Raw genomic sequence first — 63427 nt, forward strand, 5'->3', positions numbered from 1 at the left:
GCCTGGCAGTTCTGACTAGCAGCTTTCATCACTGCACAGCCAGAAAACTGGCAGCAACTTCTGCCCCTAACATCTGCATCCTCTGTAGGTCCTCTGGGCCTGCCAGGCAAACAGGTTGAAATGGCTCTGGTTTGAATTAGTCACACAGGGAACACAAACAAAGGCATCAAAATGTCCTTCGAAAACTAAGTTCCCACAGAAGATAAAAGGCTGTGGAATAGTTTGTACAAGCCTAACTAATGGACCTTTCACATCACAAATATGACCCAGGAACAAGTCACTGTTTTTCAGGGGAGTGTCTGGCCTTTGCCTTTATCCAAAGCCATGCCAAGTGCCAGTCAGTGAAGGAGCAAGCTCTGGCACAGGCAGGAGGGAGGGAGACGCACCTCAGATGTCCAATATAGACTTCACAGAGTAGTTTGGTTGGAAGGGACCTTAAAGACCATCTAGTTCCAAGCCACCTGCCACAGGCAGGGAAGTGTTCCACTAGACCAAGTGGCTCAGAGCTCAACACCTCCTCTTTCAGCAGCAACGCCTCCTTTCAACCCACCAGCAACAGACCACTGCCTTCCCACTGGCATCTGCCCACCAAATGGCAATTCTTTAAAACAGAACATATTAGAAGGAGGTGAGTGGCAGTGGCTTGCCAGCAGTTTATCAGTCTGAAAATAAATAGAGAAATTCTTTGGTTCCAGAAAAATGAAGGAAAGCCAAGATTTGCCATCAGTCTGAAAAGTGCTGAAGGACTTGTCAGAAAATGCAGATCTGGCACTGAAACTGGACAGGTGGGAGAAATATTCACCATGCTGACAGGGAAACTGGTCCTCACACAGAAAAGAAATTTTCCGTGGAATCAGTCAGATATGGTCATGGCTGACTGGAGCTGATGTTTCTAATCTTTGTTTCAGCTTTGCTGCTGCTTTTCCTTCTCTGGACATGCTGTGTTTTACCTGTGTGACTTTTGCCATTATACAAACTAAAGTAACTATTTCTTCTTTTGTGTTATGCTCAGCAAATTGTGCAGCACACTTCACTGGGACCACAGAACTCCAAACTGATGAGACAGGCAAGAATGTGAAAATGAGTACAAGAGAAACCCCTCTGTGTTAGCTCCAAGACCTGCCACCAGAGCCACCCTGCTAAAAAGTGCAAAATTGCAGGTTAGGACCAAGCTCTGGTTTCCATATTTAGAACAGAGAAGCATCTTGAAAGTATTAGCTGGTTTTCTACTGCATAGTTGAAATTTCTGTCATTAAGGGTTTTTTTATTTGAAGGTGGTGATGGGAAACGTATCTTTTTTTCCCTTTTAACACTAAGCTGAAAATCCCAAACCTGCTCATGGTCCTCTTTATCATCCCAACACCAAATAGTTACCTATGTCTCCCTTGAAGTAAGTATATACATTCTCTGCATGCTAAAATACCAAAACAATCAGGGCCCAACTTTTAAGTACTAAAATAAGTTTTACAGGTATGCTACATTTGGCTGAAAGGAGAAAAAACAAATATTACAGTAAAATGCTTGAAAGGTGTTAGCAAAGGACTGCATCTGGGTGGAGCCCCTTGTGTCCTCCTCTGTCATTTCTTCACTCCAGTATGACACAATGTTTTGTCACTTCACTTTTTGTGTTCTCCATCAAGTAAGTTAATGCTTGCTTACCCAAATTCCTTCCCCAAAAATAAACACAAGGATGCCATTGTAGAACTAGTATTTAGTGGCGGTCTTGCAAGTTTTACATACAGCTGGCAAAGGCAGGTTTTGAAATAAAGGTCCTTCTGAGATTTAACACATCACTACAACTTTGGTGGCATTGCTACCAAGATATGCTTCAGGTGCTTGTTTGCAGTACCTCTTTCCTGCCCCTGGGTCTATCCATACTCTGCCAGTGCTGTCAGACTAAGGCCTATTTGCCACAGATTCCTGGACAGAAGTGTGGTCCTACACACTAATGAACATCATTAACGAGCAGCAAAGGGTGCAGGTGCTCAGGGGTGAAAAGCTATTGCAATTCAACTGACCTGGTGATGTGTTGCATTGGAACAAGGACAGATCAATTCCAACACATTTCTGGCTGCATGGGAAAAAAAGACAAAGTTGTTTTCTTTCAGCTGACTGCTTCTCACACAAGTCCTTCCATTGGGGACTTAAAACCACCCTTGTAGCCTTTGTTTAAACAGTTCCAAATTGCAAACATCAAAGTTCAGAAAAAATTGAACAAGCAGACAGGACAAAAAAGTTGAATGAGCATTGGCTCTTCTTATTTTAATGAAGAAATATTTCAAGTTAATATCAGTGCATATTTAGAAATAGCATGTGATACTCCCAATGCCAAATACATCAGCAAATTACAGTTTCAAAACTTCATAAATTAATGGCAAGGAAAAAAAAATAAAAGATTAACATAGAGAATAAAGTTCAAAATAAACATCCTGTTTGTTTGCTGCACTGTGTCAATTATATTCCTGGTACTTAAACAGCAAGAGAGATCCAATATTTCATGTAATTAGGCTCTCCAAAATAGCAGTTACTTTCCTACAAATGAATTAAGCAGTTTGCATTTATTTTTGATGTATAATTAAATGTTATTCTTAGCTGTAACAAAGAAATTTAGTCATGTCAGAGTAAAATCTTTTTCCATGACTGAAAAACCTCACACTAACATAGGAACGTTGCCTTCTGGTTATACCCACTGGTAACAGTCAGCTGAGAATAGGAAGAACTACATGTAAGCACATTTGGCTGTTACATAAAATGGCTTGCTTTTTTTTTTTTTTTTTTCACAGCCTCATAACAATACTGTTTTTCAACATTGTTCCCAGTCATTGTTTTTAAAATGGTTCATCAACATATCCTGAATCAATCACCGATATAAATAACTCTAGTGACAAAATCCATTATGGAAGGACACAGAACTGCAAACTGAAAATTGTACTGAATGATTTTAAGGTGGAACTGTAATTCCTCTGTAACATTCTGTTAAAAAAAAAAACCAAACCAAAACCAACCTCACTCGGTAAAACCTTTACTTAACTGGCAATGGTGGAATCTGAAAAACTGAGATATAATTTTAAGAGATGTTTAACTGACAATGGACTCTAAAGCAAGACAAATCATACTGAAGCTAGAAAGAGATGCACATTTAAAGCTTGCAAGTGTGATATAAAAATATTCTCTAGGTTTTTAATTTTGATACAGGGAGTCCAATTCCCTAATGGAAGAAGATAAAATACATCTTCTTTCCTACCCCATTGCTGTACATACAGATTGTTCCCTTGAATCAGGAAATGGCTTTCCCCAACAAATATACCAGCCTTGGGAATCACAGACTTTCATAGGGTTTGTTGATTTTGCTTTTTAAAGTATATTTTCAAGCAGGTGAAATACTAATAGGATATGCATTCTGTTGACTATTATCTACTGTGCAAATCATATACATCAACCCCATAACTTCAACCTAAGTGCAGTCTGCATGGCCTAGAATGACTCAGAATCTAGTGTGACACTACAACACAGAGATGACTGCCAGCCTATGAAACACCAGACTAAATCAGGTTAGTGGGAAAGGCACACACTCCAGATTTAGCAGGAACACCTGAAGGTTCCTCATTGCCACTCCTGAAGTTACAGTGATTCTGTGCACTTCCCAAATGACAAGGTTTGCTTCCAGAAAATCGTGAGGTAACAGGAAACTTCTGCTTATGGCACGTACACATGGAAGAGTGTGAGTTCAGCTGAACACTCATGGTGCGAGGGGTAATGCAGACACAAGGGAGGCTACAAGGATTCTGGCCAGAAACAAAAACTTCACATTTCCTTACACTGCACACATTCCTTTTATGCACAAATACGAGGTGAGCAAAATAAGCTGTTTGCTTGGTACAGTTTAATGTTTTGCATATGTAAAATAATCACCTAATACTGCAGTATAATCAAAAATCATGCACTAGATAAACAGAGCTTCTTCCCCATGAACAATAGTTCTCAGGAACATTGTATTCTGCTTCTGGTACCATCTCATGATTTGCCAGCTTACACAGTCCCTTTTAAAGAACACAGTATTTAGTGAAAACTGAAGAGCAAAATTAAAATTAAAAAAAAGTTCTTGTTTATAGTTGCAATACAGCTGGGATAGATGCAACTGAGCTGCTGTAATGCACCACAGAGTAACAAAAATTCAACATGAATATCAGAAGAATAAATATATACCCTAAGTTAATCTCTGTAAATACATTCACAGGTCCACATAAGACACCCTTATGCATAACTCATACTTCTTCAAATTTGCAGAGAGATAGATGTTAGTTCATGGGGAAAGCAATTTATCATATGACTCGGTTTATCTGTCATTATTCCAGCAAAAATCAGTAGCAAATTTGAAAATCTACATTTATTTTCCCCAGACCAACCACACAGAGGCTTAAGTCACAAAATCTATTATTTCCAATATTCGATCAATAAGGCTTTATTTACACTTTTTTTCTATAAAGTCAGGAAAAAAAATTGGTGCAATGTGCAAGAAAAGACTGCACATTTCACTGATTGGAGACTAACATCTGCTTATGGTTTAATGCTAACCCAGAGGCAGCCAATTAAAGTTCCATATATCCATGTTTTTACATAGAGTTTCCTTCCAGATTCTGTCAGAAGCATACTAGCAGTCAGGCCACCTAAAAACAGCAAAGATGGCAAAGTTTTCTTGAGGCTTAGTTTGGAATGAATACTTTTCCCAGGGAACTTATTTCTTCTTTTAGAATCCTTTGCATCATAAAATTCTATTAGTAACCTACAAGCAGAGAAAAAGGAGATGGTCAAAATACTTAAAACATTTTAAGTAGCCTTACTTTTATCCAGTAACTGCTTCTAACCAAACATTTTTAACAAAAGATCTCATAATATGTTCCTCTGTAACAAGTTCGAACAATGACTATGCATTACAAATATGGCGCACGTCAAAATGCTCAACCTGAACCCTTGTAAGCATTAAGGCCATGTTTTCCTTGTGGACCAACTGCAACTGTGAATATAAAAGTTGACAAGAATTGCTTTCATTCAGCATTTAGCAGAAAAGCCCAGAGCACTGGACAATATTGTAGGACAAAACAATACACTGAGCACCAAAGGAGGAGGAAGAAGTATCTTCATAAAGTAAACTAATAAATAACAAGGGCTCACAAGACACTGAATATATTGGAAGCTGAATATGCAAGAGTAAGATGCTACATCACCAGCTTAGTAGTAACATTTTTTCTCCTAGTTTTAAAAAACAGTAATAAATGGGTCTGGAAATCCTGAGATTTTGTTTTAACAATCTCTAAATTTGCCTTACAGACTGCTTTGCTCTCAGGAAAGATGTTCCAGTGAACAGGAGCTTACAATGACACATGGATGATTCAGTTTTGTTCATCTTCACTAGATAACTAAAGGGACAGACACTGGACAGCCTTTTATTTTATGTATCAGCTTTCCTTATCTATTTAAATTAAATTCAGACGTTTTATCTTTCAAAAGTAAAGAAAAGAAAAACTTTTTAGTGATCCTAACTGTCTAAGAGACTTTAGTAACAGTGCCATGTTTACAGATAGTCATGTTAACTTCTATATGAATTCAAAGTTCTTAGGAGAAATGAATACATTTTTTACTTCCATGGAGTGTGAGACTGGTGGAACAATATTAAAGCAGAACAGAACTGAAGAACCAGGGAAATTTCTGTCTCACTCAAAGTGTTCAATGATTTAGAAAGTAAACAGATTCAGCTCCCTTAAGCAGGACTTCAGACCTGGCAAATTAAACCATCATCTCTCAAACAATACTTAAATCCTATATTTAGGCACAAAGTCCTTCTGGAGAACAAGGTCCCCCAGGATCTGCTGTGTATACTCACTAGTGACCTTATCTGGGGATGCTGGAGGAAGCCAGGCACTTTACTTCTGCCACAATTCAAAAATGGACAAATGAAGCTTCTACTTCACATATTTCCCCAGTGAAGGTAGGAATTTTGGGGTTAACTGTGTTTTTATCCAGTTGCTATCTGGATGAAAGATTCGTAAACAATTTTGGCAGAAGAGATTAGATCAAGACCTGCCTCTCTATCACTCCAACTTAACACTGATTACAAGGGCAGAATCACACTGCTTTTTCTTGCTTGCCTAACACAGGCATCTTACATTCCTTCACAGGAATTAACTGAGAAGATGAATGGAGAGCATTCAGATGAATATGAGACTTGCCTGGAACTCACACTTCTTCAATCTAAAGAAGGTCAAAACCTGAGGAATCCCAGCCTCATGAGCAAAAGGTTTAACCACAAGGTTATTCTATTCTATTCTATTCTATTCTATTCTATTCTATTCTATTCTATTCTATTCTATTCTATTCTATTCTATTCTATTCTATTCTATTCTATTCTATTCTATTCTATTCTATTCTATTCTATTCTATTCTATTCTATTCTATTCTATTCTATTCTATTCTATTCTATTCTATTCTATTCTATTCTATTCTATTCTATTCTATTCTATCCTATCCTATCCTATCCTATCCTATCCTATCCTATTCTATGCTATGCTATGCTATGCTATGCTATGCTATGCTATGCTATGCTATGCTATGCTATGCTATTCATAGAAGTACCCCTCTTCAGAGAGCCCTACAGCTGGCACAGCTGGTAACACAGAAATCATGGGTATATTTGTTAATATAAAAGAAATAAGGCAGACTCTTGAAACAGAAAGTTCTACATATTTCTACTCACTTATCCTTTATTTCAAAACGTTCATGAAGCCATCTTCTCATATACATCTGCTCTTCTGGAATGTCCTTCAGCTCAATTCGGTCAATGAAAATATGAACTCTTGGGCATTCCTTACAAAGAAACTCTAAGAAGAGAGCAAAACAACATGACTTAAGTTAAAAAAACCTGAGTTATGAATACACAAAAAAAATCTGACTCTAAGTGCCTTGGAAGCCTAACTTCAGTGCTCAAAAACCTTCCCTCCTTATGTTTGGATCCTGAGCACTTCACTGAATTTAGAAACCATGTGGCCTACACACTTGAAATGGTGGATCACTATCATGTACAACATGGAAAAACTGTCCTAAAACACACCTTGCTAACTGTAAAAGGCTGTGCTTGAAAACATTACCCTCTATCTCAGCAGCAGTCTACTCATTCAATAGCGTCAGATGCAGTAATTTTGATGTCATAAAGTTATCCATGCTGCAGTTTTGTTTAAAGTTAGTAATCCTCTTTGCTTGTCCTTTTTAAAATCTAAATTTTGTTTGCTGCTAGATGACAAAATTGGAATTACAGTGATTTCCCAAAGCATCTCCAGGAGAGAAAGTATGCTTCAGTTTAAGTAATAAGCTATAATTAAAAAGTATAATAGGGCAGAAGACTCAGAACAAAATGCTGCTTTCCAATTTGTATCCCTTCATTTTTCTTCTGTCTCACAGAGCTCAAGACAGCCCTACTGCAGACTGCCTCCCCCCTGCCCTCCACCCCTCCCCCATTTCCTCAATTTCTCACTAGACAAACTTAACAAGCAAGCATTAAGGACGAACTAAACTCCATTACTCAAAAGGCCTTGTGGGATTTCTTACAACTAACAAGTGGTAAAAATGATTACTTTAATATACTGCATGTAGTAAATGTGAAATCCTGTGCAGTGTGTATTGGTAACCATTTACATTTATCAGTAGCAAGGGGTACTGCAGTAACCACAGTACCCCTGGACTGAGATTTGCATGATGTGAGGATGGAAGTCCTCAGAAATTTAGATAGTCACCCCATTTTGAAAAGGGACCACAAGTGCCTTCCTACAATACATACAGGGAACAAATGTAACACAGGCTGGGTGGTCCCTTTAGGTTGTTGACATTTTTCAGAGAGCAGTGCAGATGCACAGAAGACTTTGACCCGTAACTGTAAGGGGTATCTGGAGGAATGAATGTGCAAATAAATTTTTACAGCATGTACATCTTTATTGTTGTCTGCCAAACCAGATATCCCCCTATTGGTTTTTCATCTTTACAGGATTATTGATTTGTAAGGACTCTGCTGTAAAAACAGCCCTTATCACATACTAGAAGTTGCCTTAAGGAATTTTAAAAGCCTGTTGATGCAAATGTGTGTGTATGCTTGCAGAGGGGGAGGTAAGGAGAAAAGATAAAGAGAACCTTAAGGCCTTGAGGCACTTGGATGCAGAAATCTGTAAGGTACTTTGTGTTTCTTCTGCCTGGACATCACGCACAGAGCCCTTCACCAAACCACAGCGTAAAGGGAGCAACATGGCCCCACACCATCAGCTGGAGAGCTAGATGCGTGCTCCATCCAGGCACAAGTCCATCTCTTGGCTATGGAGCAGCAAACACAACTGTTGCCAAGAGGTTTCTGGTAGAACCTTCTCCTAGCTACAGCTATTAGATGGAAGTTAAGCATATAAGATGGCAAGTTAAGGACTCCGAGTACGGCATGATGGTAAATGTAGACATTTTCTTCAGATTTATGTTCAATGCTTTTACTAACCACATTTTTTTTTTTTACTCTTGCTTTAATGTGAAGAAAGGATTTTGCAGGGCTGTTTCTCTAAGGATACTATCCAGGCCACTACATGAAGGTCACTGACTATATGAGCACCTAAAAGCGTACTATTAATATCTTAAAATGACAGATGTATTATCCATGTCTTAAATGCTTATAATGTTCATGATGTACAAATCCTCTTTTGAGTGGCATTACCTATTAAGTGGAACATTCTAACAATATGCAAAACTGTATCTAGAAAACAAATGCCTGGAAGCCAGATGATCTGGTCTTTTTCTGTACTGGACTCCTATAAAAAGCATCTATGGTATGCATATTCAGTTAGAGCTGAAGATCCAGCTTTAAGAGATATTTAAAACATTCTGTGAATTGTATAGTGTATGTTTCTTTTGCTTCATAGCACATGGGCTATTCTGCATAGGAACAAACAAGTCTTTACTGATAACTTAGTTTTAAATTATTAAGGAAAACCATAAACCAATCAAAGCTCATGACATAAGTATTTCAAAAGAAACACCTTTCCCCACTGAAGCTGAAGTGTAGCAATTCTACAATTCTATTTAGAATTGTACAAAATGATTATAGAACAATGTAACAAAATCCCCTCTTCAAATATCTGAGTGTTGCTGCTGGCTTTCCACCTTAGGCCCAAGTTCCAATGCAAGCTGATTCTTACCACTTCCCACTATGATCTTCTTCAACCACTCTAAATCGAATCCCCATATGTCAAGATCCTTAACTTTGTCATTATTTCTCACCTTTGTGAATCCCAGTGCTTTCCCCGACAACCTCACCCTCCCTTTTGAGTCTGACTTAGTTCAGCCTCAGGGCTGTGTGATCTGCTACTTCAGGCGCTACCCCTGGGGAAGGTCATGATTCCCACACATTGATTTGAAGTCTGTGTCCAAAGCCTGGGTATTCAGGACATCTGCAGATGACACTGTAATGCATGCAGTCAACTAAGTCAGGTAATGACTAGTGTTTAATTATCCAATTCATGTCAATGTTTAATGCAACTAACCCAACTTTTTTTCCCCCAATCTACAGTGTCACAGCAATCACATAAGAACACCATTGGATAAGGATGACAATTGGATATTGGAGATTGATTGTGAGAAGAAACAGCTGGATTTTATCACCATGACCTCCATCGGTTTGTGGTGGTCCCATGACCCTTAATTTCACATTAGCTTAACTCCCAAAAGACTTATGTAATTAAGCTAAGAAACAAAATCTTATTGAAGCAATTTATTATGTGCAAATTACATCCAACTTCAGGAACACTAGCCCTTAAGGCCAACATCTGACAGGCTTTTCAGATTCCTAAACTTGCCAGAATTTGTTATAATTAACAGCAGGAACAAGCAAGCCTGAACTTTCCTTCAAGAGACAAAACAGAGATGCAAATCATGCATTACAAGCAAACATTATGTTGGGGATAGCATTAGTCAAGAACCCTGTACAATTTGGGTTAAATGAACACTAACAACTTGTGTGGGAGCCAAATGGACTGACTTTCATGAGGGAGATAATTTCCTAATAAACGTTCTATCTGGCTAAATAACAGATATAAACACAGAATGTTTATAATGCTTCCAGTGACCAAGCACAGCAGAAGGAAGGAATTGAAAATAATAAAGTGGATTGAGCATTTTTTGTTCTTGAGCTGTGACACTGTACCCCTCCTTCAGTGGAACAGGATTCACACTAACACAGGGCTTCAGAGGGGGAATAGCTGCAGCACTGGGATTAACAAATGAGGTGCAACAGCCCCAGGAAAGGAACTGAATCCACAGAATTTTTAACTGCAAACCAATATCTGGGGCTCCTGCAAAATTCTACCAGTTCTCAACTCCTCACCTTCAAAAGCCAATTAATTCTCTTTGGAATTACCAGCATTACCAGGGAAACTGAGGGAGGAGAGAAGCTCTGAAACACTGACCTATCTGTAACTGAGAAAGGACAAACAACAAGGGTTGTGGCCTCAGACTACTTTCCCCTTCTGAACCACATAAATTTATTCTACCACTCCAAATTATGTGCCTTGTCCCTTAAGAAAGTTGTGACAGCAGCATTACACTTAAACAGATATTCCAGTTTTCAATTACTAATGAAGTCTATTTTTATATGCACTTTAAATATGGCATCAATAAAGTAGCTCAGATTTCAACCTCCCACACCGGCTCTTCTACTGCAATGTAGTTGTTGCTGAAGTCCTTCAAAATTAAGAATGGACAAACTGAGGCCTGACACAGCTATGTCCACTTAAAGAGCCCCAAAACCTCTCCTGTTTTAACAGATTTCAGTAACATTTGTGATAAATTGATAGGGATATCACAGGAAAATGAAATCTGAATAATGTGTATTTATTCTAAGTAACTAGCATTTCAAATGTGTAAAAATATGTCTCTTCAGTAAGAGAACATTGTGAGGTGTTGTTTGTATAGTTTTACAGGCAAAATCATGACAGCAGAGACATTCCTCTGAACCGCAGATACTTTCGCCATTAATTTCTTTCTTAATTTCTCAATTAATTTCTCTTGCATTAGTCTAGACTTCAGCATTCAGCTACCAAAGCAGTTTGTAAACTATCTCCTCTTCAAACAAAGAAATCCTGTCTCTCCACTTCCATTTACTTTGTACACCAAATTAACAATCAAACAGCAAAACAAACATAAATTTAAGTGCTGTGTTGTTTCTCAGCTTCGTGCTTTCCATCATCCCAAGCTGAGCTGACAGGAAACTATTTCGCAACCTGCTCTAACAAAATAAAGCAGCATTAGAGCAAAGCAGCACTAGACAGGAAAGCAAACATCCCAGGCCAGCAGAGGTTGATCACAGGAGTTGCCCCAGGCAGCAGTGGAGGAGCAGCACCAGTACCTGTGAGTACTGTGGATGTAGGGAAGTGTGGAAGGGATGCTGTGCAGCCCAGACTGAGGCTTGCAGCCAGGAAAGTAGCCTGCACTTGAGGAATAGAGCTCTCAGGAATACTGCCAATGCTTTGTGGAAGGACTTACATGCACACAGAGATCAGTGCCCCCATGCATGCACAAGGGGTACAGTGTAAGGAGGATATGGCTCAGGAGATGGGGGATGTTTTGAAGTGAAAAATGGGATGCACCTGGATCATTATTAGGCCAGGGTGCTAGCCACAAAAACTGAAAATTAGAGACTGTTTCAACTGGCAGCTGGGCAAGACTGAAAGTCAGAAAAAGCAACTTGTTCAGATGGGTGTAACATGATGTAGATGTAGCTAAAATTCATTGTGAGGGAAAGATTCAGAAGTGCCTCTGTACCAACATGAGGAGTCTAAATATGAAGACATTACAAGAATTACTGTCACGAAGAGATCACTCCTTCCTGTAAAGCAGGCATCCAGGTGGGCTTGCAGGAGTGAGCAATGTTACCGGACTACCAGGAATGACAGAAGAGAATGTACAAGTGAGAGTAGGGAACTGTGTATGAAAAATTATAAAAGGTATAATAGCTTTATATAATAAAGAGACAAAAGCACAATAAAATCCTTGTGGATGGAGAATCCAGACTCTAGTAGAATATATATAAGATAAATAATTAAATTACTTCCAAGTAAGTAATAATAGTGAGCAGAAACTGTGAAGACAGATTGAGACCTGCAAGCTCAGGACTGACAGCTAGAGTGTGAGATTCCAGCTACCTTTATTGAACTGCATTGATACTTCAGCAGGATGAGCAGAGGAAAAAAATCCCAAATAAATCCAAACTAAGATGACCCAACCAATCGGACAAAAACACCAGGGGGAAAAAAAAATATTTCCTGGAAGATCTAGTAAGAAAACCCACAAGAAAAGATGCTGTTCCTGGTATGGTCTTGCTCTGCAACCACAATACAATTAATTTCAGTGTTGTAGAGAAAGAATCCAGCACAGAAATGCAGAATTCTTTGGGGTTGGCCTCTTCTCCCAGGCAGCTAATGACAGGACAAGGGAAATGGCCTCAAGTTGCACCACAGAAGTTCAGGCTGGATAGATATTAGGAAAACTTTCTTCACTGAAAGAGTGGTCATGCATTGGAACAGGCTTGCCCAGGGAAGTGGTGAAGTTGTAATCCCTGGAAGTGTTCAAAAAATAAGCAGATGTGGCATTTTGTGATACAGTTTAGTGGGTGTGGATGGTGTTTGGTTGAAGGTTGGACTTCATGATCCTGGAAGTCTTTTCCAACTTTAATGATTCTATGAATTAAAGGAAGTACACAATAGGAGGGAAGACAAAGTGTCAAAACACCCTAAAGTATACAGTCCAAAGGAAAGCAACCTAGAGGTTATTAAAAAACTCAGCAAATACCAAACCCCAGAAAAACTTGTAATAGAAGCATGCATAAAACATGTGTAACACTGTAAAAGGATAAGTCTGTGTGGGTCTGAAAATCATATGTATGACTTTAACGAAAAAATCAAGGTGTTTATCATGATACCCCTTACCTTCTTCTCCTCTTTGCAGAATGGAAAGTTCATCCAAGTAAGGAAAAGCCACAAAACTACTCATGCCAAATGTGAGCATAAACTTAAGAGGACTAAAAATGAAGTTGAAAAAACGTAAAGGGTGATCTATTTTAACTTTTTTCAGTATATTAAAAGCAGTAAACTTGATAAGCCACTGGTAGGATTGCTGGATGACAAAAGTGTGAAGACCAGTGCTCATGGTCAAGTATAAGCCCTTGCAAGAGAAGAGAATGTATCTGCTTGCATCATTCTTTCTTGTTGAAAATGTTTGATTGCTACACCCACTGCATTCTTTGTACCAGATCATTCAAAGGAACTAGATCAATAAGTAAACAGACAGAAAATATTAGACTAAATATAAACAAACAAGTCAGATATCAGGAAGTCACCAAGACCAGACAGCATTCATCCAGAAGCTCTCAAATGTGGAATTTAAAAACAAAGGTGTGTAACCTATCATCACAAACAGCCATTGTACCAGAAAAATGGGGACTTTCCCTTCTACAAACAAGGACTTTAAGAGATGATGCTGGGAAATACAGAAATACAGACCAGAGTCTTACATCACTGGGTAAGATACAGGTCTGTAATAAAATCACTGAGCACACAGATAATCATAGTCTGTTGAAAAAGGTTTGGTGTGGATTCTGTAAAGGGAAATCCTGTCCCCACCAGCTTGCTGGATTTCTACAAGTGTCAAGGACCAGGCAGATAAAGGGGATTCACTGGACATGATATTTTTGAATTTTCATAAAGCCTATGATAAGGTTCCACACTGAAGGCTATTAAAGAAATTAAGCTGCCACAGGATTAGAGGAAATCATGTTTTATAGACCAAAAGCTGCTTAAAGGAGAGGAAGCAAATGGAAGGACTTAGGGAGGGAAAAGACTTGGTGACTGGGGTCCTCTGAGGATTGGTGCCAGGACTGGTTTTACTCTGTCTCATGACTGATGAGTTGAAGAAGGGAGCAAACTGTGAATGCTCCAGTTTTTCACATCTCTTTCAGAAGACCCTGAGCTCTATTGGGTAGTCAAACATTGGCTGAACTTCAAAAAGCCCTCAAAGCTGAACAAACAGGGCGAAAATGTGGCAGCCAAGCTTCTGTGTAAACAAACATGGGGAAAAAAAATAACTGAAACCCTGATTACATGACGCTTAACTTGGAATTGGTGATTACAATCTGGGAGTTGCTGACCCTTCCCTAAAACCATCCTCTCAGCAGCAGCCCCAAATCCCCCAAATACTGGGCAGCTTGAGGAAGGACATCAAGAACAAGGCAAAGAGAGTCACTCTACAGATAAAGATTATGAATTCACATTTTAAATAGTATGTGCACTTCTGGTCTCTGCATCTGAAGGAGGATGTAGTGGACTCAGAGAAGGCCACAGAAATGACCAACTATAACATTTAAGGAGTAAAGTACTTCCATTACAAACAAGGAGACATTAAAAAGGCCGAATTTTCAGTTTGGAGATGGGAAGCAGAGGGAAAGATACAACAACTTAAAAAAAAAATCCTGAAGATGGCAGATAAGGACTACAGCTCCACAAGTCCTGCAAATTCAAGGGTAAATAATCACTTGCCTGTATCTTCCTGAAGATGCTGATCTAAAGAATCTCTTAGAATTCCTATTATTAGGAGATGATATCTATAGTTCACTATACTGATATTAGCAATGGAGAGCAGCATAGTGTCATGTAAGTTGTCTTGCTGTTCCAAGATGGTCTCTGATGAAGACCCACAGTACTTGTACATTATAGCTCATTGAAATCATCTTTGAGTGGCTTTAATCTGTTATTCTAACAGAAGCACTCTGGCCTTTGTACTACTCTGTAACAATATGTGAATACTTTATGTTGGCTGAGTTAGCAGGAGGTTTCTTACAAAAGCATAGCAGTTTTGATCAATATGCTGCCAGCAACAGAACGTGGACAGAACATGAATCAGGTCAGGTCTGTGGATTACATCTAGAGGGTATCCCACCACTGGTGACTGAAAATGAGCAAATTCAGGAGATACCTGTGTCTTCCCTGGAACATTTTTAAAGTTTTAGAAGTAAAAAAAAAGAAAAAAAAAAGTGTTTAAGAAAAAAAGGCAACAAAAGATACAAGGAGAGGACCAGTTCAAAACTACGTGCTCTATAGCAAAAAACCAGAATCTGTTAGGAACTGTGCCAGTACTGCTAGTATTGATGTTTTTGCCTTTCTTTCAGACAGTCTGTTTTTATAAACAGAGAACAGCACCACAGAGTAGAAGAAAAGGACTATGATGTATAAAAACCCCAAAAATAAACACAGACTCTCAAAACAGCAACATATTTTGGCCAAAGCTGACAGTGTGAAGAAGTTCAAGTTGTTTTTGTTATCCTCAGGGTTTAGATACACTTTTGCATAAAGATCAGGAGTTCCTTGAGCCTTTGTAAATAAATGGCTGCTTGAGGAGTGGAATGCTTCCTCTCACATGTGCAGGAGGTCCAGGGTACAGGGTAATTTTATGAATCTCCAGTGTAAATACTTTCAAGAGCCTCTTGTGTAGCAGAGGTTTCCTGATGACCATGTGTTTTCAGAGCACAATTTCCCAAAGGGAAGCTACAGATGCACTACAGATGCTTACCTTCAGCAAGAGCTGCTTGGGAATAAGTGAGATGCACAATAATCTGGTTTACAATCAGAGGAACACATGCCTGGGGCTTGGAAGGAGCTGTGGAGCATCATTATGCCCACCAAGGGGGTGTGAGCACACAGATACAGTGCTCACAGATGTCCGTGATTTGGGAAAAGTTAGACACATTTAGGGTTGCCTGAATCTTGCATTCTTCCTTAGGCATCCAAGATTGGCTGATGGTGGAGACAAGAAACTGAGCTACAAGAATTCCAAACACAGTTGACATCTTTATTTCTTGTTCTCAGATGGATAAAGAAGCAGAGGTGCTACTCATGTGCAGACTGACCTTCATTTTCTCTGCTGAACTACATCAAGACTTTCATACACTCCCATAAACTGATGCTGCTCTTTGGTGACATGTGGTTTTTGACCAGAGGTACAACGTTTAATGCTTTCAGTACGAAAATACTTTTCATTTACCCAGACTGTTCTTATCTGCAGAATATTGATACATAGGCTCACATCTGTGTTGAAAGTGCCACTACACATAAGCCATCCCTAAATTAACAGACAGGTTTTCATGGTACTCAAACTACTTCTAGTAAGGAATTACAGGTGGTCTAAAATGACAGCTCTAGTCCTACAAAGGACAAGTGAAAATGCATTCAGTTAAAACAGAATGATAGTTTTTCTTGTGGTACCTGCTGAAATCATGTTATTAAAAAAGTTTTAATATTTTGCACAAAATAAAACTAGGGTTTTCCTTGAAAAGAAAAGTGTTTTATAGTATATCACAGAATTGAAGAATTCTTAGGGTTTGAAGGGACCTCTGGAGATCATCTAGTCCAAACCCCACAGAACTATGCTGCCAGCTAGTGTTATCAAAATTCCTCCAAACATCTCAATGTAAATTTTACATATGGAAATATGAAAGGTAATTATTACTTAGACTCTGCTTGAGCAGATGCAGAATGACAAGTTTTTGATGTGAGGCTTACTGTACATGCTAAAAAGCCATACTACACATGATACAAATTTCACCAGTGCTAATGTCCAGCCTGAGGTCTAATCTACATATTTTCTTTGGTTACTCAAAAACAAGTGACATTTACTCTTCAATATTCTTTCATGCAATAGAAAATGACAGCTAGCATAACTATAAAACTTACTTTGGACTATTTCATAGTTCTGTTAATGTTTATCAGCTTAATAATTTAGCTTTTTAATTCTTTCAACACATCTGTAACCATGTGCTCGTTACCATTCTTTGGACCTTGAGACACAATGGATGTGAACACATCTGGGTCACAGTCCAGACTAAGACTATTTTCTATTGCTCCAGTTTCTTTTCTATAGTCTTGTACTTCCCTGTGTAACTGGGTCCTAGAAAAAGTGCAAGCTTTTGCAAAAGTGTATTTTCCCTGAGGGAAGTTAGGCCAGTCTGACCTCCTCAAATTATACTGATCAAAGTGATGTACAGATTTTCAGAAATGCACAGATACACGGGCTTTTTAAAAAGTGTTTGTTCTGGAACTGATATACAGCAGAGTCAATAACTCTCAAGAATTCCTCTGACTTCTTTAAGACAGATTCTATATGTACTTGCTATTTTTATTCAGTGTTTATCATTGTCACATGCTGCTATTTCACACACTCTTTCATCTACCATGGCCAGATAAATACCATCTGGATACGCTAATGCCTTCAGGCAGAATAATAAAGATGTAGATGTGTACATAATGCCCTTTCAGGTGCAGGAATGATAACAGTTCCCATGTCCCACGAGACCTGCCCCTTAACACCAGACAAAGCTGGATGTGAATGCTTAGCACATTTATTAAGAAGGAGGAAAACTACGTTCTCATCCTTTCTTCCCAAACTTATTTCTGCTTTTCACTTGATGACAGTGTAGTAAAACAGTATCAACAAATTCAGCACAAGTTTCTCCTCCTCCTTTTCCCTTCTAAATAGCTCTTCCAGACTTCAGTACCTGAGATGTCCTTCAGCTGTGCCGAAGTGCCCATATGATTATTTGCATCTTATTCTAATGACCAGAAATAAATACATCTAGCAGCGTGGTCCTTCCCAAGCAAGACCACAATGTTCTGTCATTAATGATCTGGACAAGCCATCTTCAGGAGCAGAGAGAGGGGAGAAACCTGTGGGAAATTGCTATTCTTTAGAAAGGCTGCCATGTACCAGATAAACTTCCACTGCAAAGGTACCAAGATCCAAACTTGTAATAAAGGGAATGAATAAATGGTAGGAAAAAAATTCCATCCATTGGTTACAACCGGATGTGAAGAAACAGCAGAAAGCAACATCCCTGTGTAAAGCTAATCTAATCTAGTTCACTGTTGAAGACTAATCAAATCTGGTATCTTCTAAAACAAAGCTACACTGGAAAGTGCTAAAAAAATATGAACATGCACAAGTAGTGGCAAAAAGCTCAACACTTTCAAGTATATCCTTGAAAGGATATACTACAATAATTTGCCTGCTCTAAAATGGCACCTTGTTATATCAGGTATGTCTGACATTCGCTGTTCTTATGGTGAAATGTTTATTTTCCAGCTGCTAGTATACTATGCTGTGTTTTAATCCTACTGAGCAAGTCAATGGTATATTTAAGATTGCTGGACTTAAAAAAATTTTTAAAAATGAATTTTGCTAAGAAATTCTATTTAGACTAAAAGTTGCATACTACAAAATTTAAAAAGCAATTCACTTTTTTTTCAGAATTTTTTTCACATTCATATTTTGCTAACACAATTTTTCAGATGAAGTGTGCTAGTACTCTTCATAGTCACTAAAATGTTCTTTTTAACTCACTTTGTTTACAACTCACTTTGTTTACTACTGAAGACAACAGCCAAGAGCTGAAAATATCCTAGGTAAGTATGGGTTTTTCCTGAAATGGCACTGTCTCTTCTGAGGAACTGAGATTTATAGAACTGAAAGCAAAAATGCATTTCAAGAAACACTGTATCTGTGTGGAATTCAGATTTCATTCACATGGGAAATATCATAGTATGGGAAATAAAGTCCTCAAGTAAAGTTGTGTTTATCAGAAGTTTATTTTCCATGCAATAAATTTCAATCAGTGTTGCTAGATTGAAAAAGACATGTCAACCTTATCTTTTAAAAATTACCAGGATTGCACTGCCATTTTATTCCGATGAGAATGAAAAACAAAAGTCTCAACCAGCACTGACACAAATATGAAACATTCATATGAAATAAGACGTCCTTTTCATGTGTGCATAACTCATTTTAGCACTGTGAAAGAGAAATAATGCTAAAAAATGTCAAATGCAGAAGTATGCCTAATTCAATTCTTGTTATATGCCTGACAGACCAGTTGCTGGACTTCTGCATAACAAATGGTGAAATGATCTTGATCTCTTAGAACAGAAATTGTTTGTCTATCATTTTGTGTCTGAAGAGCCTAAAAGAATGACAACTAAGTTTCACACTGTAATTCATAAAGCGCTCTTAATCTACATAATTTATATTATATGGAATACATGTGACTGACAAAAGAGCATGGAAGGTGAAGTTGATCTATCATGGATATATCATTTATCTGCCCTGTAAGGGGTAACAGCTGGTTGGCTGCACTTCATTCTGTATTACTGCCTTATTTTTACCCCAAGGCTGAGCCAGCAATTACCCCATCCCTAATAGTAAGCCTGACTGAAAGATATGCCTGGACTGCTGCCATGGAGGCTTCAAAAGGCTGGATGTGGAGTGGCCACCCCAAAGCATCTGATTCCTGCTTGACACTAACACAAAAAACAAATTCAGCTTGTTGGTTCCCCTTCCATATTAATATCATGCTTCATGCAAACTATAAGGTTCAATAGGTGAAGAGGACTTGTAAGGAATTTGAACATTTGCCATCTTATCATTAGGTAATGACATTTTAATAGTTTAATTAACCATTAGGCAGTGAGAAGTTCAGCATGAGAATGGCTGAAACTGCCTAGCAATTAAGTCATGAAACAAGATATGCTGCAGGGAAGGAGAAACAATCCTATTTGTTTTGAAGGGGGTCTTACAAAGGGGTTGGGTGATGGGACAAGAAGGAGGCTGCTCAGTCTCCAAAGGTACTGTAAAAAGGTCAGAAGGCATTTAGAAAAAATAAAATAACTTTAAATCATAAAAAGGACTTTTGACATATAAAGTGCCCATTAGGAACAAAATGTACATAAAATAGAACCATCCTAAGACATTACAGTACAATACAAGTGTTGAGTTATTATACCGCGTTGACAGTTTTGTTTCTCACCTATCCAAAAGAATTTCAAACAGGGTGAAAATGTAAAAATAGACAATTCCAGAACCTCTAATCAACTAGCACCTGGGAAGCAGTGCATGTGACTCAAGGAGTTACACCTGCTAATGAAGTGACATGGAAACAGCTGCACTACAAACTATTTTTAGCAGCAGAAGGAACAAGTCCCAGTGATACTGGGTGAGCTGAGGAGCAGAGAGTTAGAGCAGCTCCCTGCAGGTCTGTCAGTCGACACTGATCCCCTGCCCAAAACTCTGGAGAGCTCTGTGGAACTACTGTAGCTGCTTTTTCCCCGCTTGGTATCAGTAGTGAAAAAGACTCAAAAGTGCCGCTTTGAGCCAACCAGCAACAGACAGGCACAGATACAGCTGAGGAACACAGCAACTACAAATGGAAAGAAAGATGATCTCTGGCACTCCAGTAACAGTCCAGGCAAATTATTTACTTAAGAATAAATTATCTGTCCACCACCAAGCATAATAAACAGAAAACCCTGAAGCTCTCTGTCCCTGAGTTTTCCCCAACAGAAACTCCAAAACATGTTTTCTAGTTAGATTACTCAGGGAACGTAAAACCAATTTATCTGATTTTCTTAAGGTCCTGTAGGTGGTTTAAAATACTAAAACAAGTGAAGCCCACTTGCATAAAATGTTGTTGAGTGTTTGTAAGATTACTGGCTGTGTGCAGCAATTTGAAAAATTGTCAGTAAAATACTACTGCTATGCATTTTCCCTTTACAATATATGTACTTCAGCAATTAGATGTACATATTTACAGCTACACATATGTAGCACAGCAGAGGAAGAGAGAGAATTTAAGATGATGCCAAATCCCAGTGCTAAAAGAAACATGAAGGTAAATGGAATCTGCTGCCTATGGCTCCAAGTTCCCTTTGACTGCAAAGGGCACTTGTATTTAGAGTTAATTGGAGTAGGGAAGCAGAGGGCAGGAGTGTCACAGGTAACTCCTGTAAAGCCCAGTGACTAGAACAATGCCCTACCAGGGGGCTGTAGGATGGCTGAAGTGCTGTGGAGATTATCTTCAGAGCATTTCAAAGCACCTGAAGTTGGTTCTGTATATGAACAAACATATGGCTACAGCATGCCACATAGGCCCCAACTCACCTGTCATAGATGGTGCCAGTTTTCTTTGCCCTTTGTGGTCCACAGTACCTTCATAAGCCACAGTCACATCGTACACTGCATCCAGATAGTCTTTCATTGTGTCAATGGCTACATGAGTTGCCTTCACCCGTGGAGTCAGCACATGCTTTAATATAGCAAGTCCTAGAGGGAAAACAAAAAAATTATTACAGTGTTTGAAAGTAAACTGGACTACATTCACAAAAGGAACACCATGCCAAAGAATGTCAGCATCTCCATTCAAAATCACAAGAGGTTTATTTTCAGTCTCAATTCTCAGTTGAGAGAGTGTAAGCATAAGCATGTGTACTCACTGCTTATGCTCTACTGAATATATGTAGAAATAGAAATCCTAAAGGACATTAACAATAGGAAGGCTGCTCAGTAAGAGGGCCCTTTTTACAACTTCTCACTAGAAGCAGTGATAGTTTTAATGTGGCTCATGAGTGATGGAACTGCTTGTGTGTGTCTTCACTGCTTGTGTGTGTCCAACTGAGGCTAAAAACTAAACACACATAGCATCACCTCTTGAAATTCTGTATCAGAAACATTTGACAGATAATCACAGAGAATTTCAAGCACACCTAATGCTCATCCAACATTTTACTTCCCAAGAACAAACCAATTTAGTGAACATACTGCATCTTAACCTATTTACTATCTCAGGAGAAAACTTAGCAGCAATGGCAGAAAATACAGCGCCAAGAACCAAAACCAAGGGGGAAATCTGTTCTTCCCTGCAAACAACCTGTTACAATTGACTTGACAAACTCATAGTGACAGGAATCAACTTTTGTCTTTAACTTTTCCAGGGCAAGCTACAGAGATTGGTATGTCAAGGACACAAGAACATCAGATTTCACATCACTCCACATGTCTTAACAACAGTACTTCATATCCATGTTTACTTCAGTTGACCACTTCCACTTAAAGCATACTTAAAACACTGGGCTCTAAAGTATAAATCTGGTTCTGTTTCCAGAATTTTAATACACAATGACTTTCAAAATTAAAACAAGCAAACAAATAAGCCCAAACCCAAAACCTTTTCTTGACCTGAACACAGCTCTTCCATATTTACCTGAAAGGGCTTCTAGAAAAAAAAAAACATGCTATGCAAAATTTTTTACTATTTTCCTATGCATATCTTTCTCACAGAGAAGTATCATAATAAAATTGTGGTTTTTAGTTTCTAGCCTATTTGTCATTGTCTTACTCTTCATTCATTATAAAAGAACCATCCATTGGTGAATCCACTGGTTCCTGGTGGGTGAACAGAAAAATTTTCTAAACCAAAGTATTGTAGTATTGCTTTTGATACCCTTCTGCTTGAAAAATCAATTCAAAAGATTATATATTATGTCCTGATTTTGCACTGAACTCCCTTGCTGTGTAAAACATACTTTGATCTAAAATGATGAAAATATCTAGTGAACACTGTAAGATAATGCTAGTTTCTACACCACTCCAACATACTTATGAGTTGAAAATTTCAATATAAATCACTGTCTTGATTTCTTAATATTTGTTAAGAATCTCCTTGTCTGAATGCAAAGATAAAAGGCTATTTATCAGCACTCCTTCTGAAGCCATTGTTCCATGCCTTACCGGCAACAGTGATAACTGTCTATGCAAAATGTTATATGGATGTAAATATTTTGAAGCATAACATACTGGTAGTGTTTTCTTAGCTTGTGAACTGTTACATCAAACAGCTAATTATGTTATGTTTCAAAATGTTTACTCTGTAAATGAAGCACTGAATATTCTTGTGCTGTGTCAGCAATGATATTTAATGTGGACATGACATTCAACACAACTCTTGCTGAGCCAAATTCCCAAACATATTCTAAAAACAGTCATTCCTTTCCTGCCCAACTCATCCTCCCCTTCACCAAACTATTACTGTGAGAAAAAAAAAAGGAAAACTCAGTGAGAATTTAATAATCTAGACAAATTATTAAGGTAGGTGTCTATGACTATTAACTGCTGATGTTTTTAATCCATGGCCAGTTCTGGTGATGAAGATGGTCAATCTCTGAAGTGCAAATATAGAATAAGCCACTCCCATTTCACATGCTGTCAGTGAACTCTTGAGAGTTTAAGTACAATATGAGTATGTATCTAAATCAATAAAGTCCATAATCCATTATTCAGAAACTCTACAGGGCATGATAAACATGCAGCTACACCAGTTCAGCACATCCTTTTAAAGAAACTGTTTTATAAAAACAATACCACATATTCTTGCAATTATTTATGATCTTTGCTAAAATCAACATAACAGAATTTAAATCCAAGCAGTTACAGTATAGTTACCTTGGCAAGCTGCCTGCATCCAATTCACAAAACACACTGTGCTTAAATTGTTTTTAATGTTGTGCAATGCAGTTAGGACCCTCTGTCAAAGTATTTAAGGTCATGAGATTTTATATTAAATGCCAAAGAAAATGAACTAGATACTACTAATATTGTAATGTTCTACCTTAAAAAGCCAAAGCTTTGCTCTTCTATCTTTTGAATGGTAGACATAAAAAAAAACAAACACTGAAGAAATACGAGCAATCATACTTCAATTATCATCCATTTAATGCATTATTGTAAGATGCAGAATTACTTCAGAGTCTGCAAGAAAACCGAATGAAATAAAATAATTACTTTGGCAACTACAAAGGCCCAAATCAGGAACATCCATAGAACTGAATTTTTCATCTAAACACAAAATAACAAAAAGACACTAAACAAATCATCATTTATCTAACTTCATCAGGGTGAAGTAACATATAGTAGTAGCTAAGTACGACTCTGTGTAGAAGACTGCCATCCTTTTCCCTTCGTCCAGGCCAAAAACTCCAAGAGTTGTTCAGCACAGGCAGGCCATCTACATTTTCAGAGTTGGACTTTGTTATTTGTATTTCTACCCCTGATGTGTACACACTACATTTTAAAAAGAAAACAGTAAAAATTCTCAGCTCTAATTTAAGAACACTCTATGTGTATTACATTAGCATTACCACATTTCATCAACAAAAGTTAGTTGCTCACTGAAAGTGGATGTCAGAATTAGTTTGAGGTTTCCACACCTCTCTCCCCTCCCCATGAAACCATGTACTTGAAACTCAACTTTTAAGTACACAAAAACTGAAACCAGGGTGAAAAGCAATGAATTGATTTCAAGACAAATTAGATCTTTCCTTTTTCATGTGAAAGTATGTGCAGTGAAGATATCAGACAGAAAGCTCTGCAGTTATGTGCAGTGTCCCAAGTACTCACTCAACTCAAGCTCCTACCAGCTTTCTGGAATGCCTCCATTGACTCAAAGCTTTACATATTGAAACCAGAGTGCATATTTAGACTTACAACATAAATGGTGGCAGAGCTCATCCATTTGTATGCTAGTATTCCACTGACTTACAGAAACAGGACTCAGCTGACAGCAGTATTAAAAAACTATATGCACTAGTAAAGTGTTTTTCTGTTATCATAAACTAAAGTATACAAGAAATGCAACTGATCTCCTCAGGAAGAGTATGATCATCCCACAGCAAGACATGGGAGACACCACACATTGGCACACTTTCTTCCATCTACAGAAATACAATGTAGCTTCTTGTTTCACAGACTTAATTTCCTAGGATAACTTTTAATTACACAGACCGTTACTTCATTCTAATAATTGGTCTCAAATGCTACTCAAGGTCCAAACTCAGTCTTTCTTATAACTGTATTCTTTGTCCACATTTCACTGAGCGCTTTTAGACCAAGCCTGCTTTCATGAAAGTGTAAAATAAATACCACCAAAAGCTATTTTCTCTAGAGACAATTCCAAATAACTTTCATGGATATTGAATACTTTGAATTGCTCCAGAATACAATTGAAAACTAATGCCAAGATCTAGAAGGGAAACATTTTCAATCAGCTCCATTGAAACACCTCTTTTTTACATGACCTGTAAAACAATTTTGAGATAAGCATATCCTGCATACACAAACATCTTAGCAGAAAGCATTTGTCAAGATAAACTTAGCATTAAAAATATTTACATTAGCGACTTTTCTGCATAAAACCAAAGATGATAATAAATACATACTTTAAATGTTTGCTTGATGAAATGACCTTTCTTAGAAATCAAACATTAATACAAAATTCCAAAAACGCCTTTCACTAGGGAAGACTGTTTTGTCTTCATTCAGCAAACACAAGGCAAGTTAAATTTAAGAAGTTTCTCATCCCTTTGGCTTTGATTTTTCAGAGTTAGTAATATTAGGAGTAGGAGGGCTTTGGACTATTTCTATTTATTTCCAAATTTTTAAAATGCCATTTGTTAACATTTTGATAAAATTCAGATTCTACTAAACCAAAGAAATTTGTGGTGTTTGGGGTATTCTGTGCAGGGCCATGATTCAGACCCAATTATCCTGATGGGTCCCTTCCAACAACGCATATTCTATGATTCTATTATTTGTCTACTACAAAATGATAAGGAATCTACACATAGATATTTTGGCTACATACAGATGAAATTAATTTTATACCAGAAACTGGCACAAAAAATAACAATCATGTATTCTGCGGGGTTTATAGACATTTTTTCTCTAAAGCCTAATATCATTCAAAAGATCCAGGCTTAAAAGATTTACAGTTTGAATTAAATAGATCCAATAAAAATTCCCACTTCTATTATTAGGACAAGCTTAGTTAAATCCCTACAAAAATATGAGTGCCACCTACATATTAAGACTGGACTCAGCAACTGAAGCTCACTGACTAGTGGGGAAGAAGTCCTGCACTTTGTAAGATGCCTAAACTCATGGAACAGAGCCTGAAAAGTATCACCAATATGAAACCTGACTGAATGACTGCATCAGACTTTGAAGACAGGAACCACGTTGGCTGACTACTCCCACACAATGGAATACAAAAGTAAACTCGACTACTGATTATATACTTAAATACTGGAAACTGGAATGCAAAAGCTCAGAAGACAAGGGGCAAAGCCAATGTCATCATATTCCTAGTTCTTTGAGAGAGCAGAGGAAGAAATATTTGATTATGGAAATGTTGCAAGATGTACCATTAGAAACACAGGACTCACTAACCATACTGAAACATGGAGAGAGAGCCCATCCTGGTAGCAAGTGCTGGAGTCATCTCACCCAGGCACCTACTTTGTGCCAGGAGAGGAAAACGAGGTATATCAGGCTCAAATCCAGCTACATGGTACACAAGCCCCTTGGCCTGGAAGCCTCCACCAGAAATGAGAAAACCTAACACACATCTACATCTGATATTCTGGTAACACGTGACTCATGTGGCTTGTTGTAGCTGTAAAATCCCAGCAAATATTGTTATTTTGGCCAAAAAATATAAATACTAGATTAATTTTCTTAACTTCACAAAATTTAACTTATTTATGACAAACTCCTGCATTAATCCTACTACAAATAACCAAACAGCTTAGTTTTAGAGATAACATTTTTGCTTTCATTTTTAAATGTCAACAAGTTTCTTTCCCAATAGAATCAAAAAAAAATTTTGAATTTACCTTCTATCCCAGGCAAGAAGCTGATCTGAGGAGAATCTTCTACCACTTGTAAAAGGTATGAGTAATCCTTCAGTTTTCAGAGGTACTAGCATTGCCCTTAGAGATGATAACATTCTCAGTTCATCACCACAAAATCAGTATTCCTGGAAGTAACTAACTTTCTATTGCTAATTCTCACTGAATACAATTCAGTGGACAGAACTGATGGTGGACCCACCCTGTGTGTTTGATTTGCTTGTTTCATAAACAAGAAAACCAACTGTGCTTGCCAGAAGTCAAGATTTTGTGTAGAACCCAAGCCCTATGGCAAAACAAACTATAACGTGAATTATTACTGGTATTTTAAAATGTTGCCTCTTTTTCAAGGGCTACCTCAAGCTTAAAATTTTTTGCTTCTTGATATTCTTCCATTCTATTCATAGACAGTTAAGATTTATTTAAATATTCATATCAATGAGTGGAGACGTAAGAGTTGAAATCAGTAGTGTACAGTACACTACTGTAAATCAGTACAGTACTTCACTGTATATCAATATAAGCTTTTTAAAAATTTATTTTAAATTTATTTTTGTTGAACTGGTCCTGGGACCAACTGTAAAAAGCTGTATGCAAAATTTGAAAAGAACATCAAGATATGAGGTATAGCTCATCAACTGGTCCCTCGAAGAGCAGGTAGTTAAGTTCAGTCCAAGAATTCTGCCTAAAGCAATGAATCTTCTCTAGAAGAGGATGCAGCTCATGGAAAGTAAAAGTAAAATCCCACAAAAACGTTTTTATACTTCCTATCTTCAAAACTACTAAAACATATACACACACTAATGTCAAAACCAGTATTTCAGACATCATAGACACTGAGTTATGCTTGTGCTCTAGAAATAGCTTTGTTAACTTTGGGGGTAATGGATCTGGTTCTAACATGGGTTTCTAGTTTAATTCTTCTTAATTAAACCACTTTTCCCAATATTACACTTACAGTATATTCTTAATATAAAATTGAGCAAAAATGTAGGGAAAAAAATCAATTCAAGGTACAAAACAAATTTCTTTACAAGTCAGTAAGGCCCACACTGAAGCACTGTGCTCTGTAACAAATACACTATGATGACAAGACTAAATTACTAGACTTCATTATATTCCCACAAAGAATGAAGTGAAATTTTATTTAAACTGTAGGCTACAGTATGTCCTCCTCACTCCTACGGCTGTCAGACCTACTGCATGTTACTACCCTTCCTAAAATGGTAGGATGTAAGAAGTCTCCTGGGTCTTTTGGACAAGCACGCCAAGGTGTGTTTTTGATGGAGCTCATCATCATCATCATCATCATCATCATCATCATCATCATCATCATCACCACTCAGCCTGCCAGTGGCCGCAGCGGCCCTGTAGCCATGGCTCCCACACTGCAGCCCCAGCACCCAGCCAGCACCGCGGGGACACCGGGGCTGCTGAGGGCAAGCAAGAAGCCAGGGCCAGCAGCACAGCACAGCAGCAGGTGGGGCCCTGGGGAGCTGTATTCACATCCTGCCAGCAGCCATGTGGAGCTCCCCATGCCCACGGCTCCTGGCATACTGGGATGTGCCCAGGACTGGTAGGTGCTTGAGGTTCAGCCTTCAGAACAGTCTGGTTCTGCTCTCAGTGTTAGCCCCTGCTTCTCAACACACTTGAACGAGGGATGCTCCAGCTCCTGGGAGTATCTGTCTCTGCGTGGACACGCAGGGGAGCAGGGCCACAAGGGAGCACAGACTGCTTCCCATTCTCCCCACATAAAAAGTGGGGCAGAGGCCAACAGCAAAAGAATTTAGCAGTGGGGAGAAGGAGATCAAGAAGATTCTGCAACAGAATTGGAGATGCTTCTCGTTCAATAGTTATTTGCCGTGAGAGATTTTAAAAGGAGTAATTGTTGCAAAATAAGAACAGACCAGTACTGGAGAGAAAAACAGTAGAAAAAACAGGTGCTCTGAAAGCACAAAAGCATTGTTTCACTGTTTTGCAGACTGCAGAGATATAATTAAAAGGTGAAATAAAATAATAGTAAAACAATGAGAGCCTTTTCCCTGAAAAATAAGGTGAGGAATAAAAATCCTATCAAACAGCCCCCTCCCTCTGAACTCTCAAAGAACCACCAACCTAAATGAAACATTTGACTTTCATTTCCGACAGGAAACTGAAGCGATGAACAAATACATTATGACTTCAGCTCTCCTGCTCATACACGCAAACAAATTCCATTCTTCCCTAGGAGAAGAAAAGCATATATCCTTTTGGACAAGAGTTAACAATACTTAATAGCTTGATTATATCAACAGGCTGATCCACAGACTTGTGAATTCATTTCAGTGTGTCACAGAGATGAATTTACCAGACCTATTTGTTATTCTTTGTTTACATTTAGAGTGAATTATTTCACTTTTGGTCAACAGGAAAAAACAAAATCAGGAAACATGTTCACTGAACTGTTGGATTTAAAGTTTACGTGCATATGATGTGAGAAAATACAAAAATCTTGGGACTCTTGGATTTTTTGCAGGCCTTTCCAAAGATGAAGTAATTCCATCTGTGGTTACAGAAACAATCCCACAGCACCAACAATCAAAGCAACTCCAGAATTAAGGTCAACCAAGGAACAGTGAGACTGGAAGGTGAGAGAGGAACAAAACCAAAACGCCATAGGAGAACTAACACTAATTAAAAGTGAAATGATGGAAGATTTTAAGGCACAACAAGCTCCATGCAAAATACTCTTTATATTGACTAACAACTGCAATTGGAGCTGCAATATCAATTCAGATGGACTAGTGCCCTGATTCAGTGTAGGCAATTCTCACAACCTCAAGGAGCAAGAAAATAAGTAAATACTCAGCTATAGGCAGAAACTACAGTGAGCTTTCTGGAGTACTGTTACTATTGTACATTGTGAAATGCATAAAATGTCTCTATCTGAACTACTATAATCTTACTCTGTAAGAGAAGCAGTAGTTTATACTGTTCTAAACCTTTAAATTCCAATCATGCAGGTTTAAAAGTCCAGTTAAGGTGAAATGATCTTCATATTATATAACTATTTCACAGAACACATGTTAGCACTGTAACAAAAGAATTCTTTAAAATTTTTTTTTGCCTACCTTCCTTTTCAGCAAATGATTGACTATCCGCAATGACTTTTGGTATTTCTGGATTGTAACGAGTCCCCTCTGGAAAAATCACTAAATACATCTGTGGAATTAAAAAGGAAACAAAACAGACAAGTTCTTATAATGAATGTAAACTGACTGCTTTTACAGAGATTATCAACACTGGATAGGCCCATATTGTATTTAGCTCACACCATTGACTACTGTAAGGATCAAAAAAAAATCAGAATACTTAAAATTTCTTAGCTCTAAGAAACTTACTGTTCGAGGTTCAAAATAATTTCCTTTGAAAACACACCACAGAAAATACTCCATGTGATTTAGGAAGGGAGATAGCATGTGTCAACAAAAGTCAGCAAGTCAGGAGCAGCTGATATCAACAGGAGCTCAGTTTTAAGAGACTTTGAAAAGACGGACAAATACATCACAAAGTGACCATTTTTTTTTTTTTTTTTAATAGTGATCTTGCCTCTAGTCTTTCCTTATGCTGGAATATACAGTAATTAATTCATTATTATAAATACTATTAATTGAAATGATGATAGATCTTATGTGTCTCTATGTCTCTCACTGAACTGGGTATTAAATATATTAGGAACTCAAACTCATAGTTTAGCGTAATTTGAACTTTAAAGTCACATTCCTTTAAGCATGCATGTCTGCAAGGTTAGACTTCTGAAGCAAATTCATTTGCTTGCCTGTTCAGCACCAAACCATCTATGGGTTCTCAAATCACTGCACAGGTAAAGGCTTCAGTATCTGCATATCTGACTGTAAAATTATGGACCCAAATAGAAGCTATCAAATTTGACAATTTTCCATTTTCTTTTGAAACAGAACAGAGGGGTTTTGGGTTTTGTGGGATTTTTTTGGTGTGTGTGTGTGTGTTTTGCATAATCTCTGACAAACAAAGCTGATGCAAAACATCACTTAAACAGTGAAAATTTCATATTAGGGGTTCATTTGCAGTAGCAACTATGGCCACAAATGATAACTGCTATGGAGTTGAACATGACACATTCATAGTAAAATGCCTACTGTAAATACTTAATTTACAAACTTTGCAGAAAGCAATCTTAAGAAACATTTGAAAGAAAACAAGGTAATGGATTTACAAAACAGTCCAAGGAATATTATCAGTGATTAGACAGAGACTTTGGTAATTGGGAGTGCTCATCAAATAAAGATGCAAAGTTAAATAAAATCTCAAAAAGAGACACACAGGAATGCAACTTTGTGCTTCTGACCCACAAAACATCAGAGTGTGCTGGTATTTGCACTTAATGCTTGTGGAACAGCTATAGAAAAGGCTGAATGCCAAAATACAGGCCCCAGCAAATGACCTCTCTAGAATCTCCCCACAGTGAAGAAGGTTGAAAGATGCACTAAAATGCAGAGGTGGGAAGGAATCTAGGAAATGTGCCAACCAGAGAAGCCAGCTGGAAATCAGGAAAAAGGAGAACTGAGTATATAGCCTAGAACCGGACAGGGGAAAGAAAAAAAAAAAAAAATTAAAAATAGCAAAACCAGTGTCAGTAGAGTAAAGACAGCTAGGAGAAAGACTGTACTTGTCACAGTATGTTTGGGGGAACCTGGCAGACTGCAGAGGCAGGTGATGTCCAAGAATGTTCAAGGAGCAACAGAAATCCAAGATGCACATAGATTTGGTGGTGAGAGAACAAAAGAAAATGGGTTTAAGAGTCAAGGTGCTTACTTTTTCATATATAACAGTAGCATAAGTACAGGGACAAGTACTGGAATCCTTGAGATGCAGATGTAGCCCACACTTTCCCCAGTCATCTGTACATTTTATCTATGAAGTATAATGTTGAGATATTTAAGTGACTAACTTTTCAGAGGTAGCTGGAAAGAACATAATATTCAAATCCAGATGCATTTTTTTTTCTTTTCATAAATGTGCTTACATTCAAATCTTGTAATCTGGGTGCTTAAAATGGTACTTCAAGATGAGGTGTTCCAGTTCCACCCCTCCACCCCCATTAAAGACTGCATTGCTCAGCTCTAAAGGGTAATACAGTGACTGTAACAGATCATAGAGCAAAGGAAAAGAAGCACACAGGACAGGAGCACCATTCTTGGTAGAGCTCAGCACTTACAAGCAGGCAATGTCATTACGGGTCTTCAAAGCAGATTATCACTCCCAAAAGCTAATTATACAACAGGAAACAGTATCTACTTACTCCAGCCCTATGTATGTAATACAAACCAGGGACTGAAATTATACTTACTCTAGTAAACCTCTAAAACACAAATAGCCAAACAGGTTTGTTGACCAGAATCTGAGTATCTCTGAGTTGAAACCATACCAACAAGACAGAGAAGTGGCCTTTGCTTTAAATTCAGCATATAATAACCTACTATATAGCTCATTCGGACTGTTTTAACAGTAGAATGCATGAATGCAAAGAGATGACCTACATATACTCACATATAAGTTCTGCACAAGACAAAGATATCCAGCCAGTACAGTTCAGCCTACCAGAACCACTTGTATGACTCGCTTTTCTCCCACCACAGGCAGCAGAAGTTAAATCCTTACACACTATTTCCGAAGCCTGTAAGAACTATAAATCCCTAAGATTTTAATAACTAAATAAGCTCCCCTGACCTTGGAATAAGGACTTGTAGAAACATTTTAATTGCCTAGAAACATTAGCTGCAGTTTAGGCCATTTTTAATACAGACTTTTCAATAAGGGCAATTAACTGCATAAAAGTTATACACTTTACTGCTGCAAAATAGAGTGCTCATGTTCAAAATGGCAGAGACAGTTTTGGATTACCACAGTCCCTGATTCATTAAGACACCAATTTTAACCCAAGCAACAGGTCCCTATGCTCAGGTATGTGGTATTTTTATTCTTTTTGTGAAATGGATTGGTGTCAATAAATTTTGTATCTCTCATCAGTTTGAAAGCTTCAAGAAGTGGATCAGGATTCATTTAGTAGAATCCTACTGATTCTTGTTGGAGACAGAAAATCAAAGATGCAAATCTTTCGCATGTTGCCAATCAGGGGCTATCTGAAGAGTGGCCGTTGCAATGTCACTGCACTTGCCACAACCCACAAATGAAATGAATGGAAGATGGTAGCTGCATTCTCCAAAAGAGCAATGTTTCATTTCCCCAGCACTGTCAAGATCTCACAGGCAAAAAGCAACAGCAATGGCACTAAGGGAGGGCTGTGATTCCAGAGAGGGGACAGGGCAGCTGAGGAAGTCCCTGAGATAGATCAGAGTGCCACAAATTGAGCTGGAATGGGTGGAGCACTAGGAGCAACGGGAAAGCAACAATGCAACACGAGTCCCTGGAATACAGAACAACCATAAACATAGAGCAAGGAAAGGTGGCCAAGGGCTTTAGAGAACATCCTGGAGTGAGTAGATGCAACTCTGTAGAAGAACACAGGGCATCAAGAAGTGGTAACCACTGACTAAAGGTATCTTGCATTTACTGTGCTGTTCTCGTGTGACAAAGGGAAAACAAACATTTTAATTTACGAAATTCAAAATAATCTTAAACAATGCACTTGCTTTATTTTAATATTGTTATTACTACTATTGCACCCTGACAGCTAGACAGAGTCACATCTGCATCCATTTAGACCACTGCCTAGAAAGTATGTTTCTAGTGAACTGGATAAGAAACATTGCCACTCAAATCAGTAACTGAAAAGGATATGATATGAGAAAGCCTATCTGGTATAATTAGAACAAAATACAAAAGGTACAAAAGGAGATGTGGGAAAAGCAGGGAAGGACATCTGTGATTTAAAATTGTCAGGGATTTGCAAATTAGTAACTATATCACAAAATTATTATTTTAAGCCTCATATCAGTTGATTTAATGTATCTGTACCCTCTCTGTTTTTATTATTTGATTGGCTTTTCTTCACATGACAATGATTTATTCTATGACTGAATGAATGACAAAACCAAAACACATAGTAATCTGCTAAATATTGGTTGTACAGGGTTAAATTCCACATCTCAGAATGCACATTTCCTACTGTCAATGCATGATAAAAAAAATAGAAGTGACATTTTCAGTTATAAAATGGAATAGCTTGCTGTTCAGAAGAGTTCATTTTCTTTTTAAATCAAGCAGATTACACATGTCAAGTGACAGCTGGATATCCATTTATTTGGCTTACATTCATGTATGGCTTACATTAAAACAACATTAACACAAAAAGTGTTCTTTAAACACTGTAACAGTCTCTGCTCTCACAACAAGACATAAGATTGCAATTTGTTAGCAATCAGTCAAATTTTATGGTATTTTAAACCAAATCACATAATCTTGAGTGAATTTTATCAACAGAAGTCCCAATAATGCACCATTCAAATGTATGAGAGTTAAAAAAGCAAAGTTAAAATGAGAGTTTGAAAAGCAAAGTGACTTCCAGAAATATGAAAATATATTAGTTCAAGATCCCCACTATGGAAACACAGGTGCAACAGTGTTTCAGTCTGCTATCAGTTTTGTGCCTGTCTGACACTGGTGTGCTGCATCTGGGAAGCGATGTGGTCCAGCTGCAGACCTGAGGGCAGGAAAAGGGGCTGTTTATAGCAGACAGGTGGGTGGAAGTCGTAGGAGAAGGTGAGCAAGGAGAATCACACAGTCCACTGTTGTCTACACAAAAGGAGACATACCAGAGCACTAACCAAATTATACTGTGCATGTAAGAGGCCATGAGGAAGCCTTACTTTGCCTGTCAGTTTTGACTCCAATTTACATGTCAAAATTTAAAAAAAAAAAAAAAAAAAAAAGTCCACAGTGAAGTGTTAAAGAGCTTTATATGCTAAGGAGAAGACTGGTTCTGACTTCCTACACATCTTCAATTTCTTAATGGGAAAAGAGACGGCTTCAGACAGACTGAACATTAATCATCTGGATTCTTTTGTTTAAATTGTATGTGGAGAGAAAGTGTAAATAAGAACGTGACCCTTAACACAGATTCCCGTCCATCTCTTCTTTATTGCTATATAAATCTTTCCTGAGCAGCTGAAAGGCCAACTCATCTCTAGCACTACATTAAAGAAAGAAGTCTACCACGTACACGCAGAATGACTAAGCTACCCCAGCTGCCCACTAAACTGAGGAAAGTCCACCCTGAGCTGCAGCATGCAGCACATGAAAATTCCAGAGTCATAGATTAGTTATTTTTGCACGAAGCTGATGAGTTCAGGGCATACTTGATCAAAATGTCTTCACTTTAAAAGCAATATGGTTGCTTGTAAATGTCATGCTAAGTTGCAGAACTGCATGAATAATGCAATAAAGACACAGGTTATCTGTATTCTTCTCACAGTAGTAACTGTAGGTTAAAGGCCATTTAACAGCATCTACATTTAAATTCTAAGATAAAGTGGGCTATAAGAAGTTTAGTCTTTCTTCAAATGACAGCTCAATAATCTGTGTATTTTATCCCAGCAGACGCAAACATTTGCCTCAGTAAATACGCCTTTGGTGACTCTGGTTTTGTAAATTTAAGTGTCACTCCCTAAATGGTTTGACAGAGAGATTTTAAACAATTAATTTCTGCAGCTGTTACACTTATTTCTCTTCTATCTTGCAACACCTGATAATATGAGACAAATGGCAACAACTGCCTGGTATGCATGTCCAGGTTCTGTGTTCATTTCCAACATCACCAAACCCCAAAGAGCTACACTGCAGCAAAAACCAAGTGTACCCAAGTGGTCCCATATTTATCAGGCATTAGCTTTGATAGGTTAGGTATAGGCTTTCAAACTACAGAGGGAGAAGAAGATTCCACAAAAAAAGACTTCTGGATTTATTTCACTTACTAACCACAAAGAAAGCAGAACCAACATCAGTTGTATATTTAAAGAATAGCTTTATGCTTAAACTTCTTACATTCAAACTTGGCTAAAATGACACACGGCAGCAAGGCTGAACACCATTTGCAGGTTTCCAAGGACATAATCAGATGAGTTTCTAAGCACATCTTCCCAAGATTGTATTAAAAGAAAAATACACATTTTTATAAAGGAGATTCATTTAACACAGACTTTGAATTAGGACTCTTATCACAATGAAAACCTTACAATAACAACAAACCCCTGCTTTTCAAGGGGTGCAGAAGGAAGCCAGAAAGCCAGACTCAAGCAGAATCTGTCTCTTTAACTAGCAAGAAATCCATGGGCCTATGCAGGAAAACACCTTGCTGGCTTATTTCATCCAGACTAACTAAAATGAACTTAACCAGCACTCTGCAGGGGAAAGAATTGCACAGGGGGATGACTATGTTTCATACATCCTGCAAACAGCCTTTGCTTATTCCATTACACCACAAGTTTTACAGCAAGCAGAATCTTTACCACTGACATATGGCAAATAATGAGGTAACACAACCTCTTTACATCCCAGGACCCTCCCTAATAAGGAGGGTGCAGGTTGCCACCACTGAACATGACCATCTTCTCCATGGACATCATTGATTAGATACTGTTGTTATAGTTGCTGTAATGCATTTCTGGCCTAATTTATATGCTAACAATTGGAACTTTCTTTACTTAATTAAGACAAAAAAAATAATGTTAAAACTTAAGTTGAAAAAAAAAATGAGTTTGAGCCTGCCTGAAATAGGGACACTTTACTCATTTAAGCCTCTCAGTAACCACAAGGTCAATTTACTTTTTCAGTACAGACACATGCAAACACAAACTCACAATCTTTAAATAAGAAAAAAGAATGCTATTATGAATATCAAAACAATCTGTGAACTCTTTTTACCCAAGTCTCAGCTTATAAAAGTTTCAACAATATGGGGAGTCTAAGTCCTAATAACACAATTTTAAATAAAATGAAGTTTAACTGTTCTATATCAAGGCTTGCTTAGTTGTTTCTTTTTTTTTAGCTTGGCCAAAAAGGAAGGAAAAAAATTAATGCACAGCAAGTAATGGAAGCAAAGCACAGTGATTCTAACCACTGAGCCACAAACCATACAGGGAGTCATGAGAAAAGTCACTTGGCAGTAACAGTCATCCTTCAAATAGAAAATTATCAAGAGTTTGTTTTGGGTTTTTTTCCCTCCTCCAGGCATAGCAGACAAAGTTATTAAATTCTAAGATGTCATTGCCATTAAAAATGATTGATCATTGTGATGACTAATTAACATTTGGTAGGAAAGGTTCTTGACTTTTAGAAGTCAAGCATATCTGTCTCTGACAAGCACACAGTAGTCCAAATGTTGTCTTTTGAAACAGAGGGTTTCTCTTTTGAAATAGTGGTTTCTCAAGGAAGGTACTATAGTTCATGTTCTAAGTCCAAATCCCCCTTGTCCTCTACAGGAGAGGATCACAAAGTTCCTGTCAGTCATAAAGAAACAGTCAAATTTTTCTCAGTTTAATTAGAGGTATCTCTCTAATCACAGAAAGTAACTGTAAAAACACAGAAATAAAACAAATCCATGATTACCATCTTAGTAGTTTGTGGATATCGGGCATGGCTCTTTTCTCCAACAAGCCTTTGCCATTAAAAAAGTCAAAGAAATGAGAAGGAAGGTATAAGCTTACTGGAGTCTCAGCTTTCATCTGGGCCCGCAACTTCTCTCTCATTTCTTTCTCATTGAATTTGGCACTTCTTTTTACATAGACTCCTCCATGCTATCAGAGAGAAAAAAGAAGGGAAAACATTAAATATTTAGTTAGTTTAATGTAGAATAGCTGACAGAAGAACAAACAAGAGACAATTGCAAGTCACCTTTATGACTCATGCTGCAAATTGCCTACAAGACATTTCCTCCTTCACAGAAACATGCAAAACTAATTTTATATTTGCATATACTTTAGTTCACAAAATCTGTTTAAATAAAATCAGATATAAAAAACACCCAGTGCATAAGACCCTTGAAGTGTCTTGTTTAAAGGTGTTAAATAATTAACTAGAAGATGGTACTAGAAGTGACCCCAGGGTATTTATTCCAGACAATGCTGACATACAGCTTCATTTGTGTATCGAGGGAAAATCACAGAACTGGAGTTACTCACATACAAGTACTTACAGGTTAGTGCTTTCATTTCTATGTGCCCACTCTTAACTAATGCAAATACTGGGAATGCAAGTATCATACTTCTACATACAAAATCTATGAATAGCACAAAAGCAACTAGCATAGGTCCTGAAAACCTCCAGGCACTTCACTAGAGAACCAAACTTTTAATAAAGAAGTTATATTCCAAGATAATAATTGAGTAAGTAAACCAAAATCTTCATAAGGCAAAGAATTTATAGAAGTATTTTTACTGAAAATTATTATTAAAAGTTAAACTTTATCCTGTGAAAGATTCATTTTATAACCTGTTGCACACAATTTGTCACAAAACTGCAGTAAAAATACACACAAAGAGAAATTTGCCCTATCATTTCCCTCTTCCACCACATTGTTTTATCTACAGAGAAAGAGGATGTAAACAAACATGCACCAACTATAAACTATTGATACAATGAAGTCTGAAAAAAACCAAAATTAGCTTCCAAATAAAAGAATTTCAGGTTTAAGGTACATTGTTTCAATGGGTTTTCTAACTGACTTGGTAACTTGGTAATACTCTTTTCTGTTCACCATGACAATTGGTATTAGGATTTGTCAGACAACTTCTGCCCATTCATGGTTTTACAAGCTCTTAACAGAAGGGTGACAGTAAGATTAAAACTACTGAGCTGAGCCTCATTCAAATACCTGATATCATGAAAAGATACAGTACATTGTAGAAACAGGTGTGGTGACTTTGTGCAGAGCTGTGTCCATGGACAGGAATAAAATTGGAGGGGTTAGGAGGAGGTGGGCAGAAGAAGTGGTCACGCAAAGTGCTTTCAGCCTTTGCTTTTCAAAGAGTATGGAGAGATGGCAGCTTAGCTAATGGCGTTTGATGTGACTTTTGAGTTGTTCTTCAGAAGCTGCAGTGAAAAGGAACAGAAAGCCAATGATGCAATAACTGCATACTAAATATTCTGTCTTAACTTTATCGTCTGTGGTTCCCTCCCAAGGTGAAGTAACCAGATCTAACACTCTGCAGCTCTGCTGCTGTGACTGGCAGGGGACCAAAACCATGAACAGAATTCCCCAGCTCACTGAGCTTGGCTGTGGCATGGTATTGGGACCATCCCACAAGCAGTTTAACAGCTCCAGACAGAAAGCAGCATGAAGAGAAAAACGTTTCTTCAGCTGTGTAGTAAACAGAGAGCCACATGTTATCTCCACACGCCAAATAAGACTGTTTTCAAGATCTGACACTATTAAAGGGAAACAGAAGTCTCAAGCAGACTTAAGTACAGATATATTCAGACACTCAACACAACCACCCCTTCCAGGAAGGGCAAACTCAGTTCGGTATAAGAAAAAATTCATCTACTATATAAGACTTCCATGTAATGGGTAAATCATCATTCTCTGTGAGCTCAGCTAGGTCAAGCTTTGATAAATGAGAGAAAGCCGGAACTGAGGTATTCCCTTCTCATCAAATTACTACTCAGCTGCAGTAAACTAGAAAAATACTGAACCAACTTTTCCTTGTTTGATTTGTGAACCTGGATAAATGAAATTACTACTGGACTGTTTGGTCAGGGACACACACCATGACACCAAAGATAGATCTGGTGTTGCACGTCAGACATTTTAATACTCAGAAATAGATTTGCACTTCTCAAGTAAATGAGCACAGAGTCACGTAACATAAGAACAGACAAAGTATCACAAGATCAGCGTTTGCTGCATTCACTCCAACCCCACCACTATGGCAGGTCCCTGTGGCTCAGGGGTACAAAGCTAAAGAGAGGCAGGACATATGGATAAAACTAAGGAACATCCAAAAGAGCGCACAAGCTGATGCTGGATAACAGAAAAGATAAAGGCATACTTCCTATGATAAAAAATCAAGCAAACTGTGAGGTATCAAAAATACTGTTCAAAATTACATCCCAGCCTCATCAGGGGTATAAGATAAATAGGAACGAATTAGATGGTGTAGGTGGATAGGAGTGATGGGATGAATTGATAGCAAATGGTAGAGGCAAAAAAAATATTTCAGATCCACCCAAAAGTAGTAAAGATAGTTTTATGCAAAGAAATTGGTTCCACCTAATAAATCAGACTTGGAAGATAATAGGTTAATTTAAGTGGTTTTTTCCTTTCCTTGCTATTAGATAGCAGCCTCAAAGAAGAATGCTAGTTATGTGATTGTATATAGCTCAAATTCCCCAATTTGTATTGCATTTCCTTTTCAGTAAGAGATCAAATATATGAACGCTCTTCAAAACAGATTTCTGGAAGTACTGTTTTTAAGGTTATAATTTTTTTCCGCTGTACTTTAAAAGCCCCTCTCTCAGTCAACAATGGATTGTGTTTACAAATATACTTCCTTTGTGCCTGAATTTTGCTCTCCTGGACATCCAGACCACGTTTATTTCCAAACAGGATGTTTACCTGAGGAAGGGAATATGAATTCCGTAAGCATGGCGTAATTATGTGGCTCTGGAAACTTTTAGTGGAGTGTAAGTGACATCACTGACAGAACATCAACAGGAAGGGCAGGAAGTGTTTTATGTTTTTGCACTGTTTGGTGTGATAAAAACAATAAAAATACCTATTAGCTTGCACTGCATCCCGTCTAAGTCATTTAAGCATATATGCATCACTGCTGCCTGTCAATTGTGTCACTGATTTAAATATATAAATATGAAAATATATATAATCACCCCCCCACTAAATCTTGCAAAAGCTTTATTTTTTGAGGAGTTCAAAGCTGAATGGATTTTATTTCATATATACATGTTTTGATTAAAAATGTAGGTGACATTCAGATTAATTTCCACAGGAACCTCCTTTTAACAGTCAATATACCACTCAGGAAACCAAGCACCGGATATTCCACACAGCAAAAGTAATTTTCCAAAATCTTTAAAAAAATAATTTCTGGACACTTAGTGATAGTGATGGAATATATATCCTGTTAGTATTTTAATTAAAGCAGACTTAAATCACCAGCTTTGTAATGATTAAAGGTAATGACAAAGAGCAAAATATTTCCATGCAGCAGATCAGTCACTTTGGTGGACAAAAAATATAGAGAAGCATTAAGGGCAAGCTTTAGACAACCGAGAATTCCATTTTCTCCTAATGCATACCCTTAGTGAGGTATGACAGGGTCTGACAGTTTGTAGTTATTTATGGGACTGGGACAGCAGACCTATAATAAAATAGTGAATATTTTCCTCATTTTCTCTGCAGCATATGCTTCTCTAAACATACCAATTTTAGCAGAAACGATGGCAACCACTCATGCTCCAGCCTAGATCTATTGTCTACTCACAAAGGTGCTCATCCAGAAGACAACAAAGATTTTCAACCATCAAGCTAAAGACACTGAATGTACTATGAAGATGAGGGAAAGAGTAAATCCTCCTATTTGGACATACCCCATATGCCGGCTCTTCATATACTCCTTTACAAATTAATATATAGTTCCAATCATACCGAGCATAATATTTTTCTCAGTGTTCTCCGTGTTCTTGTCCTCTTGGTCGGGGCTGACAGTCAATGCAATCAAACTGTCTAATTCTATTACAAGTATTTTCCTAAGTGCATGTGCTGGGTTTTTTTGGGGTTTTTTTTTGGTTTTTTTTCTTTTCTTTGGGCAATGAGGTGAGGGACAGAAAGCAGATAGATATTCAGAGAACACATTAAGATCAAACAGAGAAGACAAAGGAGAGAAGTCTTACTGAATAAGCATTTTTGAACCACTACCCAAAACTATCCATTTCTAGTCTAATAACTAAGCACTCATCTAAACCCTGAGGTAAGTCCCATGAAGCCATTTCTGCTCACCAAGAAGAAGGCCAGTACTTCCAAAACCATCCATCTCTACATTTTATTTTTTTTTAAAATATAAATAGTTCAGCTTTCAGAAAAAGCAAAGAACAGACATGACAAATTCACAGAGGATTTTAGAGAAGTAGGCCATCTACACTGCTCTCCACCATTTTAGACTGAAGATCATATCTACTCAGTATGTTGGCTGTTCAGTGACCACGGCCCACTGCTTCTCAGTAATTGTATACATTTGAGTCACATCAGGTTGAGCTCTCAGACTAGAGGGAACAAAAGGAGTATTATGCAGAGAGAAGAGAAAGAAAAAGGTGGGAATACTGTCAGACTCAGTTTTTTGCTTAACTGAAGTCCAAAATAACCATTAACATTTTCATGGAAGTGGTATCTGCCTTTCCTCCACACTACACAAAGATCCAATTTTTCTCTTTTATATTCTGCTATATCCAAAACAAACAAAAAACAAAGAAGTACATTAAGCAGTAATGCCAATTTACTCCAAATTTGTAGCATGATACGCAGCAAAAAAAGCCTGTTTACACCTTCTGCTTAACCTTCTGAGAGCATGACTACAAACTGGAGTTTTGGACTGTAAAATGAACAAAGTTTTAGAATATTCTTAAATACTCCTAACAGACTCTACAGTTTTAATTGTATCCATAATAAGTATACATTTAGAAAAGTAAACTGAATCTTCAGTAACTGTTTCTCAACTCAGATACACATCTAACTAAACTGAGTGAAACCAGTTGCTTTCATGTTCAAATAATTGAATGCCAGCTCAGAACTACATCTTCACAGCATGCATGGGAAACAGGGGTGTCTTATATATTTGACTCACAAATAGTGAGGGAAGAGTGAAGTGGCTCACCTGTGAAAAGTACCACCCGTACAGCGGAAGCCATTTTAAGCCATCTTTCAAGACATACCGGACATGCCCGAGCGCGTTCTGCCTGATTGCCAGCATGTCCGCGATAATCCAATCAACTGCAACGACAAAAGCCCAAAGTAATCAGTCAAATTACCTCTTAATTGCCACTGATGAAACCAAAAGTACATGTTGCATGTATAAATGTCATTAAAGGTTTTTGAACTATTAGTTCTTGCTTGTTAGGGCAAGCCTGGAAAGAGACACAGTAAACAGACAAGCAGATTTTTAAAATCTACAAAAGTTTAAGCAAAAAAAAATACAAACCTGTACACTGATGATTTGATAAATATATTACATTTTCTTTATTTTTTGGCAAATCCCCGTAGACAATTACCTAAAAAAAAATTAAAAAATATGCAGTATTACTTTATAATTTATTTTCATTGCATTAGGCAGTGATGAGATCCAATGCAGTAACTGGCTTTTTACTAGGAAAACTGTCAGCAAGTTAGCATCATCAACAGACAAACACCCAATCACTACATCAGTGCCCACCACACAGACAACTGACTTATCAACAAAGCTGTAAATATTAATTAATGAGGACTCAAGAAACTTATTCTGTTCTTTTGCCATAGTCCTAGAACTGGATCCATGGAAGATGACCTTCAGCCACAAGCTCCCTACATTAATATAATGGAAGTTAATGTACAAAATCACCATTTAAATTATACATCTAATGAATAAGACATGTTTTAGCCAGACTCTTGCTATCGTTCAATCTAAAATGGTAGATTTTCCTGGATTAGATCAAGAACAAGATCTCAGCCATTTGCCAAGATTTTAACCATTGAGAGTGAACAAAAAATCATGAGCTTGAGGGGTGCCTTTAAATTAGTCTGTGGCAGGTTTTTTAATATTTTTTTCTCTGTTACATTAATGACACACTTGAACCTTGTAGTTTCTCACCCCTGAAAGGTACCAGTCTACTAGCAAAATAATCTTCTGAGAGCATGACTAGAAAACAAGATGCTGATGCTGGAATCTCGGTCACCCTTTACAATGGATTCATTCAATTATTTTCAAATATAAAATGAGAAATTAATGAATTTTAATTCTGAACCAAAGAACCGATGCAGATGTTCAATCACCTTTAATAAACACTTTTATTAATTCATGAAGCCTAGTTTTTCTAACCACATTCGTGGTAGGCTTCCACCATTGTTCTGCCAATGGACATACTCCTTGTTTCCAGAAGATGGCTGCATCAGACAAACACACTACTTTGAAATTGTTCCAGTTACCAAAAAAGCAAAGTGCTATATGGAAGGTTTACCCACTTCTTATCATCACTTCCCTAGTCTGGGGAATACTGGAATTTCATCAGGAATAACTAACATTCATAACTTAATTGGTACCATTTAGTATGCCAAGTCTCATATTGATCTTTATAGAAGGTCTCTACCAGCATCTCTGGAAACTCTGTCCATCTCTCAGGTAACCTGTGATACTGGATGGCTAATGCCTCATATTGTTAAGTCTGGGCAAAAACTCCATAAAAACACGGTATGTTTTGCATTCCTGCTGTTTCTTCTTTGAAAATACAACCACACTGTTGATCAAGTTTTGTTTTCAAGGCCAAAACCAGATATTGGTGAACTGAGGTACTCAGTCAATATGTGAACAAGAGATCATTCAGCATACAGTAAAAGAGGATATAACTTGAGTTATTTTTTTCCAAAAATGAAAAAGGCATGCACAATGAATTCTAACTGAACAATATTTGTAACAAGTCAGTTGACAAGTATATTCTGAACAGTATCTGAGAAATTTGAACAAGATTCTGCTATAGGAGCAGACTTCTCATTGAAGTACCAGAATTTATAACCTTACTGCTGACACTAGGTACCACACACAGATTACAGCAAGGTAGCAGTCTTGACCTTACAGTTGACCTTACAGTTCAGGTGCACAAATTCCTCTGAAATAAATCCTCCTACTCTCACTTACAGAATTAAAACTTAATTTTACAACTGTACACTTTCCCAGCATTGTTACCCACAATGTCCATAGACACTGTTTTCTTTAATTTCAAGCTAAGACTCCACTACGCAGTTTCTGGCAAAGAGAATTGTAGAGTAAGAGAGAAGGCCCAATACAACAAATCATTAAACCAGAAGGTCCTGAATGTTATTTGAGCTCTTCTAAAATGTAGAAAAAAAAAAGAGCAAGAAAACAAAACCTGCCCTTGACCCCAAGAGCTTCCCCACACAAGAAAGAGGGTTTGAAATATACAATTTATAACTTCACCTTGTAAATATTTCCACTTTAATGTACCAAGTCAAAATCTCAGTGCAATCAGACCCACAATTTAAAGCACTTGCTTTGGACTATTGCATGGGTAAAAACAAATATAACATCATTCCCATAAAAAAATGTATGCTGGTGTCTGCCAAATATAACAGTTAATCTGTGTAAATTTTTATTTCAGTTAAGACTGGATGGATCTAGTTCACTTTTTAACCCCAGAGGAACACCCACCCACTGCTCCTGTAAACAACTTCTATGCACAGCATTATGGCTTACCCTAGGGGTTAGATGTGTTTACATGTAATGGACCAAAATCTTTTACATGATAAAACACACAGCCAAACTGTTGGAGAGAACAAAAAATAAAAATAATAAAATAAAAAAAAAATCTTATTTGTATTAGTTCTCATTAAACACACAAAACCTGGGTGTTTTATTTCAAAGCAAAAGGTAAGAATGAGAACATCTGAAAGCTCTATTTTTTTTGCTCACATGGCTCAGCCTAAGAGGATGCACCAGCTTTATCTGCAGCATCATCCACTTCAGCACTGTCCATTTCACTATCTCGAGGAAAGGCTTATACAGTTCATCAAAGGCCAGCAAACAGCTTTTCACCTTAGACACCCTCAGTTAAAGAACTGGCTACAAACTTACAACTGTTACTACAAGTAGCTAAGAATGGCAACTTCCAGCCTGCAGTCCCAGGAGACACCTACTCTGTGGACACCCACGTAGCTCTCCTTCTGAGACGGAAGCAGTTTTGCTTTATTTGGTTTCTGAAAATATTCACCAAACACAACAGAGGGGTAACAATTAAGAGCTTTGAATCTTCCAGAAATGCCCTTTTCCCTTTGAGAAGAATTATCTGATTGTGGATAAGCAGGAGAAGAGTCTACTCAGGACAAGACTCCGACTTCTGGCCACCTGATGTGTTCAGGTAAACCAGAGCACCTAATGTGTATTATAGCTGCAGAAGGAAATAATACAGTACTCTTCTTCATGGCCTCCAGAAAACCTTTGACTCCCTGCTGTTTTTTGTAGCTAACTTTGCAGATTTCCTTGCTGCAGAGGCTGTGCAGCGTCTGACTCCTCATTTTGCTGGTGCAGAAGATGTTTGGGGGCCACAGTGAATTACAGAATCACAGGATATTCTAAGTCAGAAGGAACCCACAAGGATCCTCGAGTCCACCTCTTAAGTGAATGCCCATAATGAGGACAAACCCATGACTTTGGTGCTCCTAGCACTGTGCTCTAAGGCATCATTTGAGGGACTCACCAGGGACAGCAGTGCAGGAACTGGAGTCCACTGCACCCATCTGTATTCAAGCCCCTTTGGAAGCAACCTGAAGACATCAGAGTGGCTTAAAGACTCCCAGACCTCCTCAGAGGAGCAGTGGGTAGGGGGCAGGGGTGGTCTTGCCCCTCCTGTAGCCACTGCCAGGGAAGGAGCACAGGACATGCAGGACATGCTTGGGAGGCAATTTGAATTTCACCATAGTGTTTCATGTATTCCATGCATGGCTCTCCAGACTCTACAGTATCTACAGTATACATATATTCTACCTACCAGCTTAATGAGCTGATAAGTGCCATGTCAGCCACAATGAAGCAAGTGAGTAGCCTGCTCATTTAGAATAGAATCTGCTGTTCAAAAAAAAAGGCACAATGAAGTCAAGCAAAGAAAACAAGTCAAAAGGAAGAGCAACACGGCAAGCTTAAGTAAGCAGAGATTTGAGAAAATGTTTAAAATGCAGATTTACAGTTTAACACTGCAAACATTACTTGTGTACATAACACTGAAATGTGTGCTTTTAGCCACGTTGTGGTTGTTTCACAGCCCAGTTCACAGTAATGGATAATATAGTTAGCGTTAATGTGTGCCTTTCACATCTGTTTACACAGCAGCACTGTCAAACTCAATACAGTGAGGTCTCAAATAAAGCAAACTGGATGCTATTAGCTTTCTTCTGTGGGAAGGCTGGTACCCAGCTCCCATGGATGCCATACACCAAGCTATTCACAGGCTCAGCAGCCACAAGACACACCTCAGGGTTTCCAGTCCAGGTGAGGCTTTGATGAATAAGCAGGAAGTCACAAGTAGCTCTGCTGGGAGAATGTACTAATTCTGTGATAGGCTGATCTCAACATGCAAATGGGAGCTCCTGGGTGATCTGGTGCCACCTGTTTCAGCTTCCCTACCAAACTGCTTTTTCCAGTACAACATATTCAACTATGGCTGTGCTAATGTGGTAGGTCACGTAGCACTATGGAACAGTCCTGCATGGCAGCCACACCCAAATAACCCATAATTTGCACAGGTTTTCACTGAAACAAGGTGGACACTCTTTGAGTTAAGAATTTTATTTCTTGCTTATGAAATCTTTACATACCAAAGAAAATTAAATTGATAATTTAATCACATCCTAGCAATATCAGTTTAGTAAACACTGCCATGGCAAAAATAATTATAGGTAAAAGTAATCATACTATCAGAAGACCTGCTTGCAGGTCAGCTGGTGATCACATCAAACTCCTGGAGAAGAGATTATCTTAATATTGTAATTGGATGTGGCTGATAATGGGAGCAGTTAGAAGGTGATCTGCAAGCAGGTCTTCTGATAGTATGATTTCTGCTTCAGCAGCATTAAGGCAACACAACTGGTTCGCTGGTAAAAACTTGGGCCATCTCATCTGATATTTATCAGCCTGCCAGCACACTCAGTCTTGGCTCCTCACACTTCTTAACCCTCCTCCCTTCTCTGTTTAAAGAAACCAGGTGTGAATTGAAGAATAATGTTTCATCTTTGCCATTACTTCAACAAAACTTATGTTCACTGGAGTACTTTGTGAAAGCAGAGCACTATGATCAGGAAAAATATCAGCTTCAAGCACAGGCAGTAGCAACTGGAAAGAGGGATAAAAGCAGGATAACAGGAGAACATTCCTTCCCTCTTCTGGAGAATGAGTCAAGGCATCAACACTTAAATAGGACCACACAGACTTCCTACTCAGGTGCACTCTCCTCACAAAATGCACCACTCTCCACTTCACCATTTCTTCACTATTAATAATTGGGACTGTGTGCTCTTTGGGACAAGAGCCCCTCTTGTTAGCTGGGCACCACTACAAAAGGTCTACTAAAATAAATAGTATCCTAGGACATATTTCTCACCTGTTACAAACTCTAGATACAATTTTCTGGTGAAAGGGTGGAGCTTGCATAACAAACCACCAAAACAATTACCACATAGCTAGCAGCTTCTGGAGTCAACATGTACACCGTGCAAGCTGACCTGTGCAGCACTGCTGCAGGCATCTTCAGCAAAGTTCTTTAAATTCACTTAGATTAAAAACCTGCCTCATGTCACAAGTGCTTTGAACACCTCAGACCATAGAATCTATTTACCCTGTTTGACTAGAAGCAGGCTCAAGGCAGGATACAGACAGGGAATCTGTACTTGGGGCTGACAAAAACAGGTTTTCAGATGTCTTACTATAAGAATTTTAAATGTTTATTTTTCTTCACAGAAGACAAAAAAGCACTTTTATTCACATTTACTAGATACAGGTTTCACTTCTCTACAGCATAAGGAATATGAATAGAACAGAAGAGGAAAGACTGTGATGTTATTAATTGTATTTTCTCTAGATATGAAAAAAAAAAGTTCATAAGTTTTCTAAAAATACCTTTAGCACATGTAGCTTTAAGGTAACGATGATACTATCACCACATGTCGTAACCTCTTTAGGGACTATCTGCTCAACACAGATTTACACAAGTCTGAAGTCTGCTGCTCAGACAGCTCTTGCAACCTCAGCAGCAAACCATAAAATCACACAGCAATCTGTTTTATTGAAGCAGAGTTCATTCAAACATTCTTCAACTATGTCTTTACTGGGGCTCAGTGAAAAAAAAACAACTATTGCTAAGAGATTAAGCTCTAGAGAATATTGAAAAGATTCCTATATGTAATGTAATTAATTTTTTTTAATTTTAATTTTGACTTGATTCAACCAGAGAGCACAGAACTTTAGAAAATACACTTACTGGCATTTGATTTCTTTTGTAAGAAAACTATATTAGGAACCTATTTAGATTAAGTAGGACTAAATGTTACCATCAAATGTCAAATATGAAGTCTGTACATTCTTACTTTCATACTAGCTTCTAACCTTATGGTCTAAATTGACAAACTTTCATGAGTGGCTATTCTTCATTCCATGCACTAGATACATGTATAGAAGTAATTTTGTTCTAATGTTGACTGTAAAGGCTTTACAGTTTCTGAGCTGAATTAAAGATAACTGTCCCCTGTACTCCTTAGCTCTCTGATAAATCCTTAACAAGATTTTTAAAATGGCACCTGTATATCTTGAATGTTCCAGTCTTGATAACATGAAAAAAACCCAAGATTTATCATAATTTTAATTTTAAGATTCTGACATCTAAAGTCTGGAAAAATCCTATTTTCACGGCCCAAATAATTTACAGGTCTTTCTCCACATTACTTGTTTTTGATTACAGTGCAGTTCAATGGCATGAACGCACCAGTACAATCAGTGACCACCTGGGAAAAATCAAAATTAGCGCATTTAAGTTTCATCATAAATCACCAGTAATTAATTTTTTTAAATAATAACTGCACGTACTTCAGACATATGTGAAAGGTGATTATTTATATGATGAGATTTCAATGGGAGTGTTTTTCTGAACATTTGGCATCTGAGTCTTACTTAAAACCTAAACATGTCTTCTGCTACAAGTGTGGAAGTAAGTATTCTACCTGTTGCAATAGAAGAAAGTCTCCTTTATAAGCCTTCTGCATCTCTGGAGACTTCTTCATGCACATTTTTTGTAATTTCCTTAAAAGAAGGGCAAAAGCATGCACCCACACTTAATGTAACCATTGCTTACTTTATTACCCTTCTGTAGTGCAGAATATGTAATGTTCATATAAGCTCCCTCTGGAAATACCCTTTGCCCACCACACATGAGCAGGAAACCTTGTGGCAGCTTGCAGTGTTTCCTCCAGCCGGAGCACTTTGTAATAGCAACTTTGCTTTTAAATGCCCTGGACTCCAAGGAGGAGTTGTTTGCATCTTTATTTGTAATATTGGTACAAGTGTTTGTATCAAGTATAGACTGAAAGCTGCTGTGAAGCTATCAGTGAGTTGACGTGAATGAGGATGATTATGAAACACCTCTAGTCTCTGCTTGTGATTGTGGAATAGGATTTTTGAAAGCTTCTCCAAACATCGTCAGTAAGTATTTACAATTTTAGCACTCTGGACTTTCACAGTGAGGCAAAGGAATCACAACACAGCATAAGAACATGTAGGGAGGTATCTGCAACAATTCTGGCCCCAGAATTGAACACAGCAAACTGATCAGTCTCAGAAATGACCACATTAAAATCCCTCTCATCTGCTCACCACCACAGCATGTGAATGAGCCAGCTCACCTGCAGCTTGCTCGTAACTATGCACTATGTCTGCTTACTCAAAAAGAAACACACATGCCCTCAGATTCGCAAGTAGCCTCCCTTAGAAAATGGAAGAAAATAAGTCTTTGAGTCAATCCCTACGTTCACCAGATAAAATTATTTCAACTACCACAATACAGTTCAAAGCAATCCAAACTAATATTTTTTTGTATCTAGTTATACACTAAAATATAAAATTGACCAAATCATGTATAGTTTATCTTACGTTTAAAAATCAAACTAGCATAAATGCTATTTCCTACTCCTACAGAGGACCTAGTTGTAACAGAGAAGATGACAAGTAGTATGTGACAGAAATGAAATGAACAAAAGAAAATAATTTCCCTGACTTTATATACCAAATCCCTTCATAGGATAAATTCAAACTGACAGAAGATAGATTAAAGAGTATTTTTTCCCTGAGAAGATGTGCTTCCTCATAACTGTAATGTCAAAATCCCTGACATCTGAGCTTACTTTATCTAACACAACTAAAACAGAAAAAAAAGAATATCCCGCTTGCAAGCCTCAGGCAAAAAGTTTGAAATAACTGCACTCAAATGTTTAACTATGAACAGAATCTTCTCTTCACAAGAACAGTGTCTCATGGTAGGTTACCAGGAGAAAAAACATCTAAATTAACAATCATCCTTACATAAAGTATCCGGACATATTATGTAAGCAGAAGAAAAGGGCATAGAAGAGCAGTGTAAAACTCCATGGCCCAGCATCTACCAGAACACAGTAAAACACAAAAAAAGTAAAGGGTATAGAACTCATACAGGTTAAAAAAAAGGTATTTACACATCTTTTATTTTCATATGTAACAAATTATGCCAAGTCAGGACAAATTGTATTGAAAAATCCATATATGAAAAATCTTAAGTTAGTAAAATAAAGTATATTTAAATAGAAAATTTTAAAATCAAACCCTGAGATTGCAAAACTTACTGGTCAAACACTTTGAATCAGAATTTGTAAGAGCATTCAAACATGCCCTTTGACTCCTTAGCTTTTCCTACCTGACACATACTTTCTGATATTTTCATAAGTACATGCAGCTAACATAAAAATGTAAACACACACTTTTAAAATTGAGGACTGCAGCAGACAAAGCTGATATAAAATCCAGATTCAGTTGTGACTTGCCATATAGAAAACATGTGATAGGCAAATCTCCACACAAAGTTGCTAATTTATGAACCCAAACAGCAATTTTGGCTCAGGTAGCTGATACCTGATTTCTAAAAATGCTAACAAGACCTCAGTTTTAAATTTATTTTATTTTTCATATATCAGGCAGTAAGTGGAGGATGATCAGGACCAGCACTGAACATGGAACCTCTCCATACTAAATTCTTTCTACATTGCTCCAAAGCCAGATCTGCAGTAGACTGGAACTCTAGATATTGTTATATTGGTATATTGTTGAACAAGAGTCCTGAAGGACATCACTTTCACCTTCATATCTGCAGTCAAAGGCACAGAATAAAAATTAAGATATATGCAAACATCTGGGTTGCAACATCTAAACCAGCAAGAGCACAAAGTTAACATACCTAATCTATCTATTTTTGCTGCCTCATAGCACAGTCGAATGTAAGAGTCTAAAATTAAGCATACATTTCAATTTGAAAGCTGCATCCCTCAGGCTTAGCAGGTATCACTTAATTTCTGTTCTAATAACACAAAGAACTTAGCTGTATACTACAAAAAACATATATGCCTGGAGACAGCTGTACACTGAAATCTCTAATGAAATGAAGCAGGGTAAATCCTCTTAATGGAGCCAGAAAAATTTCATCACCGCTGAAATATTTCATTGGGGTTCTTTCAAAAGTTTACCACACAAATGTGATATACTTCACTACCTTCTCCTAGTTTCTCTTCACTCTTCTCAATGCACCAGTCCCCAAATTTCTATCACTCCCCCAAGACCATTACTTCATTATTTCTACCATTGCAATTAAATTACAAGTATGATTATTTTAACCTCTCAACACGCCTCACAACAGCTAACAAGGTTTCACAAATCAGCAGTGTAAGCAGGTAATAACTGAGTAACTGGCACAAATAAAAGAACAAGGAAAGCTCAAGCCCTCGGAGGCTGCTCAGCTCCAACCTGAGCTTAGAGGTTTGCCTTGATGGCAGCCCTGCACCTTCCTGCTCAGCTCCCACACCATTCCAGAATCTTCCCTCTCCTTAGCTGCCACACAGGGAGGAGGGCTCAGGAAACTCAAGGGTAGGTTCATAGACCCAAGGCTCATGCCAAAATGCAACTGCCAGCACTTTCCTTCCAAACACAACTGAAGAAGGGTGAAAAGTTACGTTTCCTTCGGACCTTCTGGTTATGTCATTTACCTGGGAAGTGGGTCCTCAACTAAAGAGGAAAACCCTGTCACTCACACCTACCGACAGGGAGCAGTCAGAAGCCAAACCTTCACCCTGCCATGATGAAGCCTGGTTATGATGCCTCTCCCTCCCTCAGTGCAGAGAGGGAAGAGCCAGGTTCCTAGGAGATGATAACCACCTCACCAACAGCACCAGAAGCACCTTCTTGCATGCTGCAACTTGGCTGTCCAACTTAGGCTGCCTCTTGCCTTCCTACCTCCACCTTGGGCCCTCAAGAATTACCTGTTGGACAGCTGAGCAGCTTCAAAAGGAAAAGCAAGAAGTGAAGATAATCTTATCTGGGAAGGTTGCTGTCCTGGGAACAGAGATGGGCACAGACACTTTTACTGCAAATTGGTCAACAGCTCCAAGACTAAGCATACATCCCAATCTCAGACACCAAGTTCTCCTCACATTTCCTAGAAAGCCAAGATATGAAAAAAAATCCAGGCTCTACTCCACTGGAAAGTATTGTCAAGAGTTAAGCAGCACATCTGCTCCACAAAGTTTTAGTTTGCTTTAAATCTAAATAGTTTTCAACCCTATTGAAACACAGCAAGTCCAAGCTTCAACATCAATCCAGGAAGCACACTGCGCTGTTTAACAAGCATCTCTTGTATTTTATGAAATAATTGTTCAGCTCTACTAAAGAACACCAAGGTATTATTTGATTCTTATAGCCTTTCCAGAGTCCAGTAAAGACAACAAAAACCAGAATTTCATAATGACTTTAATAAAAACACAGCTTCCAAAAAATTCTATTCATCAAGAAGTGGAAGTAGGGAGCACAACTAACACAAGTACTGAACAAAATCCATGTGCATTAATTCAATTATGGATTTCATTCAATTGTCAAAACCTTCCAGATGAAAATGATCCTTTAGGAAGCAGTCTGAGTGATGATTTTGTTATTATTTCTTCACCAGCATTCAATACAAAACATCACACACAATTAGAACAAAAAAGCTGAAGAACATTTAGTCCTCATTTGATCTGAAACGTGCACAAACACAATAGGCATTAATTTCATCATCCTGACAGCAACTGGGATAAGATGCTCAGGGTCAGAGAGAGATGAGAGCATTCATCATATTGAATTACTAGACCTTTCAGCCCTTCAACCCTTCTAACCACATGCATATTTGCAGCCATCCTGGTTTTCACATTCTATGGTACGACTCAACTATATATAGTCTGTTTGAAATGGAAGAGACCAGACTTCCCTGACACAGTAAAGAGAGAAGCAATAACACAACAACAGTTCATCAGCTACTTGATAATTCAGAAACCTGGGGCCAAATCAACTATTAGCACCTGCATGTGCAAGTTCTCTGAAGCGCGTGAATTGCACCTGCTTTTACCAGGGACTGCTTTAGCTCATCACTGATAAAATTAACATCCTTTGCTCTCTGAGACTCTGTACATAGAATTCTGTCGCCCTGAAAACTCAGCTTCTGAGCTTGCTAACATAGTTTTCTAAGGACTTTCCCAGGACAGTAACTGTAAACATAGATATGTGTACATTCTTTCTGTTACACGTCTTGTAATGGGCATCTCTCATGGCCAGTGCAGTGAGAAAGTGTTATCCTGACCATCCAATCCCTGGCCGTGGTCACAAGCCTATAAATCCTGGGAGGAAAAATAAATGCTGCTCTTCTTTCCACCACACCTTGACCTGTGTCCGCCTGATCTATTAATCATCAGTGGTAACAGAATTCTTCTCACTTTATACAATGTTCAAGCACCTTGTATATATTCCTCCTAGAAAACACTACTGTAGGGCACCTGCATCTTACGGCAGGACAGGTGCAAAGCAACACAGGGCCAGAGCAGGGATGTTTTCTCTGTGCCACTTTCCAATACCACATCTACACATTTTCATTACTCTGAGTATACAATCCTAGAAATTACTGAGGAGCACTGTCTCAATGCCACAGATTAATTAATTTCATATATTTATAGCTTCTTAACAGAATTCATGGATGCCTGCTAAACTGTAATTGCAGTGACAAATTTACACAGCATTATAGGATTTCACTTTATAGTCACATTGGCTTTGTCAAGTTTACCTCACAGCACTGGGACGCTGTCACTGCTTTCTGTACTCTCAATACTGGTTCTTCAGTCTTCAGTCTACTGCCAACTCTTGCATGACAGTCAGCAAAAAGGACTATTTTTGTCAATTCATTAATGAATTCTAATATTATTGGAAAACCTTAACTGATGCCAAGTTAGCTTGAGTTCTCTTAGGCTTTGTAAAACAAAATTGTTTCAGTGGAAAAAAACAGTCTGACCCAAAATTTAAAAAGAGAAGGTACTTACAAGTAAATACTTTTTTACTTACCAAATAAAAAGCTTTTACTCTTACTACATAAGCCACTCTCTAGGACCTAAAATATCCAGAGCTCACAGCAATTATAGCTCTGCAATTATATCTCAAGTCAAATGCTTAAGAGAAAAGGAAAGACTAGTGTTTAAAGATTTTCTATCATGCAGATCAGGTTATCACCTTACTTAGTTACATTTCAAAACAGAAGAGCTTGCTACAAAGATAAAAAGCCTTCCTAGCATGAATTACAGTTCTTGTTTTTAAAGAACTGGCTAAGAACATCCAAGTCAAGAAGACCAAAAAAAAGAAGAAAAATACACTTGTGCATGCAGTCGTCAGGGGGAGACAGATTTAGGTACTTAATGGATTAAGAGCAAATGACAGAGAGAAACATCACCTCTTGACAGATAAAAAAATAGAAAATAAGTATCACAATACACTAGTATTTAGTCAAAAAGACAGTCATCCTTGTTTATGGTCATAACTCTACTCTATTAATACCCACTCACATTACTGGGAATTTTGACAAATTATTTTAGAATCAGACACCTTAAATACCCACAATTGGTTCAGAGTGTTCTTGTATTGAAAAACCACAAATTCCTTAATGTAAAACCAAAGAAAGCTACACAGTACTTAACATTAAGACATTTTAAATACAGTAAGACAGCAACAGTGCTAACAAAAAGCCACTTAAGCATCTGTAGAAGCCTAACAACTTGAGTGAGACTACAACAAAAAGTTCCAGTACTCTGATGGATGAGGTTGTTGTCTCCTATTTACCCAATTACAAAAATAAATATCCCAACACATGTCAATTGATTGAATAAATTAATAGTCCTGAAAGAGATGGAGAATTCCTCCCTCCCATGACTCTTATGGTGCCTTAATGCTGGTCGAGCCCTACAGCTGCTTTTATGAAGCTACTATTTTTGCTGGTTTATTAGAACTAAGTTAAATGATGCTACACTTCTACACCTAGTTACAAGCCTTAAGACAGCCCATCCACAGTAGCTCTCAGGTTACCATCCCAATCTCACACACTCAGGCACATGGTTAACTTTCCACTGTGAGTTTCAAGTTAAAACACGTGCAGCATTCACAAGAGTAGGTCTCAAAGGACACCCTGTTTCTCTCCTTTAAACAACTTGGGACTATCTTCCAGTTAAAGGAAACACAGATTTTTAGGGTTACAGCTCTTATATCTCTGCACATGTATTGTATTTTTCAAGCTTTTATTTACCTTCCAGTCACGGTTACTATTTTATTTTATCTTATGACATATGCCTCCTCTTCCACCATTTCTTATCATTAGTTGTTGCTCACTGTGACAAAGCTATTTCAATATCATCCTAATCGATCTCCTGTTAGTGGCCTATAATTGATCATCACCATTTTTGTGTATGAAGTTTATCAATGCAATGAAAGAGAGGTCAGCAGATGATGGCTGCCTTGTTGTTTCTTTTGGTTACCATTTTCCTTTCTTTAATGTCACAGACATTTTTTGGATAAAAGTTCTTTTTAAAAATTCTAAATGTTTGCTACTGTCTGCACACCAGTTGTAGGCAGCTTGAACAGCTTGTCCATTACAATCTATATATTCATTTTTGACTCTCATTCTTGGAATAGATTAAGTTAAACTTCTATGCCACTGCTTTCAGCAGTTAATGACCAAGGTCTGTTACTACACATCAAGCTCTCTGCACTAGAAACACTAAATAAAACAGAACGCACTAAAACTGTAAATACCTGTGAACTACCGCTCCTTCTTCCTTTTTTTTTTTTTAATACATCAAACACAACATAAGTTAGCCTATTTGGACAAAAGGTAAAGTGAAGAAGTTGCATAAACTACAAGCCAAATCAAAAACTACCACTTCAGTGGTAGTATCCTTTCAGTGCTTCAATTTTGTATCCATTCTATTTACTCTGATATCTAACTATGCAACTCTTGTACATTTAGCTGGTTTTGTGGATTTCCCAAGAGTCAGTACGAAAGAAAGGCCTACAACTGCACTTAGGAGTGGAAACTAGGGGAGAGCCTGATTCTGAAATAAGTGCTTCATTAGAGAGTGGAAAAAGGCCTTAGCTGTAAATATGAGAAGATCTTATTTGTATGACCTCTGTCATCTGTCAAAACATATTGGTATTCTTTGCTCTCAGGCTGACCTAAAGCTAACACTCACTTCCAACAGCCTTCTGTATATTCAAAAAATTTTGAAGGTCATGTTTAGGCACAGAAAGCATCTGTCATTTATTATTTTTTACATGCAGAATTAAAAGTGTCCTTGCCTACTTTCCAAATTACAGACAAATATATAACCTCTCAAGCACTGAACACTTTGTGAGGTATTATCACCTGAATGCAAATACCCTTCTGATCATACAGAAGAGGCCTCCAATTCCAACTTATTAAGCTGAAACCGAGATACTGAATAATCATAATCCATGGCTGATCCAAAACTTAAAGGCCAAAGAGTGACATGAGGCAGACTGCACGAAAACTGAAAATCTGTAATAATTGAGAGATTAAATAATCTATTTATTAAAAACTTGTACGTGTATTATGTAAAATTGTAGCTGATAACAGCATTCTCATCTGCTGCCAATTTAATACTACAGATGTGCAGCACAGGCCACAGGGGTTCAAAGTATGCAAAGGCGGCTGCCATTCAAGTGCTGACAGAGCACGACCGGTGTCGCATCTCTTCCGTTTCCCCGACCTGCAAAACGAACACAACACCAACACTCCGTGAAACGCATCACCAGAGGAGCAGCGGCGGCCGCGGAACGAGGGGGATCCTCTGCGGTGCGGGGCACAGGCCACGGCCGCACCTGCCCGCGGGCCCCGCGGCGGGCGAGCCCGGAGCCGGCACCACCGCCGGCCGCTCCCCGAACCGCCGGAGCCCCCCTGCCCTGCCCTGCCCTGCCCGGCCCGGCCCGGCCGGCTCACCTGCACGCCCGTGTAGTTCTCGAAGAAGAAGAGCACCATGCTCTGGTAGATGGTGTACAGCCGGTCATCCACCTCGCGGTAGAAGCGGGCGGGCAGCACGGCGGAGAGCAAGCGCCAGGCTCCCCAGGCCAGCATGTAGGTGGGCGCCGTGCCCATCATGACGGCGGCGGGCAGCACGTAGCGCATGGAGTAGGTGTGCAGCACCAGCGACAGCAGCATCTTCCCGCTGCCCCCGGCCTCACCGGGACACCCACATGGGCGGCGCGCTCACACACAGCCCCGCAGCCCCGCCGCCCGCATCGCCCGCCGCGCCGGGCACTCCCGCCAGGCGGCCGCCAAGCAGCAGCGGCGGCTCCGATCGCGGCCGGGAGGGACGGGGTGAGAGAGAGCGGCGGGAGAGGGCGCCGGCTCACGGCTCGTCCAGCGCCGCCACCGCCACCATCTTGCCCGGCGGTGGCGGAGCCGCGCCGCAGGAAGGCGGCCCCGGGCCCGCGGCGCTTCCGGGCGGGCGGGAGGGGCCGGGCTGGCGCCGGGCCGGGCCCGGGGCCGGCCCCTCGAGCAGCCCGGCCGGTGGTACCGGCACTGTCCGCGTCCCCGGCACTGTCCCGGGCCCACCCCCTGTCCCGGCCCCATCCCCGGCCCTATCCCCATCCCTCCCCAGCCAGAAGCGGGTGCAATGGGGGCTGGGCTGCTCGGCCCCGTGCGATACGAGGCACACGCATTTATAACTGATGAGCTTATTTTTTATTAATTACATCCTAGCATAGGTTATAAGAAAATTTACTCCTTTTTCTTGGCCGTCGCCCGCCCCTTCGCCACCCCCGCGCTTTCGGCCTTTGAGTCCAAAGTGGAGCACTAAAAAAACTGCAGCTCTCCCTTTGCCAGCTCCAGGCACAGCGATGCTCAGGGTTTAGGAGGCATTTCACGTGCCCAGCTTGCGCTTGGACGCCTTCTCGCACAAGCAGGCAGAGCCTGCCTCGCCTCCTCTCTTCTCTGCCCCCAGCCTCTGCACCCCAATAACCTGGCGGCAGCAGAAGCCAGCGGCACCATCTGCTTTTCAAGAAAATGCGTGAGGTCTTGCAGAAAACAGTCTAATGACCCTCCCAGAAGAAATTCCTTATTAAGCTCTAGGCTGTAGTGAAGTATCTATTCCTTGTCTTTAAAAAATAAGTTCTATCCTGAATCTTGTGGAAGTCTCATTCTTTCGAAAGAAGTGGATGTGCAATACCTTCTGCTAAGACCTGTTTCCTTTGCCAAGTTTTAACTGGGACAAGCTTTGTCCTTTGCTGTTGTTGGCCTCGTGCTAGCTGGTGTTTAGTGTGTGTTGCAAATGGCATCCTCCGGTTCATTAGTCTTAGATATAAAAAGACATGTCTCTACCAGTTTTAGAATGTTTCATTTTTTTTTCCTTTGAACGTTTCCCCCCCATATTACAAAGACTGACTGTATTTTCTTTGCTGTATTTTACATTGCATGTTTTCCTTTCTTGTTACTGTCTGAATTTTATTTTTTTCCTTCCAGTTTATGCTTTTTTGGCATTCCTAATCTTTTACCATCCCATACCACACACACATGCCCATGTTCACACGCTTTGTTTCTCCTTTTCATAATCGGATATTTTCTACAGGTTCTTTTAATGTATTTCCTCTCTTTTTGACGTATATGTTATCCAACATATAGATACCATTTTATTTACATAAAAAGTACAGAGTCCATGGACTTGGGCTTAGGGCTAAATTTCCTAGTGTAATTATATCAGTACGATGTCGTAATATGGGGTTGTAATGTCTGCAACTGAATGAAACTCAAACTTTTCCACTCAAGAAATAAATATACCACAGTGATGAGACCTGGGACTCTGCTACCATGTCCTTGCTTTCCTTGACTCATAAATGCTTTTCATTGTAGATCCCTCTGAATTGTGCCCCAGGAATTTGAATACTGGTTTTCCACATTATAGACGACAGAGGCAAAATAAGAATGTTCTGATATTTGCTACAATTTGTAATTTCTAGTCTTATGAAAGCACAGGCCCCAATTACACCTCCTTTAAACAAATTGCTTCCTGGGCATTTTGCTTTCATCTGGAATAATAAAAATCACTCAGTTTAGGGTGATTAGTACTCCAGTTCAGATATTAAGGCTTCAAACCTGTTTTTATTTTCTTCTGTAGAACAACCTTGGCTTTTAAAAGAATAAAAAAGTATGAAATTTTTGGGGAAAATCACTAGTGAGCCATTTTTAAGGTGCTCAGTCTGTTCTGTTTGAACGTAATTATTTGCTATGAACCTTACTATTCTAGCGTTCGGTTATTCTGCTGGTGGTTGCCACACCTAAAGTAGCCAAAGTCACCAAGCTCTGGAAAAAAATCGTATGTTAATCTGATAGTGAAAAATGCCTGTGTAACTGCCTCTAGAAGGAACACAAACTGTGTCACTAAGTGCCAACTCTGAATATTAAGGGAGTTTTCCATTCTGCTACTCACAAAACAGTGTTTCACAATTCCATCACCTACTCACTGCAATTGTCTAAGCAGAGCCAGATAACATTAGATACAAATCAATCTCCCTTGAGCTTTAAAATTTAAACCTTTATAGATGGTCTTATCTTCAACAGTATCGTGGGAGATGATTTATTGGTATCAGTTCTGTTGTTAAATGTTGAGAAATGAGGCACAGATATTAAGGCCAAAGATCTAGATCCAAATAAGGATTTAAGCACCTGAACTCCTAGAGTCAAGGACTTTGATTGGGAGCTTGGGCTTGCTATAAAGTGTATGTGATGTGGAGACCTAAGCAGCACGTAACAGGATCCATGGCCATCATCACTGTGCAGGAAGTTGATTACAGTTAGCAGACTCAATATGTATTTGTGTAAGGTCAGGAAAGCTGAAACACTGAGGACAGCATTGTGGCCTAAGTATGGTCTTACAAGTTTTCATTCTGTATTTCAGAAGCACGTGTCCACTTGAGACCAACAATCCACAGAGCTCTCTCAAAGTTTGGTAACACGCTTTTTGAAATGTGGCTAGAGAAGATACCAACAGACATCAGAAGACTGGATTAGACATGGATTCAATTTGTGGAGGGTATCAAACTCATACCTCCCATCACTGAGGTAGGTGCCCTGCAGGGTAAGAGTAATGGACATCTCTCAAATTGAAGGTGTGTTTTTGTAGTAATTGTTTAATGTAACATACAAAAATAATTAGCCTGGGTTACAGTTAGACTAGTTTAGACAAGTAGATTTGTTTAGATTACAGGTCCTCTAGATGTGTGCCTTTTTTCTAACAATGGCCATGACCTTCTGCATTTGTGAATTTGTTCAAGAAAATGAAGGCATCCTTGAATCCTGCTGTCCTCTCCAACCTCAGGTGAGAAATTTAGTAGTTCCTCTCCATCCCTGACTCTGTCCTTGCAGGGCTTCTTTTTGTTCCTCTGCCCCACTGGACTCCTTGGCTCCCCTCACATAGAACATAAGGCTGCACAACATCTGACTGGTCCACCTCAGCAACCTGTCTGCATGCCTGTGCTCTGCTCTTTCCATTCCTTCCCTTCAGGTCCTGCCCAGAAAGGATGTCTCTTACCACCAGAAAAGGAGGAATCACATTGGGCCAGCTTGTATTCTGAGCTAGTTCTTAAGGATTTTTTCTGGGTGGCAATGGGCATGGTTGTGCTTGTAGTGTGACTTACACAGTCTTCTGCATCAAGCCCTAGCAGTGATAAGGAAACAAGTTCAGCTGTACACTAATTGGGGCAAGTTTTAGTTCTTCTCAGCCCCCCAGGAGATTCCTTCTTATGGATTTGGTTATACTTTTTGCTTCTACAAGTCAGTAAGAATGGCAGATGCAGAAGAAGTAAGGATTGGGCAAACTTCTTCCAAGCTCTCCCAGCCTTCTCCAAATCCCCCTTTGTGGTTCAGGGTCTGCAGTCAGGTCTAATTCACCAACAGATTTATTCTACATATGTCTACCCATTTTCCCCTTTACCTGTATTGGTTTTTAGCCCCACAGTAGTCTGTGACACGTAGTAGAATCTCCTTTTGTTTTGAACCTACCTCATTGTAATTTCATTTTATGTGCCTTAGAGCTTGTATTGAAAGACACAGAAACCCCTTTCCCACTCTCTTTTTAACGAGACGATTCCACTCATGATTTTAAAAGATCTTCGTAACATTCCCTTTAGGCAATCTGTTTTCATACTGACTTTTACTCAGTTTTGCCCCATATGAAAGCTGTTGTTGCAAACTTCTTTCTTGCAAGCACAGGCAGGATTACTCATGGCATTTGCTAACTTTTAAAGTAATTTTTCAAGTCATTCTTCTTTTACAAAAATGTGAGATATTATGTTCACTCATAAGATTTATCCATGAAAATAACTTGCAGAATCTCTGATACACGTCTAGTATAATACGCCATCATTTAATAAACCAAACTAGTAAATGAGGAAAAGCACATTTTTTCCACTGGTTCTAAAACATATCTGCTGACACCAGAGATATGGTGATTTCTAAGACTCTGCAGATTGTGGGGGAAACAGAGTTTTAAGGAACACAGATTCTTTTGCATCAAGCTGGATCACTATCATCTTTAATTTGCCTCCATGTTTTCTCTTTCCTCTGTTTCCAGTCTTTACCCATCACACTTTCAGTCTCCCTTGCAAAATACATCCTTTGGTTCTCAGCTCTCTCTCTACATATTTTTTTCCAATCTCCTTCCCAGGCAAGCCTAGCTAATTCTACTCCCATGACTCTCTGCATCCCATTCACATTTCTCACACAATGTCCATCTCTTTTTTTTCCTAGTGAATCCTGGTTTGCTCTTAATTTCCCCTGAGACCTCCTAATCCTGTTATCCACTCTTCTTTATGTCAAATTCTCTTTGCCAGAGCAATTCTAATTTTTACTTCCTGCCTACTTGGTCACAGTCCAGTCTTTCCTCAACAATTCTCAGCCACAGCTTCACCATAGACCAGCAGTTCTGGCTTGGCCTTTTCCCCCTCATTTGGTCAAGCTCTCAGTCCCTTTGAATGTAGCTTGGGTGGCCTCTGCCTCTGTGGCACTTGGGTGCAGGCAGGGACAGCACTGAGAGAATGGCAGAAATACCATCTGGTCCTTGGATGGCCTGAAGGGGTCAAAGCATGCTGTCTCTCAGGAAGGACAGCATCCATACAGCCTGTTCAGTGAGTCAGGATTTGTGCATTTTAGCTGGTAAACTTGGGTTCTGTATTACGCAGTCAGAAACAGATTTATCAGAGTTTGTGGCTTTGCCAAATTTGAGCCAATTTTCACAGTAGGAGGAGAAGTCCTAGCTCAAATGCTACTCATGACCTTATCAAACAAATCCCTGCTCTAAGGCCAAAAGTAGTAAAAATTAAAAGGATTATGAGCAGCATAGCAGAATAGCAGATTTTCTATAGCTATATTCCCTAAAGGAATGCAGTTTAGGAAATATCAACGCTCAGTTTTAAAAT

General features: G+C 38.6%; 1 protein-coding gene across 1 annotated transcript; it reads right to left on the reverse strand.

The window, feature by feature from the left end:
• Nucleotides 1-2232: 2232 nt before the first annotated feature.
• On the reverse strand, nucleotides 2233-58399 carry AGPAT5 (1-acylglycerol-3-phosphate O-acyltransferase 5). Its single transcript, XM_005521906.3, has 8 exons — nucleotides 57957-58399; nucleotides 42815-42884; nucleotides 42491-42606; nucleotides 37310-37399; nucleotides 29738-29828; nucleotides 21049-21210; nucleotides 6752-6875; nucleotides 2233-4783 (listed from the first exon to the last, which is right to left on the reverse strand). The coding sequence occupies exons 1-8, from the start codon at nucleotides 58173-58175 to the stop codon at nucleotides 4558-4560; spliced, it is 1098 nt and encodes a 365-aa protein (XP_005521963.1). The 5' UTR covers nucleotides 58176-58399; the 3' UTR covers nucleotides 2233-4557.
• Nucleotides 58400-63427: the final 5028 nt, after the last annotated feature.

The sequence above is a fragment of the Pseudopodoces humilis genome, chromosome 3 (assembly GCF_049639895.1).
Source record: "Pseudopodoces humilis isolate 2021_Gansu_Grassland_sample_001 chromosome 3, ASM4963989v1, whole genome shotgun sequence".
Lineage (NCBI taxonomy): Eukaryota > Metazoa > Chordata > Aves > Passeriformes > Paridae > Pseudopodoces > Pseudopodoces humilis.

Bases quoted from the DNA above. Each gene is read 5' to 3' on its own strand.
- AGPAT5 (XM_005521906.3), bottom strand. From the start codon at position 58,175: ATGCTGCTGTCGCTGGTGCTGCACACCTACTCCATGCGCTACGTGCTG. The intron at 42,885-57,956 runs GTGAGCCGGCCG...ATTTTTTTTTAG, and splicing joins AGAACTACACGGGCGTGCAG to GTAATTGTCTACGGGGATTT. The intron at 37,400-42,490 runs GTGAGCCACTTC...TCTCTCTGATAG, and splicing joins ACGGGTGGTACTTTTCACAG to CATGGAGGAGTCTATGTAAA.